A 72,089-nucleotide genomic window follows, 5' to 3' on the forward strand; every position below is an offset into this window, starting at 1 on the left:
AACTTTTGTGGTAATCAACATTATGCCACAAATGCTGTCGATGGAGCTTAACTTGTATTAATCCCGGAATATTACTTTAAAGGAATGCAATCTTTTTAGAATCACCTGTCAGTAAAGACACAATATAAAACACCACTATCAGGCCTAAATTAAATTGTTTAATTAAATTTGCCAGAATACACGACTACATTAAACAACTTCTTTATTTGTCTTGTTTGAAATTGTTCGTGTGGGGATGGACTTGAAAGTACGACAGAGCTCATCTGTAGGTTTACTACTCTCTGTTTTACAATGCATGTCACAATTTACTCAGAGACGAAACACTGTTCTGAGTGTCGTGAACGGTGTAAAGCTCTGTATATTATTTAGTTAAAGTGCTATTCTCGGTATAAAGTCAGTCTCGAGCTCACTTATGATCATGACTTACAGCTTTTATACATATATAATGGTACGAGTGCATGTTGTGACAAGTCGCGCTCCCTTATTATCCTCTCAGCGAGTTGATTGACAGGCCGCAGGAAGGCGGGGTGCGCGAGGCGGTGGCTCACACTCCGTTTTGTCCTATTATGGTCACGAGCGTGACAGCACGCGCTTCCCAGCATGCGCCGCGGTGTGAGGCTCCGCCACAGCCAAGATGACCGACTTTGAGGAGCCGCTTTCAGACGATGAGAAGGTAAAAACAAGGCATTAAATTAACTCACACAAACAGTTCAAGTCTACACGCTCGCCTTTCTGTGCATTTAAGCCTTCCGCGTGCAGAGGAATTCGTAACGGCTTCCCGGAAGCAGCGCTTGGCAGTGAAACCGGTTAGCTGCGTGCTAATCTGAGGAAGTGAAATCGCAGCTTTACACTCGCACAAAACAGACAGAGCTCACCGAATAACTGCGATATGCCGAACAACACGCAGTATATTAACGTCTTTCGCGCAGACAGCTATTGCTGGAATTATCGGGTTCGTTGGGTTGCAGTGTTTGTTTTAAATGGAAGTGTTTTGAGCGTCAGCTGTTAGCATGTGTGCTGTCAGAGTGTGTTCAGAAATAGATCTCCGCAGATCCACCCACTTTGAACCGAACCGACGGGCTTTATCGGGACGTGCTCCGGTAGAGTTACACATATGTGGGCCAGCAGATGCCAGCTCCGCATGACACGAAAGCTATCTGAGCCGAAGGACTCGGCCGGATGATGTTACGATTGCAGGAGCGGGTGTGTTTTGGGGTGGAAACACACCCGTCTGAAATCTCTCCGGGTTAAAGAGTTGCTTCATAATAATCGGAGAACACAGGTTTGTCCTAAATAAACCTGCGGATCACACCGGTGTCTTATAGTTTGAAACATGTCTGTCATGTCTGGAGATTTACAGTGGAGACGAGATTTATATGGATCAGTCTGGTAGATAAAGAGTTTCAAATGAAGCAGATGTGGGTAGATCTTTGTTTCTTTCCCTGTCAGCATCTGTTAATCCTCCAAAAACTGCATATAACCACTGCATGTTTTCTTCACATTTTAATGAGTTATTATTGATATTTTCTGCATACTGTCAGAGCAGTGAGTTATAACAGGCCAGTCTTCCCCAACACAAGATACATATTAGATGTATAGATGGTCCCAGTTCTGTTACCAATTTCTTCTCTTTTTGTCATTATGCGCTATTTTTTTGTTTTGGGAAAAATGAATTTATGTTGAGATTTCATTGGTTAGCGATCATTACAACCAGTAACTATTCTCTCGAGGGTTTTAAAATATATTAGCTGTACCTTTGTGTTCATTCAATGAGAGAGTTAAGTGATTTGTGTTTGTTTTCAGTTAGAGTTAAGTGTAAAAGGAGTCCTTTACTGTTTCATTATCTTTCAAAATTCACATCAGAGCATTCTCTTGGCCTGTCATACCTTACACTAAGATGAAGAGAATAATTCAGGGTTTTTGGAGTAATTTAGTAGTGTGAGTTAGGTGTTCACAATGTCTATGTAGTAATTTGCTTTTTTGGTGAGTGTTGCTGAGATCTCAGCGTTGTGTTATTGAAGTGTTTTAGGGGTGTGTATGAGGTAACTTGAGCTCTGGAGTCACCAGCTGAAATTCTCTAGCTGTGATTCAGTATAAGAAGTGCAGTACTGGAGAGACAGCCCAAATCATTTACCGTTTCCCACTTGTAATTTATTAAAGTTTTTGCTGCACTGTGAACTGGTTAATTATTCCTTATAGGGGAGACCGGGGCTAGTTGTCAAACTTCAGTAAATATTTTTTAGGGCAGATTTGTTTTTGAGTCAGTTTCTGCATGGTCACATATAGGGCTGGATGTTGACACAGATTTTTCTATTTCGATTCATATGGGTATATTTTATTTATAATGTCCCTTTTGCTTGCATGTGAAATACATTCTCTCCCAGCTAATGCTGTTAATTGTACAAGGGACCTTCTAACTAGGTACATTACAAAATAGTTTTTTAGTTTTTCATCATTTTGGTAACATTTTAGCTTTTAAAAATGAACAAATTAGATAATTTAATCAATAAATTTAGATTATATTGCATATATTTTTGTTATATGTTTATTGTTTAATTGCATAATTTGTACTGTTTACAAGTATTTACATTGATTTGTTGAACACTTGCTAAAAACCGTTACTGTCTGTAAACAGCGTCTTTAAATTATTGCATGTTAACGAGAGAGACTCGAATGGCTTTATCTCATCTGTGCTATGCCTGATTAGAATTAAATGTTTATTTTTTATTTTTTCGATCAACAACTGACTGTAGAGAACAGAAAGGGTACTAAAACAGACACTACTCATTGACAAATCGGTTGCGTGGATCTTGTCTTTGGAAACACACGGAACAACTTTTAATCTCAACACGCAGTGAAAGGATCTCGCTGCTGAATACTCCACTACTATACTACACAATTAATTCACTGGTGAGCGAAATCTAAACATTTACCGGCCAGTTGCCAAATATATACATTTTTAGTCGCACGGGAAGAATTTTGGTTGTGTAACGGGGGTTCAGGAAAGGAGGCGGTCAACAACAGTCAACAAGACTTTAATTATAACATAACATCAAACTGAGTTGGAACATAATTACAGACGTCAACTCCGTGTGTGTGTGTGTGTGTGTCTCTCTCTCTCTGGCGGCTCCTCTTTATCTCTCTCCCGCTGATTGGGCTACTCAGCACCAGGCATGCACCTTCACGGCCCAGCCACACCCTCCTCCTCGTCTCATACCCCCACCGCCCAATTCAGGCCGAGGAAAGCTCCGGACTGACTTACTCCCTCCCTGGAGGGGAGGATTTGCCCCTTCGGCTATGGCCTCGCCAGCTGGTTTTCCCCGCCTCCTGGGAAATCTGGGTAGGACAAGGGGAGGGGATAGGAAAAGGGCGGGAAAGACAGAAAGAGAGAGAGAGAGAGAGGTAAAAATAAAAAAAACTCCAGTTCCTGACCACGCTGCCATTCGGTCCTCAGCCAGCTGGGCAGCGGTCCTCCGCGACGCCAGGCGATGGCACTGGACCTCGCCTCCTGACAGACGTCAGTGGCTGCTCCACCTCCCAGTGGACGCATCGAGCTCCCCTGCCCCCTGGTGGATGGTAGCGTCTCCTCCACCCTCTAGCGACCGGCAGCGGCTTCTCCACTTCCTGGCGGACAGCAGTGAGCTCTCCCACCCCTTGGCGGATGGCAGCGGGCTCCTCCGCCTTAGGGCGAACCACTCCAGTAGCACAGTATCATACCTCCTCAGCGTCGCTATCCTCCATCAGCACCGCATCTTTCTCCATTCCTGGGTTTCGGTACCAGTGTTATGGGGTTCGGGAAAGGAGGCGGCGGGAACCAGATCAACGCTCAACAAGACTTTAATTATAACATCAAACTGAACTGTTCATTCAAATGAAGATCGCGCTGCATCGTATAATCTATATTGTTACCCACCCCTAGCCACATTCCACAAAGTTTTGGCAAAAAAAAAAAAAACTTTTTTGCCCAGGAAAAAAGATACAGTTCACTGAACACACATTTTTCTTTTGTGACAACTTGCCTCAGTAGCAGGGCAAAACACACATTTTAGCAACTGGACTTTTGACTCCAAATCTGGTCGTTACTGAGATATAACCCATGTGACAGCTATACAATGTGTCAACTAGCCCTGGTCTCGCCTATATAGTATTTGATGTTTTTTTTTAATCTCAGCCTCAGAATATTCTTCAAACTGCTCTATCGGGATGTTCAGTAGTGCTCAGGAGCAAAACCTCACTTAGTCTTAAAAATTAGTGCCAAAGAACTGGGATTATTTCAGTGCTGAATGACACTGAAGAATATAATGTGTAATCTTGGTTTGTCAGAGTTTTCATTAAAAGGAGAGAACTGGAAAGCGGATGATGTCAGTGGATGTTGAGTGTGAGATCTTATCATTATCTGTGTTATTTCTACAGATCCGCATCGCAGCTAACTTTGTGACCCATGCTCCCCCTGGAGAATTCAATGAAGTTTTCAATGGTGAGTGTCATTTTTAGCTGTTCAGTTTGGACCTCTTTCAGTCAGTATTGGTCAAAGGGGCCGATCAGACTTAGCACAATGAATGGAACAGAATGCAATGTATCAAAACACTTTTTTAAAGAAGTTGAAGTTCTTTTAACCTGACATTGCATCTTAAAAACACAGCGTTCATGTTCACGATGCAAAAAAAAAAAAGTGAGACTCAGCTCAACAGTCAAAGACCACCTGTCTAGTGCACATTTACATAGAAAGCAATTTTAACAATGCGCAGTCGGATGCAAAATGTGTTTGTGTAAAGAGTCCCTAAAGTGATATTGGTTTAATACTGCATTTATTAAATTGGCCTGATACACCAGGACCTTTACACTAAGATTAAGCAAATATTGGAGAGCTAAAAAGAGTAGAGGATGGATCCAGTGCTTACTGGCTGTTTTATTATTATTGTTGTGTGTTTTTTTTTTTTTCTTTGTAGATGTGCGTCTTCTCCTTAACAATGACAACCTCCTTCGAGAGGGGGCAGCACAGTAAGTTGTGTGTATGTTTGTTTAAGCTGTTATTTTGCAGACCTGCAAAATAACCAGACATTATACATGGTAATTGAGTTATTTCACATGCTTTGTCCAGACACCTGTATTTAGATTAAAAATTATGTTTACAAGTTGGATTCATGCTTCTCTCTCTCTCTCTCTCTCTCTCTCTCTCTCTCTCTCTCTGTGTGTGTGTTTCACAGTGCCTTTGCTCAGTATAACATGGATCAGTTCACTCCCGTCAAACTGGACGGTAGTGATGAGGCGGTAGGTTAATGATTTGATGACTCACAAATGCAGTTATTTCAGTCTGTGATTTTAGATATAATAAAAAATGTGTATGCAGGTTTAGTTCCTGTGCTGACTTTACACTCTGATAAGATGGTAGATTGTACTTTGTTCCAAGTGTAGAGACTCCTGCCAGGAATTTAAGTGTTTCCTGTGGCACAGTTGCCAGATGACAAGTCAATTAGCAAAGTGACTCAAATTGATGGTAGTTAAAGAATAGATCACCTCACCTAGTCTCAAAACACATTTACTTCTGTTACGACCCATGACTCAAAAGGATGCAGAAAAATAGAGGGAGTTTGGCCAAAAATAAACTCAAGGATTTATTAACAAGATAAAATACACACACAAAAAAACAAACAAACAACTAAAACAATTGTCATATGTAATTGTCAGTAAAGTCAGTGATGTAATGCAATATGAATACATGGAAATGTAATGTGCTGTAGCGATATTGTGAGTATACAAAACTAAACTTGCAGATGAAAAAGTCCAAACAAAATATGCTGCTCCTTCTCTGTCTCTGGTGTGGACCAGTCCATGGCTCCTTTTATAGAAGTACTGGTGCCCAGCACAGGTGTGTGCAATCAGACAATTTGGGCGGAGCAGTCAGCCTGCGCTAGAAACCACATCCCAAACAAGACACAGGGCCATCACAATTTCACCACACTTCTTTATAGACAGCTTAGCTGTTTTTTATTCTTGCACTGTTACATTCGATTCTATGATTTATCTGAAGTTAGGTGTAGGGTTGACGGTTTTCATACCATGTACATTTGCTTATCTATGGTATTGAGAAAAAAAATGCAACCGGACGGAGAATCTCACCTGCGCGTGCGCATCTCCTTTCCTCCTCGTCTGCCTGTCAGACTCATCAACTTGCCCCACACACACAAACACATGCAGCAGAGAAAATGTCAGAGAGAAGCGAGGCAAGGGGGTCTGGCATGAGTGTGTGTGTGAGTTAAAGCAGTGTTTCTCAGCTGGGGAGTTGCAGGTCTATTCGGACTGGGTCGCGGACAGCAGGGAAAGAACAATGCCATGGTTCTCCCATTGAAGATATTTCAGCGGCCGCCTGAGTTTTTAATAATAATAATAATTTAATAATAATCAAGCAATCAGCTAAAGGCTTCTCATCTGCACTTTCACACGAGTGTAACGGAACCAGTTCGTAATCATGATCTACGCTTCTCTGTGGCACGCGTGTGCAACAACCGCTCTTCCCTCGATATTGCGGAGCGCTGCCCTCAAAACTGATGTAACCAATTCCAATTCCAGTGAGACTTTTCTAGTTTAAAGCGTTACGGAGGAAGTCAAGTCAAACCTATCAAACAGTAGGCAGCCCTGACATGCCAAACAGCACTGAGGAGGAAAAGTATAAAATATGTACAAAATTGTTTCACGATTTTACATGAGTAAAAGTAACTGTTATATTTTGACAAAATGTTATAGTTTCATATGAAATAATCTAAAGGTAGAATCTGTTAGACCTCATTTTATATCAACAGTGGCAGTTGTAGTTAAAGTTTCAAGATGTGTTTCAGCTAGTATTTATTTTTTCATAAATACTATAATTTGTTATTATTATTACTATTATTTAAGACTAGCTACACTGACCTAACCATGGTAATGAGGAGCCTTTCCTCCAGTGTAATATGTATGTTCTGTTTGAATTATGTTTGAAATTTGGAAACAAACGGGATAATAATGGGCTCAGTTTTTAAAAGGGGGGAGAGAAAACTTCCTGTCACTTGTTGACATCAACAACAAAAATAATGTCACTTGATGCATGTCCTTGTACTTGAAAACCATGAACAAATCTATGCAACTTAAAAGGAAATGCGACCCAGGATACATTAAATACAGGTTACGTTTTTACTGTGGTGGGTCGCCACTTGATTTCCAATGTAAAATCTGTCCTGAAGCAAAACCAGTTGAGAACCACTGAATTAAAGGTACAGACAGGAGCAGTCTGGCTGCGCTGTCGTGCACCTACAGTATATGTTAATTATTAATAATCATAGGACATTACTTTAAAAGCTCACACAGCTGATGTTATTTTTCATTTAGTAGTTAATTTAACATGCTATGCTAACATGTAAACTAACATGTTTAGTTATATAACGTCATAGTTACATGCTATTTTTTTATCATGTTTATAATTCTATTTGTTATTATAATTCTGTTAGCTTTCTTTTTTATTCTATTTGTTTTATTTTCAAAAGGGAGACTTTTTGTTACACATACTTCAATAAAAAAAAAAAAAAATGGTTTCAAGTTTCAATTCAAGTTTTTCCTTTAAGGGTCATTGAAACTGATAATAATTGTGTAATACCGTATACCTTGAAACCGTGATATTTTCTGAGAGTGTTATCGTACCGTGAAAATCTCATACCGTTGCAACCCTAGTCAGGTGTCCTGTTCTCATAGCAAAGTGTTTTTTTTTTTAACTAAGTATTTATGACAGTGAGTAATCGAATGTTTGGGTTTGCCACATCACCTCTGAGGAATTCCAGTGTTACTGACTTGATATTTGCTCTCTGAATGTTAGCTTCTCATAGAAAGTAGCCTACTCCTTGCTAGTATATCAAACCATTTGCATGCATAATCATAAACCCCTGCTAGAGTCGAGATAGCTGAACATTTTTAGTCTAGACAAATTTTGTTTCCAGCTTAGATCAGGAAATTAACTTGCGTTACAGACGAGACAAAAATGGACAAGGAAGTATGCGTGATTGATTGATTAAATTAAGATTGAAATCGCGATATGGTGTTGTGCAATTACTAAACCACTAAAAGCTGCATTTTAAAAGATAGTCTGGATCTACCGCTTCAGTGAGAGTGACACAGTGGCACTCTGTAGTGGGTGTGAGGAACACACTGAGCAGCGCAGCAATATTAGATGATAAATGCTTATTATATTACTTTTCAGATTGCAAAGTTTGTCAAAATGATCTCTTTCTAAATACTGGCTATAAATGCAGTAAGCTTGAAACACTTGTGATTTGATATGTGACCGTGACACATTATTATGGGCATTTGAAGTATTTCCTAAATAAATGGAGACCATTTATTCATCATTCTTAACATCCAAAAATCAACGAAGCCAGTTATATTCTGATTAAGGTGTGTATATATACTGGACAGGGCGAGCTACATTCGCATTATCTAGGTCTCTTATTCTGACTAAGCAAAATTCGGACTAGGACAATTTCAGTTGAACTTAAGCATTAACATGACAAATTATTGCTTTAGTCTGTCTGAAATGTAAGACATGTAATGTTTTTCTTCATTATAAGTTGTAAGGTCTATTGTTCTTATTAGTTTGTAGAGAGAGCACGCTGACACAATTTATTCAAGCTAGGTGTAAACTCAGCTCTCTAGTGATCTGAGCTGACTACTTTGTGTGTGACTAGTTCTGTATAAGGGCAGGTGTGATCAGTGCACTAGAGATCTGAGTGCAGTACTGTGTGTGTTTGTTATCAAGTAAGGACATGTGCAGTCTCTGCACTTTAGAGATCTGAACTCAATATAAAGTTCTTTCTAAAAAACAAGGGGCTTCATGCTCTCCTGCAGGTTCTGATCACTGAGCATGGAGATCTGGGTCAGGGGCGGTTCTTCGACCCACGGAAGCGGGTGTCATTCCGTTTTGATCACCTGCGAAAGGAAGCGAGTGATTCTCAGCCCTATGAGGGAGAGACTACGCTCCGGCCCTGGAGAGACGCCTGTGATGAAGCCCTCAGTGCTTACGTGAAGGAGCACTATCCCACTGGAGTCTGCACGGTACACTAACACACTTCTCACAGGAAGTTTGCATGATACACACTTTTGTCACTATCCAACAGGAATCTCAACAGTACACCCAAACATCTTAGGGGTGTGCTCTCCCTCTGATTCTGTCTCAATTTAGCAATGATGTCTTTGGGAGCACTTTGGCTTGTGTAAACATACAAGGGTTTTTTTTACAACAGGGAGCGGCTGCTTATACTATGAGTTTGCCTGTTTTTATAACCCATTTAACATGAATTAAACACACAATACTTTTTTGTCCAGTCATTTACATTTACATATTTACATTCAGCTATACGCTATTTCTGGAGCATGTACGTGCACATGAGTCCTGCAGGCTACCAGATATTTGTGCTTCACAGACTGGACAGTGCAGAGCGGGATCACTCGCATTACTCAATAATTTTTGACCCATTAAAAACCCTAATGGAAAAAAAACATCTTCACAGAACAGGAAGACTCGCAAACTAGTAATGAAAATGAAGAGGAGCTTGTTATTTACAAAAGCCGGCACAGAGCAGAAAAATGGAATCTGCAAACAGTGTTGCACAAAGATAATCACTCATAATACAAGCAGTCTGTTTTATTACCTCAATTATTAGCAAGTAGTGTTTTAAATTTTATTTGATCTGTATTTTCTGAAAGATCCTTTGTTGGAAATTTATTTTACTTGTGTATTATCTGCTTTGTCTCATTGATTTGAGAAAATCTTGAGTTTCTTGAGGACATTTTATAATATCAATAATATTGGTTAACAGCACATCAGATTGAAATGTGGCATAATGTGAAATTTAGCTTTTTTTGTAAGGTAGATTTTGTTTTTTTCCAAGTTGTTTTTTTTTTTTTTTTTACTATATTTGTCCAGTTCTAAATCATATAAGAAGTAGATTTCATATATAAATAATTTAATTCATTGACTGGAGTTTCCAAATATAGGAATTACAATATAGTTATTTAATATATTAACCAATTTTTATTGACCCCCTCCCCTCTATAAAGAGAGTACTATATCGTGATATATATTGTTATCATAATATATAATTATTCATATTGTGATATAAGATTTTGGTCATATAGTGAATATAATGTGATTTCTTCTTCTAGTCTAGTTTCACTGCCGTGCTGTCTTTAAATTGTTTGTGAAATCATGCTCTATTGGAGATATGTTTACCAACTTTTCTGCTACAGGTGTATGGGAAGACTGTTGATGGTCAACAAACAATTATTGCTTGTATTGAAGGTCATCAGTTCCAGCCCAAGAACTTTTGGTAAGGAATGATCAGTGATATAAATGTGTAATTGATTTCCGACATAGCTGTGATGGTTTCATGTCTCTAATGCCACTCAGTGTATCTTCTCACATAATATTTTAAACTCAAAGGAATATTGTCCTGTAATGTCCATTTATTTATTAACTTGGCAAATAAACCATGTAGTAAGTGTCAATTAGTAATGTAATTAATGTCAAGTAAGCAGTTAATCTTCACAAAATAAACTCTTTTAGGGTGATGCAGTACTGATCATATTGTTACATTTTGCGATTAATGACCAGCTCAATATAAATTATACCTTACTAAATTAAAGGTGCACTGAACTGCCAAAACAAACACAACCCTCCCTTCAGTGCTCCTTTGGAAGCTCCACCCCCCAACTTCATGCACGCACATTTATTCCTTTTACCTCTTGGAGGTCTCTCCACCACTGAAAAGCCTCGCCGATGTTGACACGGCTCCTAGCCCTCGACTTATCGTAATCTTCTTTTTTAGTTTATACTCGTCTGACCTTTTTCTCTTGGTCTGTTTCTCAGCCATTTGTCCTCCTTGGAGTTTAGAAAGTTCGCATCAGCCAGATTTGCCGTCGCTCTTCTAATGAATTTCCCCGTCTCTGCCCCCACCCCCCATCCTGTGCATGCGCAAGAACCACCCCCTGTTGCTGAGTGGCCGGAGTTGTGTTGTGTGGTCTGATCCACTTTGTTTTCGTCCCATTTACAGAGCCAGGGCTGTGTACAAATACTAGATTTTTTTTCAGTCCACCTACAGAACGGACAGCTAGCAGATTGTGAGGAGAGATTTGCAGAATTTGACAAAAAGTGTATTGGATTTGAATTACTGAGTGCACCTTTAAGTGTAAATCTGACTTCTGTTCCATACTTCTGGTACTCGGAAATCTTTGTGATTGATTGTAACTGGTTAAATTGCCTCCAGAATTGTATAACCTGATCATCTCATCACCTGAAGTTCTTTCTTGTCAGGAATGGTCGGTGCAGGTCAGAGTGGAAGTTCACCATAAGTCAGTCATCAGCTCAGGTGATGGGAGTATTGAAGATCCAGGTGAGAGATGACAGATTAACAGACTGGGAATGAGAGTGAAAGTATATGGGTGGAGAGTGTGTGATGATGAATCGTGTTGGGGTTTTACAGGTGCATTATTATGAAGATGGTAATGTGCAGCTGGTGAGCCATAAGGAGGTGGAGGAATCCATTGTAGTGACTGTGAGTAATCCCAGTCTTGTAAAATGTTGTTGATGCACAAGATTTTAAAGAAGATTTAAAGTAACCTGCTGCCTTTTATCTCTAGAATGAAACCCAGACTGCCAAGGAATTTGTAAAAATCATTGAAAATGCTGAAAATGATTATCAGGTTAGCACTTGATCTGTTCATGGTGTAAGTTTGGTTAAGGTGAATATTAATGACAGAATCGAGTTTAAGTTCTTTTTTAATGTTTTCTTCTAGACGGCCATCAGCGAGAATTACCAGACGATGTCAGATACCACCTTCAAAGCTCTTCGCAGACAGCTGCCCGTCACTCGCACCAAGATCGACTGGAACAAGATCCTCAGCTACAAGATTGGCAAAGAGATGCAGAACGCTTAGAACCAACCTGGTTCCTCTTGTGAATGTGCAAAGCCAGCTTTCGGAACACCATATGCCATTCGCTCAGCCGAAGAAGTCTCCCAAAAAATTTAAAAATGTAAAAAAACTTTTCTCTGTTTAAAAGAGGATGGGAATCCATTCAACTTTCTGTCATTAATGGACTTTGGTGAGTCTCAGCTGTTGGAAGAGGTTCAAATGAGAACTTGGAGTTTTGGATCTAAATGATCTACAAATTGCGCTTTTCTCTCATTAATACCCACTCACCAGTCACTCAAAAAGAGTTTGTATTGTTTTGATTCTTTTGTCTTTTTATGTGAACTGTGACAGCTGCAATGCTTGTGCAAACGTTTTTTTGTGTGATTTAAAACAGTGGATAAGTAATGCCTCATTCACTGTATCTCCAAACCCCAATCAGACAACCCCACTTTCCTCTTCCTTCAATCTCTGACAGCCTGGAGAGATTTTCTGTCACACTGCTTTCACATCAACCTTAGTCTTGTTTGTCTTACTGTTCCATCAAAAAATCCTCTGTAAAATACACCCTTAATGAATCCATAATGTAAGACTGGCAAATTCTCTGTCTCTTATAACTTGGCTTTATTTTTCTTATTTTCAGATTTTTGAACATGCAAAAGTAAACATCTACTCAGAGTAAATTAATAACTGGTGCTGAAATGAATTACTGTGGAAATGATTTTTTTGTTTTTTTGTGAACAGATTAATTTATGCTTCATAAGATCAGTGACTTTTAACACTAGTTTCCTGGTATCAAGCAATGTAGAGAGCAGTAGTCCAGACAGCTTGTATGAATCTTCCTCTCTAATGTTTGTTGTGGTATTCTCAGGGTGAGGAATACATGCACAATAATGCAATAATAATCAAAAGTACTTTGTTTAGAGAAAATAATGAAAAGCTTAGCAACACAAATTAAAAAAAAAAAAAAAAAAACTTTATTTGCTCAGGGAAAAATACAGCTGGTCATAAATTTAACACCACTAATTAATTGCAATAAAGTCGTCTAAAAAATACAACTAATTTAACTAATTGTTTTTCAAACAACTAGCTAAACCCTAAAAAGGATTAGTTCCATTTTTGTTTTTTTACATCAAAAAAACAGGATACAGTAGTAGAAATTTAAACTGCTACTTAAAGTTGCAGTACAGTAGGAGAAACAGTGAGGTATTTAAAAACAGAAAAAATGAAATGACAGATTAAAATCCAACATACTCTGATTTATCATAAGCAGGTTAAGACTGTATAATGTATTAATGTGAGAAATATCTTAATTGCAGCAGGATTTTTACACTAACATAAAATCATTTATATTCTAATGCAACTAGTATAAAGTCAAAAGAACTGAAAAAGGACAACAGTAAGAGAAGAAATTCCCAGGGTAATCATTAAATGATGACATTACTCATTTGTGCTTATACCATTGTTGTGAATCATGTAAACTGATGCTGAAAGTTCCACCTAATATCTAATTAATGCTCAATTTAAAATATAAGGCTGTCTGGTATAAACAAAATACATAAAAAGCAGTCCTGGAGAAACACATACATGGTTAAATAAAGCCCAGAAAAGCAGTCAGTGTTTAGGACCTCAAACATATTTTTGTCTGATCTGATTCTAAATATTGATTACAATAATTGAATCCATGTCTGATATTCTGTGTAGCATATTTATGAAAAGCATTTCTGTTTTTTAATCTTCATTTACAGAGAAGGTATTCTGGTTTAGCTGATGTTTAATGCTGTCCGACCACCAGGTGGCAGCTTCCTGAGCAGTACTTCTTAACATTGACACTAGGAGGCAATGCTATCATGGTACAATGCTGTTGAAGACAGAGGTTTTTCATATCAGTCCCTTAAAAAGTCTCTTATATAGTTGATTTTAAAATATGGACAGCAACTAAACATCATATCATGAGTGCTTGACAGAAACTGAAATTACTTGTTTCATAACACATTTGGCTGCACTTTTCTAGTGAAATGTCCAGCTGGGGGGTTTTCTCTCCCTATCTCCTTTCTCTCTCATTCTGTGGGTCAGTGGAGGAGTGTTATGAGGAGGACGGCTGAAAGGGCTACACAATTGAACTGAATTAGAACACAACTGAAAAACAGCGTGAACAGACACAATACGCAATAAGTGTGAACAGCCCCTAAGACAACTGTCAACTTCACCCAGGCCACTGAAAATTTCAAAGGAGCCGGATTTGGCCCGTGGTCCGTCAGTTGAATACTACTGCGTTAGAGTATAAATGTCTCGATATCATAACATAGCAGGGTTTAAGTAATAAAAAGAAAAATAAATGTATTTATAGTCATTGACATCATGATTTGAGTGTAACTGAATAAAACACAGTAGTTGCAGCGCCTCTAGTGTTCATTTCACCTGGAAACTGTAGGGAATTGTACACAGAGACACATAAGAAGTTTTGCAAAAATGTATATAAAGTCACGTTTTCACTATGAGACGAGGTTGTCTAAACTTCACACATTCACCAAACAGAGATAAAGACAGATTGGTTCTCATTAGTGGCCTAAAATGGACTGATTAATTGGTTGATGGATTGGTTGATCAGTATTTGCTTTCAATTTCATAACACAATTTTTACTTAGTATACTTAATTTTTCTCTGTGCAGGTCATCTAATGTCAGGAATGGACTAACAAGGCATAACATTTCAGGATAAATAATCTTTGTTTTTTTAAAAAAAACAGAATAATAAAATATTTAAAACAATTAAAAGAATATTTAAATATTATATTCAATCTTATATGAGTAGCATTTGACAAAGTTGATCAGTTTTGAGCCCTAGTTGCCTCTCCCATTTTTTTCATGGTTGGGCTGGTTTTCTGGGCTCAGACTGAGGTTTGTCCAGGATACCAAATGTTTTAAAAGGGGCCTCACCTCTGGTAGTGCATTTATCTTAGGCAGCATCTAAGGCTAGGGTATACTTTATTTTTCCATGTGCTGTTCTGTCTCGCACAAGGTCAAGCACTCAGCCTTTCAAAGTATACTCTTTTGGTCACGAACCCATATGCGGCGCATGCACTTTGACTGCTTTGTGACACTCTTTAGTACTGTCAACGACAGGCACATGTGCAGATAATGCATGCACGGACAGTACATGCATACTGCATTGTTGCCAGATTTCGCTAGCAAAACAAACAGCCTGGTCTGGAAAAGCAAGCCCAAAAACGCAACTGTATTCTGGAAATAATCCCCAAAAAATGCAACCCGTGACTGCCCATAGTTAAAAGTGTCTTCATGAAAAAACAAGCCAAAAGTCGCTAATAATATTGGACATGGTAACACTGGCATACTGTGCTGATGGCAAAATTTGCGGCACACAGAATACCAAAGTATATTTTGGTCTTAAGAGACAAGTCCAGTATGGGTAAAGTGAGGGAAAAAAAACACTGTGTACACTAGACCAGTCCACATCTTAATCCTGGTCCTGGAGTACCCCAGAACTGCACATTTTGGATGTCTTCCTTAAATGTCACACCCAGTTTCAGATCTTGTAGCCTCAACTTTTGAACTGATGAGTTGAATCGGGTTTGTTAAATAAGGGAGACATCTAAAATGTTCAGTGTTAGGGTACTCCAGGATCAGTTTTTAAAACCACTGCACTAGACATTTAGGTTGAGAAAATGCATGAATTTGAGGTTATCAAAGTGTAAAGATGCCATTGGAGGGAATGCAATGTATATTGACTGTGGGCTCCAGGCTGGTTAACTAAATGAAGACATGACAAGGTCAAGCTCTTTAGTATCCTCCTGGCCGCTGTTAAGGCTGCAGCTCCCAGAGAGCTCAGGGAAGTGGCTGGCCCTGCAGGAAAGCACAGGGGATCCAGGAGACTGATTGACCCCCTGATTTTCGGGAGGAACAGGGGGTGGATGAATCTTCTCTGCCCTAGGAATGATTGGCGAGCGTATACCTGGTGAGAGAACCCCAGGGCTTTTTCCTGTCGGTGAGGAGGCGGCGGCCAGACTGCGATAATCAGTGCCAAAGGGTGAGCTGTTGGCAGGAGGGAGTTTACCTGCCACTTGCTGGCTTGTGAACCGGGACAGCACCTGAGTGACAGTGTTGCGGGCGATCTGCTTTGCAGTAGAATTGTCTGGAGGAGTAGGAGAGGCAGCAGTGGGGGAGAGGTCCCGTGGTGAGTGGACAACGTTTACTACGTGTTGGTGCTGATCTGCCTCGGCTTGTTGCTGAAACCTGTGGCGTGCAGCTTGGAAACGTTGGTTGATGCTCACCTGGTAGGAGGAGGGGTAGGTGGGACTAGAGCAACCCAGAGAAGCCAGACGCTTGGTCAGAACAGGGGAAGAGCAGGGAGATGAGCTAAGGGAGGACGAGGCAGGACTGCTGGGAGAGAGACACTGAAAGGCACCTCCTCCTCCAGGGAGCCCGACCCCATTGTCCACCAATCCCCCTTCCTTGCACTGCTCCTCTACTGGGGACTCTGCTTCCCTGGGGGTGTGGTGACCATTTAGTTTTGGTTGTGGCAATGATTTTGATCCAACAGTTTTGCCATCTATTTCTGTGTGACTAAGAGGAGGTGTTTTTTGTGGCGTTTTTAACTTTTCTTCATCAATGTTTTCTCTCCCTTTCTTTTCCCTTTGTTTCATTTCCTCCAGCTCTTTCTTTAGACTATTAAGCTGCTCCTGAAGTTCTTGATATCTTTTTTCTTCCTTGTGTAGTTTCCCTCTCATCTGCTCCCGCTCTGTATCAAATTCAGCCAGCTGTTTCTCGGCTCTCACCTCTATCTGCTTAGCATGAATGCGTTCCCTCTCCAGCTCCCCTTTCAAGGTGTCACAGGTATTGCGCTGCTGTTCCAACTGGCGGCTGAGCTCTGCTACACATTGGCTCTCCTCATCTGCCCGTGCTTTAGCCCTCTGATATTCTGTAGCCAGTGTCGTGGATAACTGCTGTTGCTGTGCTAAATCTTCCTCAGCCTGATTCGACAGGACTGACTGCTCACGCTCCAAACGTTCGAACTGAGCCCTTTCCAAATCCAGCTATGAAGAGGGAAAGATGAAGAGTCAGTGATAGAGGAAAGAACAGTCTGCTTTAAATAGAGCTCAAATGTAAAATTGTACTGAAGGTTTGGTCAAATTCAGCAACTTGTTCTTCCTCAGAAGAACTTCCTCATGTGTTCTTCCTCATGTGGCAACCTGGGTAAAGAAAAATAAATGTTCCCACCTCAACCCTGAAATAGTGTTGCATCCAGCCAATCATATTAGAACTGGTAAATTTTAGCTATTGTCATTTTTATGTGTAATATGCATGAGATTGTCCAGTTGGGATCGGCTGTAATATAACAACGTTTATACAGAGCTGTTACATAATTTAAAGGGTTCCCACCCTTTCTGACCAATTAAATTCAATGAGTTGTCCATGGCTTTCTTACTCATTTGTGACTACTGGATACAGATTTTTAGAAATAATTTTGGTTTTAATTGATTACCTGATGAACCAGACTGATTTGTCAACTGTTCTGACCAATTCATTAACTCAAAAGAATGATTTGCTCACAAATTAGACATCACTATGGCTTGTGAGATTATTCTACACAAGAGCAAGTTCTACCTTATTCACAATAGAAATTTCCCTATGAAAAGGTGCTTTAAGCGATTTTAGCCATTCTGGAATTTCCACAGGCTGAGCCGTTGGATTAGCCACACCCCTCTTTCCAAAACCCACACTCCAAAGATACTAAATGAACTTTGAGACCAACACCGATCAGAAGTGGTTGTAAAAAAACAAACAAAAAAAAAACAGCAGCAAAATAGTGCCCTCAAATGACAACTGTTATGAACAACATAGCATAAAAATGGCATTAAGCCTCAATAATCGCTGCAACTACGATACTATGATAATGTGTGAAAATTCTTGTTGAGGAACTGTGCTGTTCCATACTGATTCAGGCTCGTTGACAAGGTTACGGTTTATTTTTCAACTGTGGTGCTGCAAAATTAGGATTAGAATGGATTAAGTAAGTGACCAATCGTGAGTTGCCATGTATTAAAGTCTTTCCACCAGCGCAGTTGAGTATTGTTAGGTCACTGTGCTGAGCAATCTGTGCCGGGAACAGCTTGTAATTGCACCGTGCCGAACCTTACTCAAGTGGAAATGCTACTGGAACCGTTACTCACCAGGCTCAGAACAGTTCGGTCCGATGGTGGAAAAGTGACTATTGTTTATATTGTGCTTTCATGTTACTGTGTTTGTAGTAGTGGTATAATGTAACCATGTGTTTATTATTTAGAGGTCTCGTGTAACCGCACGTGTGAAATAAAGCAGGGCAGTTCTCTGCAGTGGGAGACAGTGCTTTAGACCCCTATGAGCAGCAGGATGTGTGAGACACAGGCCAATGTATCTAGAGAAAAATGGGTGTGTGTGGAAGGGAAGCCCAGGGCAAGGCAGGAAGGGCCTTTTACATAATACTGCAGTCTGTACTTTGACCTTATCATCACCTTTTCCTAACCCCATAAAAAACACAAACAAACAATGGAATGGCTCCACACTCACACACACACACGGACAGACTGACTCTGTTGCACTACAGTCATTAAAACAATGGAGCCTCTGCAGTACTCCAGAGACCCACCCCAACTCTGTGCTAGCAATCCACCTTTTTCCTGAAAACGGAAGTGCCCTGAGATTCCTACCTGAAGCCTTTTGTTGTTTTTGGTCAGATTTTACATTACATTTTAAATTTACATTGCTTTACATTTTATTAGCTGATAGAAGTGAAAGTTTTTTTTTTTTTTTTTTTTTTGTAGACATTTGTTTAATTCAAAATAAAAGTGCTTAATTCAACAATATTAGAAAAAAAATTAAGTTGAGCTGAAATACAGTGTGTGATTGATATTCACATGATAAATACTTACTATTGCGTTGAGGTGACATAAGTAATAAATAGAGAAAAATCAGGAACAAAAATCAACATGTATGTTTAAAAATGGATTTAAAGTTGTTCAACATTAAATATAATAGCTTCCATACTGTTCCTTAATATTGTACATAGTTATTTCACTCCAGGTTAAAGCGTTCACATGTGCTACATTTACATTTACATTTATTCATTTGGCAGACGCTTTTATCCAAAGCGACTGCTATTGGTGCTATTGATATAAATATAAGCGCCTGATTCAAATCCCTTGTGTTAAATAATTTATTGTCTTCTACACAAATTTATTCTTGAAAATTAATCTTTTTGTGGCAACCAACAGCACATGGTAAAACTGAGCTCATACAGTTGCAATTAAAATTATTCAACCCCCCCTAACCAGCAATACATTCTGGTGATGTGAATTAAAACACATCAACTAAAACCTCAGTAAACAGTCAAAGTAAGTTTTTAATACACATTTGAGTGATTTTGAGAACAAAGAGTTCAGTTTACCCAAATTTTAAAATAAAAAATAAATAATTCTCCCCACAAATGTCATGTCAAAAATATTCAACCCCCAAAGTCAATCATTTGTGGAGCATCCTTTATCCTTAATAACAGCAAATAAATGTTTCAGGTAAGTGTTCTCAGGCTTCGGACACCTCTCTATTACAATTTTTACACATTTCTCCTGAGCAAAAGCTTCCAGCTCATTGACATTCTTTGGTTTCTGTGCTGCCACTGCTTCCTTGAAATCCCAACAAAAGTTTGCAATGGGATTTTAATGATGGACTGAAAGGGCCATTTAAGGACATTCCACGACCCATCCCTGAACTAGATTTTGGACAACTTGGATGTATCCTTGGTGTTTTTGTCTTGCTGGAAAGTCCAGTGATCACAAGCTTCAATTTACACACTGAAGGCATCACATTTTTTATGCCAAAATGGCCTGATGCCTGAAAGAATCCATGGTGTCAGTCACATAGTCAGGATTGCCATTTACTGCAGCCGCAAAACACCCCCATTACAGGACTGACACACCTCCATGCTTGACTGTGGGGATGGTGTTGTTCTTGTCATCATCTTGTCATCTTACTCCAGACGTACTGCTGACCCATGGGTCTAAAACTCATTTTCAGTTTAGTGTCATACGTCTATAAAACCTTCTTCCAGGACTCCACAGGTCTTTCCAAATTACTTCTTGAATATTCAAGTCAACATTTCCCTTGGTGAAGTTTTGCTTTCTTCCACACCCCAAGAAGTTTGCTTTTGTACCATATTTAAAAAAATTTATGAATGGTGCTGCCAACTTTGTCTATTGGAAATTGAAGTGCCTTGGAAATGTACTTTTAGCCATGGTCTTTTCTTATGTAATGAAATAATCTCCTCTATTAGTTTTTGAGACAGCTTATTTTTAATTGCATTTTTTTGCATAGAAATACATTTTTGCTTACAACACTAAACTTACATTAAAACTTAAATCAATTTTGTTTTAAAACAATTATTTGTGTAGCCTTACATATTGAAGAAACAGCTACATGCAATAGGGGTTGAATAATTATGACATGGCTGTAAAAACAATCCTGCTATTTACAAATATTAGGATATATTTTCAAACTATGACTTTGAATGTCACTCAACTGATATAGATGTAAAGTTTAAAAATTCTGGGTCATCAGAAAAGCTTACCTTTGTAAATCCTTACTGTTTTTTTTTTTTTGGGGGGGGGGGGAAGTGTTAAATAATTTAGATTGCAACTGTATTTAATTCTTATTATTTAATAATCTTACATTTCAAACAGCTCTTGTTCACAGTTTTTATGGTTTTTAATGAGACCAGAAAGGGAAAACAAGCAAACAGAAGTAGGGAGCCATTATGGCGGTGCCTACTAGTTGTTCAAGAAACTTGTGAATAGAGCTGTACAAAATAGTACGTTGTTTTCAAACCAAACTTCTGGGAAATTGTTCTGAACTAACAAGAAATCTAAGGCAGAAGCAGGACTCTGCAAGGTCTGCCTTAATTATTCCATTGCTTTTGTCTTTCATTAGTTCAGGTCTTTTTATTTTGTGGTTTAAGACTTGTTCATGATTGTGTGTGTACAATGTGTATATGGCATCTGTTTTGTGGGCATTGCTTGGATACCTGTTGCAGTAGTCTATCTCGTTCCTTCTCCAGCATGGCTGTGATGTCATCACCCACAGCAGCATCTTGAACACGCCGTCTTTTCTCTGCCTCTAAATCAGCTATGACCTACATGCATACACAAGTACATTCAAACATCAACCACAAAAAGAAGGGAAGATGACAAGCCATAACTGACTGTACCATCATTATTAATAATTACAGCATGCGTATTATTTTCATTTCAATTAACGATTTTTATTGGAATCAATTTAATTTGGGAAATGCACGTCTTCTTTTCAAAAGAATTTATACTTTATAGAGAAAATAAAGAGTCTTTTGTCAAATGTTTCAAAGGTTCAGACTCTGTACATTCAGAGATCTGCACATTTAAAATAATCAGACACACCCAAAGTACATTACATGGAGAGTAGTTCTGTTTAATTTCAGATTAATCTTTCAAAAAACTTTTATAATTAAATCCTTTTTTACTTTCAAGAACTGACTGAACAGTCCCATTAGCGGCCAGCCCTTTCATACACACATCTTCCATACATGCCCACAGACTCTGTTCCAAAACTAGTAAGCTGCCTCGCTGTCTAGTGACTACTGTCTACATAGGTAGCTTTCATAAAAGGTGTTATCCTAACCATCTCAGAACCTTATAAGTGACAGATTTGAAACCCTTTACAAAGAGACCTGACTTTGGCAAATTTCAGAGATTGGCCAGAGACTATTTAGCAGAGATGGATCACTTCTATTAAAATGAATGGGAGAAATTGGAACACCCTACGGTTAACAGATGTAGAAAGGAAGTCCCACCTTACAGGTAAAAGAGCCAATCACCTTTTAGATACAGATGTCGTCTGTCAATCAACTCGAGAACACGTATGCGCTTTAGCTATACAAGCCTAGAAAAATGTTATTTTTTTAGCGTTTTCTGAGGTAAAGAAGCACAATTTATGATTCCAGTATTGTCAGATTTTATTGCTAATCTGAAATATGTTCTTTGAATGTAATCTTGACCAATCGCTTTTGAGATTTTGGTCTTTCCCCATTCAAGTAGACAGGAGCTGCACTGTCATGACTCTGGAAATAGCCTCCCAAGACCATTCCAAAGATGGCCAACACTTGCTAGAAAGCATTTGGTTTGGCATTAGCATGCTGCTAAGCTAACGCTACAATGATCTTAATCACAAAAAATAAACAGCACACAATCATTGGGTGAAATAGCCCATTTTGAAGTAGGTACAATACCAATGTCTTTTTATTTAATGTCTTAATTTAATGTCTTTATAATCAAAATCTCTATAAACTCCATCTGCCATCTTGGACAATATTTTTCAATCATTTACAATGCATTATGGGATTGTTTTCTCTGCAAAGAATACATGCTATGCTGCCTTAGGGGTCATTCAGACCAACACGTTCTTGTGCTAAAAAAGCTAGCTGCTGCATAATGAGTAGAACAGAACGCAGGTGTCTCCACACATGTTTTAAAAGGCTGAAGTTCTTTTTAACATGACAGCATAAAAAATAAATAAATAAATAACAAAAATCGCATCTCTCCTTCATGAGATGCTGAAGAAACAGCGAGGCATGGCGCAACGGTCAAAGACATCCATGTTTACATAGAAAAACAATTAAAAAACTGCTTAAATGACTGCAAAAACTGTGTTTGGTGTGATTGGCCGGCCCCTTAGAAATTAGTCAAAACGAGGTATGCCAAAAAATGCTGCTAAGGTAAGCAGTTCACTAGGATTTGGAACAGAGCTCCACACTCTTTGTTTCTTACCCGTCTTTGTCTCCTCTCTACAGCAGCGAGCTGTTTCATAATATTCTCCTTCATGTTGGTGCAGTGGGCCATCACCAGCCTCAACACGCCCAACGGGTTCAGACATACAGGGCCCTGCCCTCCATCATCCTGAGCCTGTGACAGCTCGCTGTCCCTCAGCAGCGCTACGAACGGGTCACGGAGGTCATATTGTCCATATCGCTCCTGTACAAATGCATCTCTCTGTTGTGCCTGGAAAAAAGATCGAAGGTTAAGATTAATTATCTGCTATTCAGTGTCCTGATCTGAGGGCCATATTGTAATGTTACAAAATTGTTTTGGGAAAAACACTATTTAAGGAACGATTCAGAAAATCATTGTGCCCCACGCATTCTAAGATCTTGCCACTGGAGTATTTTTTTCCCTGAGAGAAAATCTGCAGGCAAGTTGCAATAGTGTTAAGTTGTGTGTATTTGGGTAGTTAAAGGGATAGTTCACCCAAAAATGAAAATTCAGTCATTGTTTACTCACCCCCGTGTTGTTATAACCCCACATTAATTTCTTTCTTTTTCTAAACACAAAGGTAGAAATTGTGAAAACATTTTGTGCTCAGTGATGTCATACAATAGCAGTTTATGGTGACCACCTCTTCAAGCTTCATAAAGGAGGCAAAAGTATAATTCAGAAATCTAATAAATTATTATATGTGACTCATGTCTTGTTCTGAAGGCAATCTATAAGGTTTGGTGAGAAACAAACTGAAGTCTAATGTATTATTTAGTGAATATGCTCACTGACCGTTGCTCTTCTGTGCGCGTTCATGAGAGTGCATGAGAGCAGCAGTTCCCGCAACCCCTGCTTACGAGATGGGCATTCAAGTGAGAAACTTCTTTGTTTTGCTTCACTCGGACCACCAGCAATATTAACAACAGAAAACACAACACAGCTGCACACAAACCAGAGAACAGAACTTAAAAAACATGTCTGAAGAGTTTGAAGTCAAAGAGGAGATACATTTCTATGCTCAGCCTTATTTGTTTGAACCGGAATACTCTTGAAATTAAACAGAGAGATGGAAGAGCCTACAGGCAGCCACAGTCCCACTGTGTCCTAACCAGATGGCAAACGACACACGATAAAAGGTATGTATTTTAATTTAACCAGCCGTGACAGGACATTCTATCGATTGCTTTGTTTCTATTTGCGGTGTCGTGCTGTGCAGCCCTGTCCGCTGAGAACCAGTCCAAATTCTTTCTCGTAACAGTATATTGAAGCCAGCATCTCACTATTCGGTTAAAAATAACTTAATTTTGGCCAAGGGTATCACACCTACCAACTCTTTCACTGAGGTCTCGCTCTCTTCAGTCTGAGTTTTGTCACACACAGACACCGGTTCAGAATGGAGAAGACGTGACTGACATTCCCACTCCCTTTGCCTTTCTCTCTGGTTCTTCCAGTTTACTTTCGGTCAGCGAAACATCCAAAACACTGCGGCCATCTGTACAATCTGTATGACTGTAGCATCTGAGTGTATATGTGTGGAAATCTCTGTTTGATTTCCGAGTACTCCGGTTCAAGCAAATAAGGCTGGGGAAATTAGGCGAGCGGGGGTTGCATGAACTACTGCTCTCATGCACTCACAGGACAGCATAGGTTAGTGAGTATTTTCACAAAATAATACATTAGATTTGTTTTGTTTTCTTGCTAAACCTTATTGTATGCATTCAGAACAAGGCACGAGTCACATACAATACCTTATTAGACTTCTGAATTATACTTTTGCGTCCTTTATAAAGCTGGTGGTCACCATAAACTGTCATTGTATGACATCACTGAGCACACTTTTTTTTCACAATTTCTCCCTTTGTGTTAAGAAAAAGAAAAAAAGCCATATGGGGATATAACAACACATGGGTGAGTAAACAATGACTGAATTTACATTTTTGGGTGAACTATCCCTTTAACAAATAACCATCCCATTAACACACATTTTTGGTCTCAAATGGAATTGCAAAAATAACTAGTTTTTAAAAACTTTTTCTGAACACTCCCCACGTCTGCCATTGGTTGAACAAACTGACAGTCCTGTCCCAAACTGACACCATTGGTTGTGCAAATGTTTTGCTTTTTTGATAGTGCCACAGAGCCACAGTTTCACACTTTTCAGAGAAATCAACCTACCATTGGCTTACAGTGGTCTCTGCATATTGCTGGGATATGAAAAATGATTCTTACATTATTAACATTCAAACATTTACATACATCACTCTTAACTTCTTTTATTCTTAATCAAGATTTTAGGTTATTGTTTACATGCATGTTTAAGTGAAACAATTTTAGGTGCTGTAACTGGTCACACTTTCAATATTTGAACTGGTCACTATTTCAGTATATGTGATGTCTACATTGGTCCAATCAAGAGCACAATCAAGCAAATTCAAACGATGACTGATAAATATCTGGAGCTTTATTTGCATTTAGGCCTTTTGTTTTTTTATATATAAAGAGATCAGGTTTTCCAAACAGCCTACATACAGGCACACCGATAATGCAAATATAGCTGGTCACCATCAGATCAATTTTCACAAAATATAATCATACTCCTGACCCCCACCCAGACCCTTCTTCTACAGGAAGGTGTTAAACCTCCCATAGGCCGAAGGGATGAAGGGGGGGGGGGGCTAGCAGCACAAAATGCCCAGCTGTAGGGGATGGTGTTTGCTCATCATTGTGCGTGTGTTCATTTGTGTGAGGGCTGGAACAGGGGGCAGTGTACCTCATTTAGAAAGAATGGGTTGGCCTTCCTAAATAGATCAGCAGATGGGATGCACACACATAGTAAAGGATCAGAAGAGGCATGTGGTTTATGCTAAGGGTGACACATATGCATCCTGCAGCTATTGTAATATGAATGTAATAAGCATATTTTGAATGCTAAGGGGCCATTCACACAGGTGCGTTCCTGAATAAAAACATAAAAAAATAAAAAAATACAAATGCACTGTAAGGAACAAAATGCAGGTGTCTTGAGATGTGTTTTTAAAAAATATACAGTGTCTCAAAAACTTGGAGTTTGTGCTGTGAGACACTGAAAAAAATGCAATGGTCATAGACATCTGTCTAGTTTATGTTTACCTAGAAAACAATTAAAAATAGTGCAGATGGACACAAGAACACATTCTGTGTAAACAGCCCAAAAGACATGTATATTATTTTCCTGATGCTTGCTCTTGCCATTTATTTCAAATAATTTACAGTAATTATGTACATTAATTTTATCATCTCATTAATTTTCATATATGTCCTTGACAAAAGCATGCAAGAGCACAATCAATTGTAAAATGCACTGTAGGTCATGAAACTCTTGATTTTCCCTTATTTATATTGCCTCACATTTATTTCTTTTAATGTTTGTTAAAAAAAAAAATAGTGTTTGCTCCTTGCTACAAAAATGTGTTTCTTTGAAAGCTTAACTTTTCACAACTGCCTGTGTCTCGTGGCACTCATTATTACTTGTGTTTGGACATGCACAGATATAAATGAACAGTAGAAATTCTGATTAATACAGGAATATGTAGCAAGGCTGTCTAATTCAGATTTCTAGAAACCAGAATACTAGCTTAACATATGTAGCAATCGGTACATAACTGGAATTTTCATGTTCATGTCATAGCCTTTTTGTTCTTCTTAAACATACCTTCACAAACCAAATATGTAAACTTCTATCTGTGATGAGATCACAATGTGAGTGTTGTGGGTAAAAGAGCAACATTTAACTAACCCGACTTCAAGAGACTTCCGTTGTTCATTGGTTATTATCTGCTGATCACTCAGTCTGGGGTTCAAAGTCTTTTAATACCACACATACACACAGAAAATCACGGAGGGTGTGGTGCGGTCTGTATGTGAAGTGATCAGCACAATATCCATGAAAATGGCACTCTCTCTCTCTCTCTCTCTCTCTCTCTCTCTCTGTTGAGCAGAATTACATTTTGTAATGTCTATGAAGCTGTGTGTGTGTATTACTGTCGTCTCAGACCACCAGGCCAGATAGTTTATTTGTTTAACTTCAGCCTTAAGCAGCACTGCATATTACTCCACATCATTACAGAAAATTACAGTAAATTTCCAGCCCTAGAGGCCTCAATCTGTGGTCTTGCTCTGGCCTCTGTGTGAACTTACCCAGAGATCAGACAGAGAGAGAGAGAGGTGAGAGAGTGGCTGAAAGAAAAAGGTGAGACAGTGGGATGCATGATAAGTGCCCTTAAATTGAAAGGGTCCTTGTGTGAATGTCTGTGTGCTATATTTTATTTATTGGGTAGTTGACATCTCCATGATCATCATCAAGACAAAATCATTCATCATTTCAGGTTAAAATTTATATGAATGTAGGTAGGGATGCGCATTCAATCGGCGGACATATCGGTATCGGCCGATAAATGTGAATTTTTTAGTTATCGGTTATCTGTCCGATAAGAAAATTAGGCCGATATATTAAAGCTGATCAATGATGGCTTTTTCAGGCATTCACTACTCACCATGAGGGTTTTGATTGGTGCCTTCTGCATGACATGACACGTCAGCACACAACAGACTTTGCTTTAGAAGATCCTATGGATCTGAGTAAACACTCCATTTTACTTATCCATGCCACACATGCATTTTGTTTCTTTATTCTTTTTGTTTATTAAAGCATATTGTCATGTTTACAGTGAGTTTGAGACTTATTTGCATTCCGCTGAATTAAGGACAATGCACTGTATTTATAAAAGTAGCTCACTTATCAAATTAATTATAAATGGCAGAGTCAAAAGACTTTTTAAATAAAATAAAGTTGGCCATCGGTATAATTTCTTTATTTAACTGGTTCAAAGTTAGCTTTATATGGTAAATGATTATGGGTAAAGAAAGATAGAGATGTTTCCTTGCAGGTTCCTTGTTTTCTGCATTTGAAGTTGTTTTAAAATAAAAGCAATAATCCACTTTACATGTTTAATTTCATATGAAGTGCTCTGGATGTGGCTTCATAAGCTGAGCCTTTTGTTTTTGTAATCAGGCACACAAAATGTAGATTTATATCCAGATTTAGATTTATTAGCAAATATATCAGCTATTGGATTCCAAATAAAATTAATTATCGTATCGGCCAAAATTTCCATTTCGGTGCATCCATAAATGTAGGGAAAGTGACCTTTTTGGCTCCACTAATTATTTTTAAATAGTCACGCGGTGTGACCATTTTTAATTGTTAGAATAATAAATATTGTATGTAGTCGCTTAATTAACATGAGGTCATAAAATCTGCATGCATAATAAAGAGTCAGCAAAATGGCATTTAAAATAGTTCACACCGCAGAACATATCAACTTCACAAAAGTGTTTCATGAATTTTTCTTTATTTTACATGTTTTATTTCATGCAACTATGTTATTTTTATTATTATTTTTATTTAATTTTATCCCCTTTTCTCCCCAATTTTGGAATGCCCAATTCCCACTACTTACTAGGTCCTTGTGGTGGTGCAGTTACTCACTTCAATCCGGGTGGCGGAGGACAAGTCTCAGTTGCCTCCGCTTCTGAGACCGTCAATCCACGCATCTTATCACGTGGCTTGCTGTGCACGACACCGCGGAGACTCACAGCATGTGGAGGCTCATGCTACTCTCCACAATCCATGCACAACTTACCACATGCCCCATTGAGAGCGAGAACCACTTAATTGCGACCACGAGGAGGTTACCCCATGTGACTCTACCCTCCCTAGCAACCGGGCCAATTTTAGTTGCTTAGGAGACCTGGCTGGAGTCACTCAGCACACCCTGGATTCAAACTCGCGACTCCAGGGGTGGTAGTCAGTGTCAATACTCGCTGAGCTACCCAGGCCCCCTCACCTGTGCTATTTAAGCACTTGCATGCTTTGGCAATGTTATAATCCTTTGGAGTCTTTGTTGGCATTGACTTAAGTTTACATGGACACCAGAAAACGGCTTATTGTGACATGACGAAAGACTGAAAGAAAGATGAAAGAAAGACATAAGAATAAAAGAAAGACAAAATAAAGAAATAATGAAAGAAAGAAAGAGTACAAAGTAGTTAAGAAAGAAAGAAAGAAAGAAGGAAAGAAATATGGCTGCTGAAGTTTAAGTAGTGTCTAATTAGTTACTCAAAGACACTTTAAAAACTGATAAATGAAAAATATGTTGTGCTGTTGACAGCTTGCAACTCATATCCTTCAACTCATCTTTTTTCAGATCGTCCTAGACATTTTTGCATTTTAATCATTTATGTATTGAAATTAATGTATTGTATGTTTAATTACAGTTTAATTTATTGCTTAACAAAATGGATTCACATGTCTCCAGAAAATGAGAAAGACACAAAAAGTAAAAGAAATCCAGGCAAGTGTCAACGTGACCAGCATTTCAGTGTAAGGACAAAAGACACCACACAAACTCTTGCTGTCAGACACAATGTCATGACACAGATGCCTGACTCACTTATGTGTTCTGTGGACTCGTGTGTTTTCTGTCTCTGTGGTTCAGAGTATGTGAGGTGAAGGGCACACTCATATAGTCTTTCTTTTGTAGTAAATCCTAAAGCTGTAATGATTTGAAAGCATTCAGTAACACAAAGAAACCAGCACACACATCACTATCTCTCTCTCTCTCTCTTCAGATCCAACACACCAGACCAGAGGCACACCCACACTCACACAATAATAGCCTATCGGGAAAGTAAAGTTCTGCAGTGCATTCAAAATAAATGACAACTGTATAATGTGACTTCACAGTGCACAAGGTCAGGAACTTACTCTGATGTAGCAGCATTGTGCTTTAGAATAACAATGATTAGCTGAGTCTGCATTACAGTAATCTCTTGTATATTTGCATATAAGCTGAAATAGTACTGCAATGCAGTAGCCAGTAGTTCCCGAGACACATAAGCCTACAACTCATTCACCTTCAACTTGTGAAAAGATAAGGTTCAGCAAGTTTATAAAGAATGGCAAGTACATTAAGATTAATATTTACTTCCAGGTCAGAGAATCATTTTTTTCTCTCTCCAAAACACTCACTGAAATCTGCTTTGTAGTAATGTATTATTATTTGCTAGAGGAGAAATAAACAGGGTCTACGCTAAACAAAGGGAACACTGATCTCAATGGTGACTTCAAATGAAACAACCAACCTGATCTCATAGAACCACTTTACTATACCTACATTTTTGCAAAATTATTTTTACTTGCCTCGAGCTTATTGTTCACTTTCCTGGCGAAATGACCAAAATAGGCACTAAAACAACATTGACTTTTATTCCCTTTGGCACAAATCACCAGTAAAATGGCTGATTATCAGTTCATAAACACTTACTTTTCTCCCTGTTCCTCACACAATGCTATCTAATGACATCAAAACAATTTTACTATTGTGGATGACTTGTAAGGTGATACATTTTACATTTGCATTAAATAACTAACCACATTTACAAGCTTGTTTGAGTGCGTTTACATTACTCAGAAGTTCATCTGATCGTTAGAGCGTTACACTTGTAATGCAAAAGACTGTGGTACGAGTCCTCAAGGGCATGGGAGTCAACACATGAGCAGAAAGTGTCATACAAACACCACAAAAAAGACATGGTTGCTTCAGAAATCATGGTTTTCAGCTCACACTTTCTTTTTATGACACTATCAGTTAGATTTAGGGTAGGGAGGAAGGTTTTGTTGATTTAAAACTCTATACAGCATTAAAGGTGCTGTGAGTGATTTTAGCTGTTCTGGAATTTCCACAAACTGAGTTGTTGAATCAGCCATGCCCCCTCTTTCAAAAATCCAGCACTCCAAAGATACCTAACAAGTTTTATTGAGACCAACATCGAGCAGAAGCGGTTGTCAAAAACAACAGCAGCAAAATAGCGCCCTCAACTGACAACTTTTATGAACAACATGGCATAAAAATGGCATTAAGCCTCAATAATTCGCTTCAACTACAATACTATGAGAACATGCAAAATGATTTACAGGCAGAAAGCATCAGAGACTGCGGCCTGCAGACACATTTTTGTTTCGCTATTTACAAAGTTTAGTGCTGTCTCAGAGATCAGTGAGATGTCTCACAACACTTATTTAATTAATATCTTTCAGGGAGTAGGGACATTTTTTGCATACATTTCCATGAAAAAAATCACTTACAGCACCTTTAAGTTTTTAAAACTCATCTGTTTGGGAGAAAATATAACTTGCTTTTAGCACCACTAAGTGGACATTTAATTTCAGAACTGCCGTGATACATGTAAAGAGCCACATAATATTCTTTTACAAAAATGTCACCACTGTCATGTAATAATATATATATTTTATTAATCTTCAGTTTTAGAGTTTGTGTTTAGTGATGCTGTGAGGATAATAATGAATATACTGGACATAAAAGGGACAAACAATACAGTTGTTTGTGCTGTTTTTAATTAAGCTCATGCTGATCTGAGGTGGTTACTGTAGGAGACAGAGAGGAATCAGGAGACTTCCTGGAAGGAAGTTAACTCTGAGGGAATCCTGCATCCCTCTAATCAACACACAGACATCCCAGGCTTCTAAAAAGAGAGAGGTACCCCATTTGGTCTTCTCTATGGTGTGTGTAAGTGTCTGAGCCCAGAAAACAGTCATGTTTATAAGGTGAACATGGACTAGACATCCTCTCTTTTTGTTCAAAACAAACTGGCTTGTTCAGTCTGTTTAGAAAATGAGATTAACAGGGAATTTCCTATTCATGACATCTTTGAACAGACCTGATCTGTCTTTAAAGGCTGAAACGATGAAACAATGAGTGAGTCATATTAACGGCTGCTTTCCCATTATAACTGCCAGCCCTCAGGACATTGGCTCCTCTATTATATCAGAATGAAGCTTGAGAAAATAACTCAAAAGCAGGAGCAGAAAGAGGGCTGCTATTTCTGAATTCAGGCTTCCAGAACTTCAACCATGGCATCACAGCTTTCTGCCACACTGTTTTGCCTGCATGCACTGTTTCACCACTGCCAGCACATTCTGGAGATTGTCCAGCAGTAAGAGCACTGAAGTGGCACACACACACATACAACTTCACTGAAAAGACTCAAGATCCCCAAGGGCCCCTCATAGTTCCCACTGTGAATAATATGGGCTTGGGACGACATGTGGGTGATGTCAGAATTTAAATTTTTGGGAGAACTATCCCTTTGATAAAAAGTTCATTTCTGACACTGGTACACACAGACACATTACAAAGATAAAAAAAATGAATTTCCAAGTTTATAGTATGAATTCAGCTTCTCTCTATGTGTTGTTTTCTAAGTGGTCAGCAATAATGCTATTGGAATTGCACAAGTAGACCTACATTCTATGTAACACACACTAATCTCATATTCCAATGGAAACAGTCAGCAGTTGAACAATAGGTCACATTGAGACACCAGATCAGCTTTTGTTGCCGAGCCCCTCATCTTATGTTTCTGTCTTTCCCTCACTCACACACACACCGCTGAGATCACCTGAAACTCCCGTTCTCTGTTATTAACACTGTGTTAACTCTTTAACTTCAGCATCAGACAGAACAACTTCAGCTCTAATGTAAAAAAAAAAAACACACTCAGTATGTTCAGAGGGAGAACTGTGGGTCTTTAGTGTGTGTCAGTATGAGCACACACAAGATTCAGCTACATTTATTCTAGTTTTGAGGAGTACAGGTTTAATTGAGCAAGCCGATTTAATTTGTGCGCTTATCAATGCATAAAATGAAATGGAAGATGAAGAATTAACCGAGTAATCAGAATCAGAATGATTAATGAGTAATGAGCTCTAACTCCAAATGATAAATACACGATTTAGACAGCTTTATATTGAAAGAGAGTCTTATTCAGAAAGTGTCAAATTAAAACTGTCTGATTGACTTTCTTTTGTGGAACAAAAAAGATGTTAGGTAGAATGTTTGCCTCAGTTACCATTTACTGTCATTGTATGGAAAAACAATGCAATGAAAGTAAATGGTGACTTAAGGTCAAAGTATACTTTGGGTGTCCGTGTTGTGGATCGCTCCGCGCACAGCATGTGTGATGCAAATTACATCAGCACCGCCTAGATTTTCTTAACCCGCACACGCGGTCCTCGGCAGTGCGTGTCGCTGACGCATGCGCTTGCTACTGACTGTCCAAAAAGAGTATCACAAAGAAGCTGTAGTGGGAATATTTGCTCACGGTCAGAAGAGTATTCACACAAAGGCAACGTGGTCGACCAGGCACGAGCCGATCCGGAACGTGCAAAAACAAAATATACCTGGCCCTTAAGGCTGTCAGTTCCTATGACTCCCTATCATTCTGCCTAATATCTCCTTCTGTGTTAAAAAGAAGAAAGAAAATTCGGGTCTGGAACAACATGAGGGTGAACAATGATGACAGAATTTTAATTTTTGGGTAAACTATCCCTTTAACCAGTGCTCTTTATGTGAGGGCCATAGATTGTGTTTTGTGAATTAAATAAAAACTATTGTTTCTGTGCACAGTAGAGTTTTTCGGCAGTTCACGTGGCTTCACAAGTGACAGTCACTACACTCAAAAGCTCTAATTTGAGATGTAGATAAGATGTATTTTGGATGGTCTGGTCTAATCCATCATTGTGTGTATGTATGTGCATGATTTACAGGAATAGCACTGCCTGCCATTGTTCTCTGCTCTCCCTCTTTCCTCTGACTTCCTCTGGTTCCTGTCTGCCAGTCCACAACAAAACCAAATCATCTACTGCCTATTATATAACACTGACAAGAAAATCTAAACACACACAGTAGTACTGAGAAATGTATGGGTAAAATATAACATTGATAAATTGAACTCAACATTGTCCCCAAAAGTGAGCAAAAACTGACAAAACCTCCCTTTGGGACATTTGCAGACCTCTTCAATAACAATAGTGATTATCTGCAAAGGTAAATACTTATATATATATATATATATATACACACACACACACACACACACACTCACTGAGCACTTTATTAGGAACACATGTACACCTACTTATTAATGTGATTATCTAATCAGCCAATCGTTTGGCAGCAGTGCAATGCACAAAATCATGCAGATACGGTTCAGGAGCTTCAGTTAATGTGAACAGGAAACATCAGAATGGGGAAAAAATATGATCTCAGTGATTTTGACCATGACATGATTTTTGGTCCCAGACGTGCTGGTTTGAGTATTTCTATGACTGCTGACCTCCCGGGATTTTCACGCACAACAGTCTCTAGAGTTTACTCAGAATGGTGCCAAAAACAAAAAAAAACATCCAGTGAGCGGCAGTTCTGGTTGATGAGAGAGGTCAACACAGAATAGCCAGACTTGTTCGAGCTGACAAAAAAGCCTACGTGGTTACTAATTCAGATAACCACTTTGTACAATTGTAGTGAGCAGAATAGCATCTCAGAAAGCACAACACGTCGAACCTTGAGGCGGATGGGCTACAACAGTAGAAGATCACGTTGGGCACTTTATTAGGACCATAGTGTTCCTAATAAAGTGCTCAGTGAGTGTGTATATTTACAGTATATTCTAAAAAAATACATAGCTCTTACCCTGAGTGTGTGTATGACTACATCCTGTGCTTCCAGTTCTCCTTCCAGAATGCTAAGCAGCATCAGAAGTTCAGCTTTACTGAGAGTCTCCACATTCATCCTGCTGCCCTGCAACACACACATGTGAACGGAAACAAATGTGAGTTAAATGTTTTGATAACCAGAATTTAAGCAGACTTTACCATAAATCAGTAGGGAAAACATGGAAGAGCTAGACAATGAGTCAATATAGTGTTTTATTTTTTTAAATATATAAATATAACTACAAAGCAAATGTTAAAGAGCACCTATTATGGTTTTTAAACGTGCCTAATTTTGTTTTAAAAGTCTCATACAATAGATTTACATGCATCCAAGGTCAAAAAACACTTTAATTTGCTCATAATTTAAATTGCAGCATTACCTTTTTTTTTTTTCCAGTGTCAAAAACGACTTGTTCAATTATCAGTTCTAAAGGATCCATTCTAAACTCCTCCTTTCAGAGAGCCTACTCTGCTCTGATTGGTCAGATGTCCCAGTCTGTTGTGATTGGTCTACCGCTTAGTGTAGTGTTTGAGGGCGGTTCAAAGCTGTTCGCAAGCAGCCAATGAAGACCAGAGGTGGGTTTTTTGTTACCAAATTAAATAGGTTAGTACAGGAAGTAAGTTTGGAATTACTAACGACTCATTTCAGGTGTTCAGAATTGGTTCTTTCTTTTGGGAGACAATAACTCCATTTGTCATGCACTTTGATTTTTGAAACTTTGCAGACTTTTTTACATTCACAAACAGCTATATAACACACTACATGAAAGGTAATATTTGAAAAACCATAATAGGTACTCTAAGTTTGATTACAATAACCCTCTGAGCCAAAACAAAACAAAAGTGAGCTCAATCTGACAAAACCTCCCCTTGGGGACATTCGGGGATGTCCTCGTTTGGAAAAAACGATACATAAAATAAAAATCTATATACAAATGCTAAACATGTTCTTTTAGGGGTAGGGATAGGCTTTGGGTAAGTCTATATGAATAATAATTAGCTTTATATACAAACAATATAAGTCTATGGTATGTCCCCATTTGGAGAAGTAAACGTGTATAGATGTATCACATTCCTTTAGCCTTCTAATTCGTGCATGACACCATTTACAGGAACCACAAGCCTGGCTACACAACTCAACAAACACTCAGTGTACTGAGACCAGTTAAACAAGATTACAGCACGTGCACACACACACACACACACACACACACACACACACAGATCAATTTCTCTGGCCTAGAAATAGAATACTGTAATGGCACACATTTCATCAGTGAATGACTCATGATCTGAAATGGCATTTGTGTGAAAACTATATTCATGAACGCATACACACACAGAGCAGTATTCGGTTTCTCAACATAGTGGACTGGATTGGCTTTAGACTACATAAACACAGGAAGCTATTAGCATATCAGCACAGAGGTCTCCAGTGAATGAGTTAAACTGCTGTACAGTAATTAATTAAATCTATTCACACACACACACACACACACACACACATTGGTTTAGCTATCCTTATGAGGACCCTCCATAGACATAATGATTTTTATACTGTACAAACTATGGATTCTATCCCCTAACCCTACCCCTAAACCTAACCCTCACAGAAACCTTTTTGCATTTTTACATTTTCAAAAAAACATAATTTAATAAGCCATTTCCCTTGTGAGGACCACTGGCTGGTCCTCACAACGTAGGTGATCTCAGGTTTTACTATCCTTGTGGGGACATTTGGTCCCCTCAAGGATATTAAAACCTGTACACACACACACACACACACACACACACACACAGTGCGTTTAAACAATCTTATGAAGCATTTCTTTGTTTACTGCAAATGATAAAATAAGAAGCTCTGGAGTTAGCTGCAGTGTAATGGAGGGTTTCACTTTAACCATTAAGGTTTGGCTTGTCATATATGTGGGTTCTAATATTTGGCAGAAAAAATTCCATCTTCACAACTAAAACAATCAATAAACACCCATACAAATATTGCGCAGGCGCCGATTCATAAAATATTTTGGTTTAATCATGATCATTCTGAATAATTACTGTTCTAATCCACAGCTAAAAGCCATCTTCATTGTCAATAAATCACACAAAACTAAAGATGTGTATCAAATATTCATTAATGATCAATTATCATTAATACTGATTATTTTTACTTGATAATAATGAATTATATTTCAGGTGTTCTGATAGTTATATATAGTTTATATTTATAGTTTATATATAGTTATAATTAGGGGTGTAAATCGCAAGATTCATCACAGTGCGACATATCGATTCTCTCAGCCAGCCTATTTTACACAATCAATTACATTTATTATCTCACAAATGCAACCAAAATATAATTTGAATATTTTATTGTGCTTTCTGAAAAGTGCAAATCCAGAATCCACATTGGGTCATCCACAACAAAATAAGGTGCTTCAGTTGTTGAAAAAAATAATACAGACAAATAAATCATTTAAAAAAAATAAAGTCACAAGTGATCATCAATCGTTTGATGACAGTTCGTTGCCTTGTGGAATGAGGTAAACACTGTGGCCATTTGTCATCTCTACAATAGTCAAGCAAGTCTTTAAATCCAAATTTCAATACCCATGACTTATTTCCGACAGGAGACTCCATGCATGTCCATGTTTTTTCTTTCTACAACCTCTGCAGTTGTATTAAAAAACTCTGTTACAGTTTACTGTGATAAATGTTAGTAAGGGTGTTGATGTTAAAATTCTTGTAATTGATACTGGTGCAGGGCAGGTGTTTTTTTCAGTTCTGTTTAGAATGTCGGGCTGTCTAGCCATTTGACATGGTTGAATTGCTCCTGAATTCTCATGTCAAATTTAAATGTGTCGTATGCACCACAATATGGAGGGAAGCCCAATTTAATTGTACATGTGAACCACTCTGCACTATACTGTCACCGGAGCTCGCATTTTGAGGGAAGTCCTGTTGACGCGTGAGCACGGAGAGAGCAGAGTGCAACTTCAGGCTTCAATCACTCCGGACACATCCGTGTCCCACATGAGATGCATATTTAATGCTTATCAAGCAAGATGAATGGTTGCTGAATGACCTGATGGCATATCCCCAGTTGGGAATCACTGCTCTAGAGCTCTCGAACCAATTCCACATTGAGAAAACTAGAACTTAAAGAAACAGTTCACCCAAAAAAGAAAAGTGGCATGTATGTTTACGTGAGACCTTGCTTTGTTTTAAGTGCTTAAAAAACACAAGTGAACATGCAAGCCACTGTGAATTAGCATCTCTCACAGCTCTCATGGACATGAAATGAATGAAGTGTATTCTCTTTGGAAAATAACTTACATTCCGGGTTGTTTCTCACCAAAATCAATCATTTGCCTTTAAAAAACTTGGAATATGATGCAAAAAGCTCTACTTTTATGATACTTTTGGGTCTTTAAAGTACTACCCACTGCTACTGTATTGAAAAGATGGGCTGCGATATTCATTAAAACATCAACTTTTGTATTCTGCCTAAGAAAGTGAGTCATATGGGTTTCCTTTAACTCATTTCCTTTTCAAATGTCTTGTCTTCTTTACCATTAACATTTCAGGCTTCTCGGGTGGTTTTCCCCTAAGACAATCTTCTCCTAAGATCTGAACACTTCCTGATATTATTCATTTTGGCAGCATGTCAATGTGTTGCCAGAATGACAGCAACAAGTATTTTATTTGTATCTTTCTACTGAATGGTCACACAGCTTGACTAGACTTAACATAATCTCAGGCCAGTGATGTCATTCAGACATTATTAACACACACTCCAGATGGAGGCTGTTCATAGAGCCCACTGAACAGCCCAGTAGGTGGCAATATGAACGAGGTATACGAATCATCAAAAAAAAAAAAAAAGAAAACCTCTCGTAAAGGAAAATTGGAGGACTGGTCAAACTGTACATTTATAGTAAAAACATTACTTAAATATCGATATGTTTCTCACACACACATCATATTGCTTCTGAGAACATGGATTCAACCACTGGAGTCGTATAGATTACTTTTATGCTGCCTTTAAGTACTTTTTGGAGCTTCAAAATTCTGGCCACCATTCACCTGCAGATGAGAGATTCTTCTAAAAATCTTTGTTTGTGTTCAGCAGAAGAAAGAAATCATACACATCTGGGATGGCATGAGAGTGAGTAAATGATGAGAGAATTTTCATTTTTGCGTGAACTATCCCTTTAGAGTTTCACTTTAAAACTCGCACAGTTATACCATAGATTATTTAGCAGAGATGGGTCACTTCTATTAAAATGAATGGGAGAAATTGGAACGCCCAACGGCAGCAAACGGTTAACGTATGTAGAAAAGAAGTACTGCCTTATAGTAAAAGAGCCAATACATTTTTAGATAAAGACATCGCCTGTCAATCAACTCGACAACGCACATGCACATTAGCTATACAAGCTGAGAAAATTGTTTTTTTTAGGGGAATCTGAGGCAAAGAAGCACAATTTATGATACCAGTGTTTTCAGATTTTACTGCTGATTTGAAATATGTCCTTTGATTGTAATCTTGACCAACCATTTAGGAGATTTCAGTCTTCTCCCATTCAAGTAGATAGGAGCTGCACTGGCCTGCCTGGTAATAGTCTCCTGAGAGTGTTGAGAAAGATGGCCGACAGTGGACTGACTTGCTAGAAAGGCTTTGGTTATACTGAAATGTAAGAATTCAGCTATGGATAGTGTTGGGCCTCATGTATTCAGATAGAAGACAAAGGCAGGCCTAACACAAGTCGTAAAACCTAACTCAGCCCCCACACATTCCATGTCGTAAATTATACTGATAAAAATCACGCCAAAATCAAACAAAGGGAGTCCAAAACAGACTACAAATCCATGAAGCCTTGCTCACTAAAGGATCAATCTCTCAACTCCTATTGGATGAGGCACACAACAGAACGTCCCTCAAACATGACATCATCAGGAGTTGAAATACCTCTGAAATTTTTCGTGAGTTGCTTCCAGCGACTTTGTTCACCGAATATAGACGTGGTTTTTTTGCTGCTCTCCGGTGCAACCTCGTGGCACAAGGAAGTAATGTCCGACTTGAAGCTGTAGCCATACAATCTCCATCTCGCTGGACAAGTTGAGATTACTCTGTGTTCAACCAAACACTCTAACGAATCCGAAGGAGACCGCCGAGCAATTCGCATCTTCATCCGTTGCCTACAGAAGTGAAGAGATTTCTCTTCCATCTTCAATCAAGTCCACATTTCTGAGTTCTCCGCCAGCCCGCCGAGAATCATCAGCCGTACCGCCCGCTGACAATCAACAGCCGTACCGCCCGCCGACAGAGCGAGGAAATGGACTCCCGTCATCACACGAGCCTCAAGGAACCGGGTCAAAGTTAAAGGACGGAGGAAAACACATTCTACCTGTGTCCTCATGCGATTCAAGTAAGAGGTTACGTCTGGGCAGAGATAGAATATTATAGTGTGTTATTCTTGTGTTTCAAGGTTTTTGCTTGTACAGTTTACGGACCGCCACGTCCGCTCATTATTAATACTCAGGGTATTAATTATCACAAATTTGTTTTGCTGTATTGTGTCCAACCAAATTGGATTGTGCAATTTCGCCATCACGGGTGAAACAGAAACTGAGTTCATCCATTAAAGAGTCAAATAACACAGGACTTTTACGAGCCCCGCTCGTAAAACCGCATCTCTGAGTGATGAGTACAGCTGCTTTCTCTCCCGCTATCGCGAAATCAGCTTTAGGGCTGTCCCTTAACAATCTCTCTCTCTCTCTCTCTCTCTCTCTCTCTCTCTCTCTCTCTCTCACTAACCACACTGACACACACACACACAGTCACACACACACCTTATGTGTTATAGGATTATTTTTATTTCCATATCTAATCATATCACTGTTTAGTTTGTAGTTGTAAGTCGGAAGTTTATTGACTGCATTGTATTAATTATTAATTGATATTACTGCATAAATAAACTTTGTTTATATTACAAAGAGAAGTGTTTTGGTTTGTTTTGCATACGACTGTGTCATGCTGATGGGATGTCAGTGCTCGGATTCAAACCTTCATTCATTGTTTTTTTCCCCGAAAATCGATATTCTTCGGATGCCGATTTTCCTAAGAAAACAATCTAATATTGAGACTGTTTTACTATTTGGTTATTAGTCCCTAATTCCAGGGTGGTGCCCCGTCAATGTTAATCCTTATTAATATTCTATTGATTTTTGGTAATTGATCATTATCTTTGATGGTTGTTGAATTTGAATGATCAATAAGCTAGTGTTAATTTGAATTAATGTTTCATCGTTGTTAACAATTAACTCATTATCTTTGATAATTGTTGATTTAAAGGATTTAAAAAAGCTAACATTGATTCTCATCAATGTTCTATTGATTTTAATAATTAATAATTATCTTTGATAATTATTAATTATTGCTAATAACCAAACTTGCTCCTAAACATAGCACACTACATTTACTAGAGCCCCATATGAGGTTTTAATGAGTTGGATTCAATTGATTAATTTAAATATTAATTAATAACTAATAATTATTAATTATTTCTGATAGTAACACTGATCTAAACAACCAGTAAAGCCCAACATAATAATTGGTGCCCCGTGTGAGGCATCCTACGTGCCAGTTCTGTCACAGTGTATGCATAAGAATCCAAAGTAATCATTTGAATCATTACTTCAAAGTTTAGTTCTGTTTGACAATTTACTTCTCACAACTTGCCAAACATGAGACAGTGTGGTGTGAAAGTGCTCTTAAGAGTGAATTAGGGGTTGGTAAATTTACTGTAGTCTGCTTAAAATCTGCTGTTGTTGTTATTTAACTCCTCACGCTTTCATCTAAATGTTACAGAGAGGTGCCAAGTCACTTCATTGACGTCCACCAAACAGAGAACACAGTGAAATCTGCACATTACATAACAGTAGACCGTAAGCCACAGGTCGAAGCCTCTCACCTGTGCTTTCGTGTTAGCATTATATCAACTGTAAAACAACAAGCTGTCAGAGCCACTATCACAAGAATTTTTACGGCCCCAGTAAAATGAGTCACCAATCGCCCTGCGTGACTGGAGCTGAAGCTCCACAGAGGTTAGTCGACCCAGCACTGCAAGATGTAGTTGCTGCTGTCCTTCGTCTCTCCATAGAGGAGAGGGATAACCTTAACGGTTACAATGTTAGTCGTAGTGATGAAGCATTGCAGGAACTAGTTGATTATGTCAACAACCCGGTCGGGAAGCCAATGCGCACAATCCTGGACCTTGTGGGCCAAATGTTCCTTCTTCATCACCGCAAAACCCAACTGCAAACCGCAGAGCACCAGGCCCAGCTCGCCCAGCTACCAAGCGGTGCAGAAGGAAAATCTCAGCCTGCACCAAGAAATTAGGTGCACCCAAGCTGAGAAAGTCCAGGCACAGGAAGATAATGCCCGGATGCAGGAGGAAAACGAAGCCCTGCGCAGGCAGCTTCAAGCTGCCCAGCTAAAAGTAGAGTCAGATCAGGTAAGTGCAGCTGAAACACACAGCACAACATCTGACATAGAAGAGGGCTCCCTTATTAGCGATACGCATAGAAATGTGCCCCTGAGAAACGCAGGGACACACGCTAGGAGCCGAGCTGCCCATAGCGGTACAGTCTCTGACTTCGTACTCCAAGACACCTTTCAAACTCCTCCAGTGGCCCGCTGGTTGGATGCATGTGCCCCTCCTTATAGTTGCCCCTCCCAGTCAGTTTTCAGCACCGTGCGTTTCAAACTGATTGATTCCACACCACGAAGGGGGGACAATTATTTTCAAGCCCAGAGTGGTGTAAGAGGCTCTAAGATACCATTAGCCAGGGAGCTATACGCACGCGTCGACTGGACTCCTCCCCCACTATGAAGGGAAGTCGTCCTCATCGCTATAGCGATCCGAGTGACTATGATGTTTTGGATGACTCGAACGACCCGTGGTCATACCGACACCAACGCTTGCGTATCCGACAACTCGAGTCCCTCGCAGGGGACATAGAACGCTTTGACCCAAGTAATCAAGATTCAAACATCGACAATTATCTTAGGGAAATTGAGCACTGCCTGATTGATTTGCCTTGCGCTTCGTCACGTGAAAAACTCAAGCTCATATGGAAGACCACGGTAAGGAGTGTCCATGCGTTCATGGAAACACTACCGACTGGTACACGAAACCGCTACTCAGCTCTGTGTAAAGCCCTACGTGAGGAGTATTCGCTGTATATCGACGAAGCCTCCGCTACCATAGCTGCTTTTGCCATCACCCAGAAGAGGCACGAGCTTCCGCATGAGTATTATAGACGCCTGAGAACCACGTACTTCCAAGGAAGTAACGCACCAGGTCTGGAGGAGGAATGAGCTTTCAAGTCTCTTTTCCTTCACAACCTCCATGAGTGCGTGCGATATGACGTCATGATGCACTGCAGAATGGGCAACCCCACCATGCAGGAAATCAGAAAGTACACGCAACTGGCATGGGAGACACGCGTGTGTCCTGCCTGAGGGCATGAAGGTGACGCCAGAGCCCTGGGGATCCAAGCCTCATATGCAGAACTAGCGCCTGAAGGCAACGAAATGCCTCGCGTTAAGGTGAATGCTAGAACAGGACCCCAGAGGCGCCGATCACCCCGCCAGCAGGGTAGGCAACAGAACCAGGGGGGTGGTAACCAGACACACCCCCAGGGTCACGGCAGGCCTAAATAACAAAACGTTCGCCGGCCGAAAGGAAACGTGCGTTTCGAACGAAAACCCAAACAAGAAGGTGAGTGGGTAGAAAAGGGTTCAAATCCCCTCAGAGAACAAGATCTGAGAGAGGAATTGGAGGACATAAGGAGATGCTTGACTGAGTTAGTAACTAAGCTTGACGTGCTCCGTTGTTCACCAGGTCCGTTGACCTCCTCAAAGGAACACAGCACTGAAACCCTGTTAGTATGACTAGACGATGTACCCCCTCCCGTTAACGCCAAAGTTTACTTTGTAGGTCGGGAAAAGGGGAACAGTGTCCAAGTTGCTCCCCAAAACCAGTCACTCCTAACATGCCACACCCTCCTTTTCTGACCTTCTTGGGCGATCTGTACCGTAAGGGCAACGCCTGACACATGGGTCATTCAACTCCCACACACTACTCAACACCGGTTCCGAAATAGTCTAATGGGTTCCAACACCTTCGCAGAGGTGGCTAGAGCAAAGCTCTCCCTTGGCAAAACGTTACAGACAGAGACCTACAACGTAAGCATCACAAGCTGCACGCAAGATAGGTCGTTTATCACAAAATGGGCCTGGATTGACACCTTTCAAGGGATGACGCCAGTACACCCTGTTTACATATGTCCCATTAATACAGAACCTCTGTTAGTTGGCCAGGACCTACTGAACTGATTGGCCCCGCTCATTGACTGCCGCCGTGGACACATGTGGGCTCAGGTTGACATACCGAGACCACTTGGTCCAGAAAACAGTTCGCCAGCTTCAGATGCACACGTCGCCATCGTCCAAAAATCCAGCAGAGACGACGACTCCAATAAGAACAATTACAGGGCCTGGGTAAAACCCTTCAGGGTACTAGTCACTGTAAATTTGCAATCCGTTCTTATCAATAACACTTTACACACTTTAGGGACTTTGTCAGAGAAAACAACTTATGTGTGTATCGTTAGAGATCTAATGCAGGACCTCCTCAGGGAAATTAGTTCCTCAGTCAACAGTCTGAGTGGTGGAAGGATACCAGCTTACCTGGTATCCCTAGACCTTGTCGAACAAATCCTTAGATCTGCTACTATCTCCGTTGTGCAACCTTCACAGATACACATGGCATATAGTTTTGGCATTGAAATTCCAATCCATGTAAATCCTCAGAACCTCAAAATAGGATTTATCCTCAATCTACCGTCATAGGCAGAATATGTATAGACTAAAATCTGTATTTAATGTTGGTTTTCAGAGAGGTAATGCACACATTCACCTCAAAACACCACCAACACTCACCTACCATGATGAGGACCCCTCGCTCTACCTTATCTCTAACCTAAACATGTGTACCAAGACAAAGTACATTCATTGGGTTTGTCAAAACGCAACCCCTTTGTTAGAGAGGTGACTAACTACCTCCCTGAACAAGTGTCATGCTAGCATGTCCATCAAAGATGAAGGAACAGAGACAAAGGTAGAGCGAGCAGGCAGTCGCTGGCTCGTTAACACACCAGGCCCCGAAGTCATACGACTGCCATGATACAGCCACTAAGCTAAGGCCATTAAACTAAGGTTACCAAACCAAACGGTGTTCTTAATGGTTCCCCAAGGAGCCACCGTACACATTGACGATATTATCCTCCATCATCTCAACGTCGACAAAAATGACGCAGAAATTGAGATCATGGACGCATTTAGAGGTTACAGCCTCACCGTTGATGACACCCTTCAACAGCAGCTTCAGGTTGAAGGGATGGAATTAGTGAAGTTCAGTCTCAAACCGACTGGCTTGACCACTATATTTCATAGTCACATAAGCAGATCGTCATCTTACCGAGAACACCCTATTAGTTTGGTTGCCCTCTGGCTCCTCTTTAGTGGTTGGATCATCATCGCAATTATTGCACACGCCATGTACAGGTACGTTCAACACATACAGGCCAGACTGGACTCACTTCTCATACAGCTGCGTTTTACACACCAGTCTGAGCCCATCCCACAGGTTAACCCCATAATTTCCAAGGATAAGCCTTTTAACCTTTAACTCTCCTTTCCTCAAACATTTTGTTATAGCATGACTCTTCACTGTAAACATGTTTAATTTATGTTTGTCTCATAAATTAAACAGCTGGATTTTTTCCTCACAACAGCGGAAACAACTTAAAATACTCAGTCATTTTTGGGCATACAGATAAGTGTAAGACATCATTAGAGACTATAAAGGGTCTACTTTTATTTGTGTACACTCACAATAACAACAAAACCTTGTGCTTTTGTAAAATAAAGAAAATAAACAGGGTGCGCTTTCAGCTGTCTCTGTCTCCGCGAGCATCTTTCTGAAACACGTCACAAAAATGAAACTCCGCGAATACTTATCACACAAACATGAAACATATGTCTAAACAAAGCTTAAAATGTCTAAATCTTAAATAAAACAATTCAAATCTAAAACAAATATTCTCCTGCAATGTAATCTGTATGAAACAAAGCGATGTACAGTTTCTCCTGGCTCAGCTAATTATCGCTAATGTGATCACACCCACGGGCAGAGGGCGCTATTCATATGGTAATATGCTGAGGCGATCACTGCAAATGGTAAACGCCCCCCAACAATGCCTTAAAAAACATCAAGTTCATTCACTTTTCTGCGTGTTTGGAAGATGGCATGCTACACAGGTGTGAAAGCTCCTGGATAGTGACGAAGAGTTCACATTTTCCTCAGAAGAAGAGCGGGAATCCGACGAGGAACGTTTGCATTTTGAAGAACGACTTGATCCAGCCGAGGATACAATTTCAGATGAGTGAGTCATTTAGTATTACTTACATATTAGTTGACATGCTATTTTATATAAACATGGACATATTTTACTAGTTGGACTATTTCCAGACTTGCCAGACAGGATTCAGAGTATTGAAATTTGAAATATGTCCTAATAAGCAAGCTTTAGTTATATTTAAATGTTGTTTCAGCTAAAGCAGGTATTTAAATTGTATGCTGTATGATATCAATATGATATGTAATATGATATAAAAATAACATGAATGTTTGGATTATATATTAACTAGTGTTTATGCTGCCTCATTATCATCAATGAAGCTTGTGCTTGCAAATATCTGTTTGGGTGTAAATGTGTAAAATGTGCTGTAAATATGCCCATATTAGAAAACCAGCATATTAGAATGATTTCTGAAGGATGATGTGACTCTGAAGACTGCAGTAATGATGCTGAAAATTCAGCTTTGATCACAGGAATAAATTGCATTTTACAATATATTCAAATAGAAAAGTTATTTTAAATTGTAAAAATATTTCACAATATCACTGTTTTTGCTGTATTTTGGATCAAATAAATGCAGCCTTGGTGAGCAGAAGAGACTTCTTTTAAAAACATTTAAAAAATCTTACAGATCTAAAACTTTTCAAGGGTAGTGTAGGTCTAATGTTTTTAAGTAAAGCCTTTATGTAAAGAAAATGTATAGTCAGATTACTTCTTTTAACAAACACTTTTGAATAAGCTACAAACAATACATTCAATCATTAAGTCTCCTTACATTCATTCTCTCTCAGTGGAGGGGTCTTTGTCTCCTCAGGTGTGAATCACATCAATATTCATGATCATCCACATCTCCTCATATTTGGCCTTTCTAACACTAAAAGTGTCTTACAAAAGTTAAATGACTATATTGTTTTGTACGAATGAGTGATCAGGATGGTTTTCACATCATTTTTGTAGCAAAAACTCTAGGCTACAAGATCCTGTTCTCTAAAGTCTTGTGAACAAATGTTTAGTATGTGTTATATGGTCTTATTTCAGTGACTTAAAATTTTTTAAGCAACTGAAAAAAGCACAAATGTCAAGGCATGTCAAAACTTCTCCAGGGCCCAAAACACCCTCAGACCCCAGAGGGTTAAAGGAATGCAGTATTACCACTGGATTCTCTGAACTGCCCTCAGTCTGACAGAAAATTTATTGGGTATCTCACACACTGATACTGCTATTCCTAATATTTGCAGTAAAACCATGGATACAAAAACTCATATATGTACTGTTCTTTTGTCTTTTTGTTCTTTTCTTTCTTTCACCTCTATCTGTTTGTTTAAGAACGGTATAATTTATGACATCATAGACTGATGCTGCATGAGCGCACTCTGGCATTCGTGGTGTAACCACTAGTTAAAACTGTTCTCCAAACACACTGTGAGAACAGACAACAACCACTAAAAACATTTATTGAGAAGCCTGTAACTGAAGTATGCTATTCACAACACATGCAAATGCATGGACAATCACAAACAAGCTAATACAGAAACACTCACATTTATGCATACACAAAAACTACAACCACAAGAGTAAAAAATAGCCATCTCTGGAGGGATACTGAACGTGACTAATTTTTGGCTTGGTTCTTCTCATCTATATCTGTTCAGTTTTTGTATTAAAGGTCAGTTAGGCCTAACTGTTTATATATCTCCACTCATTCTACTGTAAATAGGAATCAGACTGCAAGAGCTCATTATTTCCATAAGAATCTTCTAGGGTTGCTCTGATACCAACATTTTTACCAGCCCTTGTACCTCGGTATCGATACTAACTCGATACTTAGGCAACATATTAAAAAAAACTCAGATTTTTGATGAAATTACACATGCATAAATGCATAAAGTCTTCTAGATAAAAATTATGCCTTTTCTGTTGCAATTTTTCTGGATTCCATGTTAAATGTTTTAAGTAAATGTTATGATCAAATTGTGTTCAATCACATACATACTGTACAGCTTTGATCAAATAAAAATATAATAATTTATAAATAATTATTTTTGGTAAAAAACTAAAAAGATGCACAACAGAGATTTACAGCATTAATGAAAACATTAAATGAAAACAATCTGATTACCTGAGGCTGCCATGGCTGAATAACAACATGCTGATATTCAGTACTGGTTTTCAGCTTTTGTGATGTTGCTTACAGATAAGAATACTAATAATATAACCATTTAATATTATATTATTGTTATTATGAGTATTATTGTGACTACTTTGAATATTACACTTTTATACAGTAGTAACATTGAAGTCGTAATGTCTTCAATTTCACGCATTCAGTTAAATAAAGCTCTCATTTCAGCAGGACTTTTATTTTGAAAGACCTTTGAAGTTCTTCTTGTTTTTAAGGGTTTCTTATATCAAGCTTCCCACGACTACCGAGCTGAAATCTCTGGTGAAAAAGGTCATTTGAGAGTTCACAGCCATTTATACACTAAACAATGCTCTGCGACTCTGCAGATGGATACTATTGGACACACTGCATGAAAATCAAGCAGTAGTAGTATATGTGTGTGTGTGTGTGTGTGCGCGCGCGCACCTACCTGCGCGCCTGCATGCCTGTTTGTGCGAAGGAGATGACAAGAGCATAGAGGTGCCTCTCATTCGTTCTGTGGTGCACATGTGACTGTATATTATTTAATTAAATGATATCCTTCTGCTGTTTAATGATCACACTTGGCCATATCGAGACTTTTTTTTTTATTATTTTCAAATAGTCTTTTATTTTATCTCAAATCTCTCACATTACATTATATTTTGCTAATGGCAGCATACTTTAATATGGTACTAAAATTAACAACAAGATGATATCGTGACGTTTTAAATTTTTTGGTATCGCGATATTTCGTTAGAACCGGTATACCACGCAACCCTAAAATCTTCACCCTGCTGTATTCTGTAATATCACAAGTCCATCGTGTCTGTCTGTCTGTCTATCTATCTAGAGGAGAGAAGAGAAGAGGAATGCTTGACAGATGGCTATCATTTAGGTTTCTCGTCACTCCAAATTACAGTGTGCCAGAAGCTGTGAGGCGTGTCAAGTTGTTGTCGGGCATATTGTAATCAGGCTTTTTTGTGGCATTGGCTTCTTTCTGGCAACTCGACCATGCAGCTCATTTTTGTTCAAGTATCATCGTATTGTGCTCCTTGAAACAACCACACCGTCTTTTTCCAGAGCAGCCTGTATTTCTCCTGAGGTTACCTGTGGGTTATTCTTTGTATCCCGAACAATTCTTCTGGCAGTTGTGGCTGAAATCTTTCTTGGTCTACATGACCTTGACTTGGTATCAAGAGATCCCCGAATTTTCCACTTCTTAATAAGTGACTGAACAGTACTGACTGGCATTTTTAAGGCTTTGGATATCTTTTTATATCCTTTTCCATCTTTATAAAGTTCCATTACCTTGATATGCAGGTCTTTTGACATTTCTTTTCTGCTCCCCAAGGCTCAGTATCTAGCCTGCTCAGTGCATCCACGTGAGAGCTAACAAACTCATTGACTATTTACACACAGACACTAATTGCAATTTAAAAAGCTGCAGGTGTGGGAAATTAACCTTTAATTGCCATTTAAACCTGTGTGTGTCACCTTGTGTGTCTGTAACAAGGCCAAACATTCAAGGGTATGTAAACTTTAGATCAGGGCCATTTGGGTGATTTCTGTTATCATTATGATTTAAAAAGGAGCAAAACAAATATGTGATAATAAATGGCTTCAAATGATCACTATCCTTAAATCATATTTTCAAAATCAATGCCAAAATTTCACAATTTCTGCCAGGGTATGCAAACATTTGAGCACAACTGTATGTTCTTTGATCGTAATCTTGACAAACCATTTTGTAGGTTCCAGTCTTTCCCCATTCAAGTAGATAGGAGCTGCACTGACATGACTGGAAATAGCTTCCCGGGAGCGTGACAAAGATGGCTGCCAGTAGGATTGCAGCGGTATACCGGTTTCACGGTATACCATGGTATGAAAATTGACGGTTATCATACCACATATATTTGCTTATCTACGGTATTGAGAAAAAAAAATGCAATCAGACGGAGAATCTCACCTGTGCATGCGCATCTCCTTTCCTCCTCAACTGCCTGTCAGACTCGTCAACTTGCCCCACACACACAAACACATGCAGCGGAGAAAATGTCAGAGAGAAGCGAGGCGAGGGGGTCTGACATAAGTAAGCGTGTGTGTAAATTAAAGCAGTGTTTCTCAACTGGTGAGTCGCAGGTCTATTCAGACTGGGTCACGGACAGCAGGGAAAGAACAATGCCATGGTTCTCCCATTGAAGATATTTCAGCAGCCGTCCAAGTGATAACCTATTTAGGACTGCCGAGGCAGATTTAATGATAATCTCGCAATTACTTAAAGGCTTCTCATCGGCACTTTCACACGAGTGTAACGGAACCAGCTCGCGATCATGATCTACGTTTCTCTGTGGCGCGTGCGTGCAACAACCGGGCTTCCCTTGATTTTGCGGAGCGCAGCCCTCAAAACTGATGTGACCAATTTCAATTCTAGTGAGACTTTTCTAATTTAAAGCATTACGGAGGAAGTCAAGTCAAACCCATCAAACAGTAGGCAGCCCTGACATGCCAAACAGCACTGAGGAGGAAAAGAGCAACACTGTGCTATGCGCTATTTTTCATTATACATCACCTTTACAAAATTGTTTCACGATTTTACATGATTGTATTTTGACAAAATGTTATAGTTGCATATGAAATAATCTAAAGGTAGAATCTATTAGACCTCATTTTATATCAACAGTGGCAGTTGTAGTTAAAGTTTCAATTTGTGTTTCAGCTAGTACTTATTTTTTTCATAAATATTATAATTTGTTATTATTACTATTATTTAAGACTAGCTACACAGACCTAACCATGGTAATGAGGAGCCTTTCCTCCTGTGTAATATGTATGTTCTGTTTGAATTATGTTTGAAATTTGGAAACAAACAGGATAATTATGGGCTCATATAAGTAAATATGCTCTTCAGTTTTTAAAACGTCAACAACAAAAATAATGTCACTTGATGCATGTCCTTGTACTTGAAAACCATGAACAAAACTATGCAACATAAAAGGAAATGTGACCCAGGATACATTAAATACAGGTTACGTTTTTACTATGGTGGGTCGCCACTTGATTTCCAATGTAAAATCTGTCCTGAAGCAAAACCAGTTGAGAACCACTGAATTAAAGGTACAGACAGGAGCAGTCTGGCTGCGCTGCCGCGCACCTACAGTATATCTTAATTATTAATAATCATAGGACATTACTTTAAAGCTCACACAGCTGTTGTCATGTTTATAATTCGGTTTATTATTATAATTCTGTTAGCTTTCTTTTTATACTATTTATTTTATTTATTTTCAAAAGGGAGACTTTGTTTTACACATACTTCCATAAAAAAAATAAAAAAAAAAAAAATGGTTTCAAGTTTCAATTATAATAAAGTGTTTGTTCAACAAAAAAAAACCCTTCTGTTTTCACTCCTTTAGGGTCATTATAATTGATAATAATAATTGTGTAATACCGTATACCGTGAAACCATGATATTTTCTGAGACGGTTATCGTACCGTGAAAATCTCATACCGTTGCAACCCTAGCTGCCAGTGGACTGACTTGCTAGAAGGACTTTGGTAGCATTTTCCATTTTGGGCAGGTAACTTTGATCTCTATCCAATCACAGTGGAGGTGCATTTGTCAGCAAGGTGTAAATGCAATCTAGCTAAAGTATATCCAGACACTATCCGGATATGAAAAGCGTGTTAATGCAAGGTGTAAATGTGGCCAGAGAGACAGAGTTTATGGGTCTGTTGTCAATTTGCTGCAAACTTCATTATCCTACAGCCAACAAACTTCCAGTGTCACTACATACATTCTAGGGTTGCAACGGTATGAGATTTTCACGGTACGATAACCGTCTCAGAAAATATCACGGTTTCACGGTATACGGTATTACACAATTATTATCAGTTTCAATGACCCTTAAAGGAGTGAAAACAGAAGGTATTTTTTTTTTTATTTGGCTGAACAAACGATTTATTATAACTGAAAATTTAAACCATTTTTTTATTTATTTTTTTATTGAAGTATGTGTAAAAAAAAGTCTCCCTTTTGAAAATAAATAAAATAAATGAATAAATAAGAAAGCTAACAGAATTATAATAATAAACCGAATTATAAACATGATAAAAAATTAGCATGTAACTATAACATGTTATATAACTAAAGCATGTTAGTTTACATGTTAGCATAGCATGTTAAATTAACTACTAAATGAAAAATAACATCAGCTGTGTGAGCTTTTAAAGTAATGTCCTATGATTATTAATAATTAACATATACTGTAGGTGCACGACAGCGCAGCCAGACTGCTCCTGTCTGTACCTTTAATTCAGTGGTTCTCAACTGGTTTTGCTTCAGGACAGATTTTACATTGGAAATCAAGTGGCGACCCACCACAGTAAAAACGTAACCTGTATTTAATGTATCCTGGGTCACATTTCCTTTTAAGTTGCATAGATTTGTTCATGGTTTTCAAGTACAAGGACATGCATCAAGTGACATTATTTTTGTTGTTGATGTCAACAAGTGACAGGAAGTTTTCTCTCCCCCCTTTTAAAAACTGAGCCCATTATTATCCCGTTTGTTTCCAAATTTCAAACATAATTCAAACAGAACATACATATTACACTGGAGGAAAGGCTCCTCATTACCATGGTTAGGTCAGTGTAGCTAGTCGTAAATAACAGTAATAATAATAACAAATTATAGTATTTATGAAAAAATAAATACTAGCTGAAACACATCTTGAAGCTTTAACTACAACTGCCACTGTTGATATAAAATGAGGTCTAACAGATTCTACCTTTAGATTATTTCATATGAAACTATAACGTTTTGTCAAAATATAACAGTTACTTTTACTCATGTAAAATCGTGAAACAATTTTGTACATATTTTATACTTTTCCTCCTCAGTGCTGTTTGGCATGTCAGGGCTGCCTACTGTTTGATAGGTTTGACTTGACTTCCTCCGTAACGCTTTAAACTAGAAAAGTCTCACTGGAATTGGAATTGGTTACATCAGTTTTGAGGGCAGCGCTCCGCAATATCGAGGGAAGAGCGGTTGTTGCACACGCGTGCCACAGAGAAGCGTAGATCATGATTACGAACTGGTTCCGTTACACTCGTGTGAAAGTGCAGATGAGAAGCCTTTAGCTGATTGCGAGATTATCATTAAATCTGCCTCGGCAGTCCTAAATAGGCTATCACTTGGATGGCCGCAAAAATATCTTCAATGGGAGAACCGTGGCATTGTTCTTTCCTTGCTGTCCATGACCCAGTCCAAATAGACCTGCAAATCCCCAGTTGAGAAACACTGCTTTAACTCACACACACACTCCCTTATGTCAGACCCCCTCGCCTCACTTCTCTCTGACATTTTCTCCGCTGCGTGTGTGTGTGTGTGGCGCAAGCTGACGAGTCTGACAGGCAGATGAGGAGGAAAGGAGATGTGCAGGTGAGATTCTCCGTCCAGTTGCATTTTTTTTCTCACTACTGTAGATAAGCTAATGTGCATGTGATAACCGTCAATTTTCATACTGTGGTATCCCGTGAAACTGGTATACCGCTGCAACTTTCATTCACCCAAAAATGAAAATAATGTCATCATTTACACAGCCTCATGATATTCCAAATCTGTTCAATGGAACATAAAAGGAGATGCTAGCCTCAGTCACTATTCACTTACATTGCATCTTTTTGCCTTCCAATGAAAGTGAATGGTGACTGAGACAAACATTCTGCCAATAGATCCCTTTGTTCCATGGAAGCATAAGAGTTACACAGGTGTGGAATGGCATGAGGGTGAGTAAACGATGACATAACTCTTAATTGTTTGTATTCTAGAAGGATAAAACTAAAAGGCAAGGCTTGTCACACCTTCATAAGTTGGAACAGACCTTTCTCTTCCCTCATCTCACCGAAAACTCATTTAACCTCAGTCAAACTAAACCCACAGCTGCTGAGTGCAAGCCAAACCATAAAAAAACTTTAGACCGCAGCCTAATGCCAGCTTACTTAATGAATAATTTGCTGTAATGAGAGAGTGAAACATGTGTCAGATGGGCATGTGGTTTGTAACGCTGCTCTGATGCTGTAACCAGATATTAAACACAGGCCTACAAGTGCAATAAAATTATTTTCCAGCAGCAAAAACACAATACACAGCGAGAGAGGGAGCATGTGAGCGGGAAAAAGAGAGAAACACTACATGGGTTACAGAGACCAGGAATGCCAGGTATTCACATCCAACACACACTTATCAAATATTAACAGAATGAGACTCCAGAAGAGATTGTAATGCATACTAATAAATCCCAACAGTATTAACAGCTGATTTAGCACCTGTTTTTTTTTTCTTTTCCTGTCACAGTCATCATGTAATTACGAAATGCAAATCCGAAATTCTGATCCTGGGACAGTATTCAGATAACAACAAAAATAACACAAAGCTGAATGATTTCAGAAGGGGAACTAATGTATAATACTTGTCTAAAAACAGCATCCAATGATTTGGCATCAAACCAGCCTGTCTGGCACCAACAATCAACCATGCAATTATCTAATCAGACAATCATGTTGCAGCAGTGCATAAAATCACGCAGATACGGGTCAGGAGCTTCAGTTAATGTTCACAATAACCAATAGAATGGGGAAAAATGTGATCTCAGTCATTTGGACTGTGGCATGATTGTTGGTGCCAGACGGGCTGGTCTGAGTATTTCTGTAACTGCTGATATCCTGGGATTTTCACATACAACAGTCTCTAGATTTACTCAGAATGGTGCCAAAAACAAAAAACATCCAGTGAGCGGCAGTTCTGCAGATGGAAACGCCATGTTGATTAGAGAGGTCAACAGAGAATGGCCAGACTGGTTCGAACTAACAAAGTCTACGGTAACTCAGATAACCGCTCTGTACAACTGTGTTGAGAAGAGTATCATCTCAGAATACTATTTTGAGATGCGGGATGGCACTATTTTAGCGACACGAGGGGGACCTACACAATATTAGGCAGGTGGTTTTAATGTTGTGGCTGATCTGTGTATACTTACTCTAGGCTACAGCTATTGAAGACCAATACCCGTACGAAACCCGTCAAGAAAATTTCCTGGTCCAATTTACTCTAAAATCAAAAGAAACAAGTAAGAAATTATATTTCCCAATTCTCATTACTGCAATGTGAAAATGTATATATTTCTTAATTTGAAAGTATTCATACATCACAGTAGTACACCAGTGGTACTGCCTTTCATTTTTGCTGATTTGTAATCAAAAATAAATGCAAAACAGAATACAGTAAAGAAATGACTGTGTTACAGTAATGAGAAAAATAATTGAAAACAATGGAAATATTAAAAGTTAAACATCCAGGCGTATCATGGTTTATAAGAATTGGGGGGTTAAGTGTGCTTAAAGGAATAGTTGATCCAAAAATAAAGAAACTCTTAAATTTACTCACCCTCATGACATCCCAGATGTGTATGACTTTCTTTCTTCTGCTGAACCCAAACAAAGATTTTTTGAAGAATATCTCAGCACTGTAGGTCCTCACAAAGCAAGTGAATGGGTACCAAGATTTTGAAGCTCCAAAATGCACATAAAGGCAGCATAAAAGTAATCGATATGATTAAATATGACTATATTATTAAATGTATATCTTCAGAAGCGATATAAGTGTGGGTGAGGAACAGATAAATATTTAAGTCAGTTTTTACCATAAATTGTCCTCCCTGCCCAGTAGGTAGCAATATGCATGAAGGATGTGAATCACCAAATACAAAAGAAGAAGAATGTGAAAGTGACAGTGGAGATTGATAGAAAAAAAGGACTTAAATATTGATCTGTTTTTCACCCACACATATCATATCGCTTCTGAAGATATGGATTTAACCACTGGAGTCTTATAGATTACTTTTATACAGCCTTTCTGTACTTTTGGAGCTTAAAAATATGGTACCCATCATAGGCATCGATCTCTTGGGTGCTCGACCCTGGGAATGGCCGAGCACCCACAGAAAAGCATGACATATTCCCCATTCATTTTCTCCATTGGCATTTAAAAAAAGATTCAATAAATATTTCTGAGCCTTGCCCCAAACCAGAAAGCTCTAATATTAATTATCTATATTAAAATGTTTGATTTGAAGCAAATAATGTTTTGAAAATCTAAAAAAGCGATTGGTAATTGGGAACTTCTCTGTTGGTGGATCTCACTTCAGGATCGTGGTTCTGATGTCGTAATACTCGCAATGCCTCATTAGAACAAATGGGGTGGGGGTTGTTAGGGCACCCACGGCAGAAACATAATTCGCCACCTATGGTACCTTTCACTGTGAGGACCTACAGAGCTGAAATATTCTCCTAAAAATATTTGTTTGTGAAAGAAAGTCATACACATCTGTGATGGCATGAGAGTGAATAAATGATGAGACAATTTTCATTTTTTGGTGGACTATCCCTTTAAGTGCCCTGAAAATAATGTAAATATCTTAATGGTCCTAAATATAGGCTTCATTTTCTTTATGCAAAATATGATTTCATACTTTTTTGTATTCATTTGTGGTTAAATATGACCTGGACATTTTCGTGAGAATCACCCTATGTGGGCCAAGTCTGAAACATTCTCAAACTGCTGGATACTATTGGAAACGGAGGGAAAACTGTGCTTGAGTTGTTGTGCTGGACATCCAAACCCACAGGAGGATCTGTAAAACGAGGCGAGGTATTCTCTGGGGTAATTATGTCCTGAACAGAGAGAATGTCTTCAACCTAGCTCTCCAGTGACTGATTCTGACATACCAGTCAAAACAGACCATTTCACCACATACAGGCTAAACCACATTTTTGCCCTTCACCCACTGACAAACACTCACATCACTGCTCTTTGCAATCACTGCCTGTTTGTATCCAAAAGAACACACATAATGAGTTAGAATTACATTTAGATTCAAATCTAAAGTAGTGATTTCAACTAATGTGTCCAAATGTCTGGCAAATGCATTTGGCAACTACTTTTTCCTGTCTATTTAAAGAGTTCATAGTTAATTTTTTATAGCTGAACTGCATGATTAGGAATAACAGCCAGAAATGTAAACCCAGATCAGCAAAAAGCTTTCTCTGGGTATATCAAATTTCATGCAGGACACAAAGCTTGCCTTTCAGAAATAAAAAAAAACAAAACATCCTGAACATATGGACCATTTAACATACTGCTAAACTCAAATCAAAACAAGCAATCAGTGCACTTCAAACATGTTAAAGACTGAGAAGCACCAGTGCACCCAGATCAGTGTAGCTATATCAGATCTGATCAGGGTGATAAACAGTTAAAGAGTTCCTTTGTAACATTCTGTTTGTTGCATTCTGTACAGTACATACTTTAAATATCATCCAATAACTTTGTTTTTTATGTCCGAATTCTCCAAAAACCTCTCTAGTTTAAGACTATATTAAGTACGCGGGTATGAGCGATAACCGTGTGGGTGCATAAATCAATGTATAATGTACATTTGTCGTAATAATAGAGAGTTCATTTGTTGGAAATCTATATTTGGATCGGATAATTCCCTCTTCCACACCAACACGTTGTCCGGATCAGATTCACCTCCACGACTCTACACCTGAGCGCTCCTTATATCATTAAATATTTTTTTTCTTACCTTCATATGTGTTTTTGTTTACTCATCAGTTCCCACAATCAGAATTGTCCCAGTTTACGGAGTTAAATCTCACTTTCACTGCTGGCCATGCTACTGTCCCGGCCGAAAATATGGACTACAGCCACTGACAGATCGTTCAGCCAATAGACGGAGACCGCAATCTAGAATTCTCCATTTGGATTGGATGTTAGGCTGAAGGGGGGGGGGAGCTAAGTAAGCGTCAGGTCCGTGTCTTTGTCTACGATTGTTTGTTGGTTATTATGTAGTTTAAAAGTGATTTAAGTTCGTTTCACACATTTCACTGTCCATATCTGCGTGGACATTTTCACACTACATATGATTTTATTTAGCATCTGCACGTTTGAATACATCTCTTTCGTGAATGTGAACATTGTAAGACAGTCATGAAACATTAATGGCATGATTTTGAACGTCTAAAAATTATATATATATATATATACATATATATATATATATATATATATATATATATATATATATATATATATATTTTTATTTTATATATATATTATATATATATATATATTAATTATATATATAAAATATTATAATTTATATATAAAATATTAATTTTTATATATATATAATTTTTAGACGTTCAAAATCATGCCATTAATGTTTCATGACTGTCTTACAATGTTCACATTCACGAAAGAGATGTATTCAAACGTGATATATATATATATATATATATATATATATATATATATATATATATATATATATATATATATACATATATAATTATTCGAATTACAGTGCGCGTTAATGAACTCGCCCTATAACCTCATCTCTGGCGCCTCCTCATGGACAAAAAGAGAACAGACAGATCGATGGCGTCTCAGCTTAAACAAATGAATTCGAACAACTTTTGATGATCATATTGGGTAGACATAACATTAACATATCCAAAAGTAACAGGTTCATGATAAATTGGATCTCTAGTGTGTAGGTCTACTTACAGTAGGTACTTGTAGATAAGCCAGAAAGCAAACTGATTTCGCATGGGACATTAGGATTTCTCTGAAATTGTTAGGGAATTGTTACAGAAGTGAGAGTTGTGTTTGAGAGTCTTATGTAAGATGGAGGTCCATAAGAGAGACAGAGAGAATGCTTGTGGGTTTTTGTTTGTTAGTTTGTTTTATTGTTTGAGGGGATAGTTCACCCAAAAATGAAAATTCTCTCATCATTTACTCACGCTTATGCCATCACAGATGTAAATTACTTTCTTCTGCTGAACACAAAGATTTTTAGAATAATATCAATATATAGGCTTTCAAAATAAATGTTGAAGTTCCAAAGAGCAAATAAAGGCAGCGTAAAAGTAATCCATAAGACTCCAGTGTTTAAATCTATATCTTCAGAAGCGATATGACAGGTGTGGGTGAGAAACGGATCAATATTTAAGTGAATTTTTACTTTACATTCTCCTCCCTGCCCAGTAAGGTGGCGATATGCACAAAATGTGAATTGCCAAAAATAAATGAATAATTTGAAAGTAAAAGTGGAGATTGATAGTAAAATTTTTTAAATATCTTAAATATTAATCTGTTTTTCACCCACACATATCATATCACTTCAGAAGATATGGATATAGATTACTTTTATACAGCCTTTATGTGCTTTTGAAGCTTAAACATTTTGGTACCCATTCACTTGCATTGTGAGGACCTACAGAGCTGAAATATTCTTCAAAAAAAATCAGAAAGAAAATCTGGGATGGCTTGAGGATGAGCAAATGATGAGAGAATTTTCATTTTTGGGTGAACTATCCTTAAGGTCAGTTCAAATCTGGCATGTTCAGGATACAGCACAGCACATCAAAATTTCAATTCGGTGGTTACTAACATTTCTCAATATTATTAGGGTGTAAATTATAGTCCAGTCTGCTGCTGAAATGGTACTTATTCAGCACTGTCATGTGACACCTGTTACTTTTGTCAGCGCTGGTCAGGATGAACCAGTCACAGGCTACTAGATAATTATTATTATTTTTTAATTATTATGTTATAGATAGATATTAAGACGGGTATGAATACTTGGAATTATCATTAAAATACTTTGTCTTCAATTAGACATAAACTGTCCTGAGGTATGAATGTGGATCATTGTAGGACTTGGCCATCACGCACTCCATTGAGGAACAAAGCTTTGTGTCTAAAAGGAAGCAGATAGTGGCTGACAACAATATTTGCAATGTCGGTCTGCATCACACAAAAATATTGTATGACTTGTTATTTACCACAAAACTTGGTATATACCACACAAGTCAATTGGATGACTTTTATGGTCCTTGGAGCTTGACCATTCCAGTTATTCACTTTCGCTGGAAAAAGCATCTTGGATGTTCCGCTAAATGTAAAAGTAAAATGTAAACGTGTTTGTTCCACGCAAGAAAAGAATTGTAGGAGTTTGGAAGACATGAGAGTACATCGCTGAGCTATTCCTGTTTATATTTTGTTGTGCAATTTCTTTTTATCAGATGGTGATACTGCTATATTTTTTCCATTTATATCTCTGGTAAGTATTATGTTCAGATTTTGTACTGAAAAGCTATTGTGATTCATTCATTGTTATTTTTGAGATAGGCTTAAGAATCTGACTGTATGAAAACTGCCAACTTTCTTGAGTAGTAGGCATATCTTTAGTAGGCACTAAGAAGTCTTAATCCAGCCTTGGGTTTGTGTGTGTATAGGAGTACACATAATACAGATTCTGAGGATGGCTCTGATGTCCATAAGTGCTGAACAGACAGAAAAACAATTCCCCAGCCAGACCACAGTGGAGCTGAGTTTCTCTGGCTTGTGTGGTTACTATGCTGTTCTTCTCATGCATGTAAATGGTTTGAACTGAGGTTCCACTGAGATGATCTGAAATGAATAAAAAAGATGCATTTATGTATGCAGGTGTGCTATGTTTGTCTGTGTAACTCCCCACCGCACCTCCTTTGTTTTCTGTAAATTATTATGACACTGTTGAGTGTCATAATTGTTTTAGTCCTCTCTTCTGATTATATTTGTTGAAAATTTCAGTCAGTCATCATTTTAATAACCTCATCCTCTCTCAGTCGCCCTAGCTGGCAGCCTTAGTCAGCCCCACACCCAGATACTCACCCAAGGAAGGATTAAAGGAATGCAATGGTGTGAATAAGGTCTATTGGCCTGGATGGTATTACAGGAATAGTTCACCCAAAAATGAAAATTCTCTCATCACTTACTCACTCTCATGCCATCCCAGATGTGTATGACTTTCTTTCCTCTGCTGAACACAAACAAAGATTTTTAGAAGAATATCTCAGCTCTGCAAGTAAATGTTGTCCAAAACTCAAATAAAGGCAGCATAAAAATAATCCATACAACTCCAGTGATTTAATAAATGTCTTCAGAAGTAATTTAATAGGTGTGAGTGAGAAACAGATCAATATTTAAGTCCTTTTTTTTTTTTTACCATAAATCCCCACTTTCACATTCTGAAAGTGAAAGTGGAGATTTATAGTAAAAAAAAGAAAAAAGGATTGAAATATTATTTTTTTTCTCACCCAAAGTGATTGTATCACTGCAGAAGGCATATGTATATTAAACCTCTGGAGGTATTGTTTACTTTTATGCTGCCTTTATGTGATTGTTTTAGCTTTAAAGGTCTGGTCACCATTCACTTGCATTGTGAGGACCTTCAGAGCTGAAATAATATTCTAAAAATCTTTGTTTGTGTACAGCAAGAAAGAATGTCATACACATCTGGGATGGCATGAGGGTGAGTACATTTTTTATTCTGTCCAGGCCAATAGACCTTATTGACAGCAGTGGCATTGTTATATTTTTGACGGGAATGAAAAGAGGCTGTGATGGAAAGACATACAGTTTCTTCAATGGGTTGTACAGTTGTTTAAAGTGTTTGGATCGTCCTGCTGACAAAACATTAAAAAAATATCTTTCCAAGAAATTTCAGTAGAAAAAAAAAACTCCAGAGTTGTGGAAAATTAGATGTGATCTAGGAGCTTTTTGATAGCTTTATAGAGTGCATGTAATTGAAGAGACGGTAAGTCTATCCTTCACTGTCTCATTTTTTCATTCCCATCAAAAATGAAAAATGATGGCACTACTTTGAATAAGGGTTATGGGGCCAGTGCCCCAGGGCCTCTGACTGTCAGGGGCCTCCAGCTGAGAGGCCGACACCTGGAAGCAAGCCACTGCAGATGAAAAATTAATATAGATAGATGAGCAGTGTTTAAATGTGTGCTAGTGACTAATGCCACAATGTGAAAATAAAAAAAATAAAAAAAAATATATAGAATTGAGAAATGTTATCTGTTTCTGGCCCATCCTCAGCACTATCAGTGCCATCTGAATACTGTATACTAGCTTTAATGTTTTATACTTGTCGTGGTACATTTTTGTCTCTTTTGCAATGCATTATGTACAGTACATAATGCATTTATTCTTGTTTTTGCAACGTTTCAACTTTATTTCTTGCAATTGTGATGTTATTTCTCATAATTGCAATGAAATGTCTTGTTAGTTCTTATTACATCTTGCAATTTTAACTACAGGGGACCTCAAGAGAGTCCTGTGAGGCCCCGGGGGCCTCACAGGACGATAATGCTTTCTTGCTTTCTGTCTTTTTTGCCTTTAAAGCAACCCTATATTCTGCTATGAATGTTTGTTTTGTTTTTCAGTTGCCTTTTAGACAAGGCTGGTGTCATAGAGAAAGAGGGAGAAACAGAAAGACACAGAGAGATATTCAATAAAACAAATGAGTCGCCCCTTTGGTCATGATCTCTCTTTGAAAAGAAATAAAAACAGACTGGAGACACTGCTGCTGCCAGTATCGACTAGCCAGGCTATTTGTCTGTCATCCTTAGAGCTTTTACACTAATAGATTCCACTTGAGATCTTTACCCCTTTGCTTTCACTCTCACACTGTGATCCTATCTGTCTCTTTCTGTCTCTCTGGCTGAAGCTGCTTTTCCTCTTTTTCTCCAATATTACTTCAATGTCATGACATCACTACTCCACACCATCTAAGCAACACACAGAGATAGGAAGAATAACTCCAACATACAGTATTCACTCCACAACACAGTACAACCAGGATCTTCCATCACAGTAGAAGTCTTTGAAGCTTGAAAAATCACATAAAGGCCACTTAAAAGTAATCCATAAGACTCCATTGGTTAAATCTATATCTTCTGAAGCAATATGATAGGTGTGGGTGAGAAAGATCTCCACTTTCACATTCTTTCAATTTTTTAAAGTGAAAATGGAGATTTATGGTAAAAAAAAAAAAAAAAAAAAAAAAAATGGACTTAAATATTAATGTTTCTCATCCACACCTATCAGGACGAACAGACGAACAGAGCTGAGATATTTTTCTTAAAATCTTTGTTTTTGTTCTGCAGAAGAAAGAAAATCATATACATCTGGGATGGCATGAGAGTGAATTTTTTGTGAACTATCCCTTTAACTGGTGGGTCAAAACCTAAAAATGGATCTGCAGATCTGTTCCGATAGGGTCGTGGACTGCAGGGAAAAGGTGATGATAAATGCAAATAATAAAATAATTATGCATAGTTTAGAGGAGAAGGGAGGAGAAAACGCTTCCCATATCATTTGTTGTTGATGTCAAAAGCAGTGCGTGCAATCAAACTCTACAATGTTTTGGCACAAATTCATCTGTCACTTTTTAGAAGCTAGCCAAATTAGGTATATGCCAACACGGACAGGCTGTTTAACATCCCTTCAAACACGAAAACCACAAAACTACACTTGGTAAGAAATTTTGACTTCAACTTCATTTTATGCACATTCACTTACTGTACAACAAGGTAAGACATGGTTTGTTCTCGACCACATTGCTTTGGACAATTTATTATTTGTTCAGTTCATGGTAATATATATACATTTCAATGTTTAATTTTCTACAGTTAACAATTTTGGAACTATGTGGGGTCACCACTTGATGTCAAATGTAAAATCTGGGTCCACACTGCAAACCTCACACTAAAACACACTCAACATCGGAACTTGTTACTTGAAATTACGGACTAAATATATTCTAAGTTTGAGTTCTAGCAGTATCAATGATGTGATGATGATGTATCATTTGGGTAAGCCCTGCTTCATCATGTAAAAAGCATGTTAAAGTCCATCCCTTTGTACTATCTTTACTTATTGTAACATTTGCATAAACTCATAACTGAGTTATTGGATATTAAGATATCATTATTAGATTAGCCTAATTATTGTTTGTGCATTGAGTTTGAATAATAGTTCCTAAGCAAAGACAAGGAGGTCAGTGTGCACACGCACACACACACACACACACACGTTGGTGCGGCTATCCATATTAGGACTCTCCATAGACATAATGATTTTTATACTGTACAAACTATAGATTCTATCCCCTAACCCTACCCCTAAACCTAACCCTCACAAAAAACTGAATTTTTACATAAAAAAAAACAAACAAACATAATTTAGTATGTTTTTTAATTGATTTGAATTATGGGGACACTAGAAATGTCCTCCTAAACCACATTTATAGCATAATACCCTTGTAATTCCAGTTTGTAACCTTATAAAATGTCCTCGTAAACCACCCAAACCCACCCACACACACACACACACACACACACACGGAAACTACTCATCTAAGTATAACTATACAATGTCTGGTGTACCAGGCTTATGTGCTGACATTGTGTGGGTGTTTGTGTGTCTTTAAAGCTCCATCAGAAACACTACAACTTATCTGGATTAACTGATGATGAATGTTACCTTCTAGGTGGTGAGTCATGGTGTGTGTGTCTAAAAGAGACTGCTTGACTATGTTAATGTGTGAGACACACTCTCAATATCAGGTCACTTTCTACTATTTGCATACTAGCTGTCCTAAATAGTATGCAAAATTAGAATTGGTGCACTTCAAATTATAAAGTGTTGAAAAAAGTATACCAAGGTGCCATGCTTTTTTGGCTAACAGTTCCAGCAACCCCTTGCACATTGGAGGAGGAGTAAGTAACAGTTCTATTTTCGACCTTTTTAGAAAAATGGCAAGAAATATAAGCCCAAAGCTTCCACAGCAGATTTTAAATGTATGCAACTTAAGTCATAATGAAAATAATGGTAATGGATAGCTAGATGCTAATGCTTGCATACAAAGCCAATAATATGCAACAAAGGCATCTGTGGTATCAAGAAAATTTTATGATGTGGTAGTATGTCCCGTGCTGGTGTACAATAATATTTAATTTACACTTTTGGCAGACACCTTTATCCACATCGGCTTACAGTGAATACAAGCCAAACATTTTATCAGGGTGCATATTCCCTCGTGACCTTGCTGTTGCCAGCGTCATGTTCTAGCAGTTGAGCTACAGGAACACATTACTTTTTTCAACATACTCATGTTCTATCCCATTACTAGTGTAATTTGTTCTTTTAGTGCATAGTAGATGTATTATTATTGGAACGCAGCCTAAATAACCAGGCACAAATCACTTATCTCTCAAATCTCACACAGTGAAGATAATGACCAGCAGAGGGCAGCACAAGACAGCCAGTTTTGACACGCTTAGTGTGCTTGAAGATCGAGAGAACATTTAGGGTCATGTCTAGAAGGGATCCCTCTCTGCAAATAACCAAAAAGAAACATATTTCTCCTTAAATTCATCAATCTATTGTTCTTTTGAGAGATGAAGGCTATTCTATGCACTTCTGTTCTGAAAGAATAAAACAAACTTGATCTAACCGGGACAGAGAGAGACATATACAACCCAGATGCACAACAACAAGAATACAAGTACATCAGAGTCTCTAATTTGAGAAACAGACTCCTCACAGGTCCTAAACTAGCAGCTTTTATTAACAGTATATGACAAACACTTAGAGGATTCTTGGATGAGCAGAAGGTTTGAAAAATACATAATTTATTTTAAAAGAAATAGTCAGTTGTAAAATTATAACTGCCTTTCCTGTAATTTTAAAAATAATTTTCAATCAATTTAATACATCCTCAGTGATCAAAGCCAACTAGAGTCCCCACCAGTGAATCTTGGCCATTTCCACCACTGATATAGGCAATATAACCAACTCTTACCAGGTGCTTTTTAATTTGCTGACGAATTAGAAGTGTTCCATTTCCATAACTTATGAATAAAATATGATTATTTACTGTACACAATATTGTCAAACATATGGTCAAATCATCGTGCAGATCGTAAAGTTCGCGAGTATAATACAACACATATTATTTCACTCACATATCAAATGAATATCAAGTAAAAGCCCTGAGGAAAGAAAAAAAAGCTGTCTATAAGCTGTAAACAGATATAATTTGTCACATTTCGCTTTTAACTTAATGAAACACAAACAGAACATAAAAACAGCAGAAGCTCCCGATTGAGACAATTGTTTTAATAGTTCCGAGTCCAAATACAATGTTATATGATGTATAGATATTAAAATAATCGAGGTAAAATGCGACGCTACCTTAGATATTATTGTTATCATCCTGGGGGGCGGTCTCTGGTTACAAAGTGCACCAATCACAGCTGTTGTGGTCTGCGTCAACGCGATGCGCAGATACATTTTTGAAGAGGCGCACGTCAGGCTACGGCGTATGTTTATCTAATCTAATATTAAAAAGTTTAATAATTAAATACAATTCAAATCTCTTAATTTATGTGTCAATTTGAGATTTGCTTGTAAATTGCGGAAGCATTAAAGAAAAAAGGTGGAGGTGCCTTTAACAGCGCTACAGCAGATTGGATCCAGGGGCGGGGTTATTCATATATATATATATATATATATATATATATATATATATATATATATATATATATATATATATATATCACAAATACTCAGCAAAGTGAGCAAATGATTGATCCCTGAGGCTCAGCTGTGAGGAGGCGGAGCTGCCCTAGCTCTGGCAGCATTAGTGGGCGGAGCAATGCAGTAAGATAAGGAGTAGTTGAAGCTTCAGATGACACGCCTATGGACTGCCCAAAGTCCGTTCATATTGCACAGGTGGTCTTCAAATGGTCTCTAAATGGTCTGTAAAAAATCTAAATAAACTGTTTGGTCACTTTATATGTCAGACTTACACTCACTGAGCACTTTATTAAGAACACTATGGTGCTACTAAAGTTCCCGACATTGTCTTCTGCCCATCCGCCTTAAGATTCGACATGCTGTGCATTCTGAGATGCTATTCTGCTCAATACAATTGTACAGAGTGGTTATCTGAGTTACCGTAGACTTTCTGTCAGCTCGAACAAGTCTGGTCATTCTCTGTTGACCTCTCTCAATAAAGTACTCAGTGGGTATATGTTCTCATCTTGTCTAAGTGGGTCGTTTTTGGCCAGAATAAGCTGCATTGTGGACCAGACTTCATGCCTTTAAGAGAAGGAGGGATTAATGTAAGTAAGGAGTGAGTTTCTACTAGCCAAGTAACATTAATGCACCTCATTATGAATTTATTCACAGAAGGACTCTCCTTCTCTCATAAAGTTATGGCTAAACTGGAACACTGGCCCATCCATCCTCAAATGAGGCCAAATAATCTTTGCATAATTTCTAGATTTTAATCACTTTAGTTAGATTACTTCAGCATTCTAACTGTGTATGTTGATAAATAACTAGTCAGTCACCATCATTTTAACTATCTTGGAAACTAGTCTGCTATATATTGGCCATATTATTTTTATTTTTTCTAAATAACTTCAAAGCTCGTTCCGACGCTGGTGATACTATCAGTGTCCTTTTTTGATCCTTCTGCTCCTGCCCCTCCTGAGGTCTGTGTACACCACAGGCTCCTATGGAGTCCAGCTCAGAATGCAGGAGAAAACACCAGATAATGCATTTCCGTCTCTAAACTAGCACTAATGTAGAATAATTCAGAACTGTATTCTCTTTTTTTCTCTGAAAGATAAACCTGAGCTGTGTTTCCAGAACCATAGTTTGCATGGTGTTTGTGTTGAAGAGCTCCAGCCAGTGAGTCTTTGTTATGTAACACAAAGATCTCCGGCCAGTGAGTTTATACAGTATAATGTAACTCATACAGTACAGTGGAGCTCGTTTGGTCTCAGTACTGTCCTGCTTTTCTGCCTCATACATTCATAAATGTATAAGACTAATACCACTGGGAGTATGGGTATAAGAGTGTGTGTGTGTGTATGCTAAAACATGTAATTCTAATGTCATTTAAATTAGACAAGGTGCTCTACTTGCTCATTGAAGCACCAAATGTTTTACATTGGGCACAAGGTAGCAGTGAAGAGTGTGTGCAATACTTTATGCTCAGTGTTAGCACTATTCCCTGTACTCAGGCAGTGTGTGAGTAATTTAGTCAGTTTTAATTTAATCCATTGTGTCTTGGCGTAGAGATCAGTGCGGTAATGGTGAAATGTGGGTCAGAGTTAAATCTTCTCTAAAGTCCCGAAATGCATACAAACTCAAGAAGGGAGGAGAGACTCGAGTCTATCAATATTTTTGACAGAGTTCTGCCAGGCTGAGAGATAAACAAAACTCAGAAAAGTGAGCAAACGATTGATCCCTAAGGCTCAGCTGTGAGGAGGCGGGGCTGTCCCTGGCTGTAAGATAAGGATTAGTTGCAGCTTCAGATGACACACCCATGGACCACCCAAAGTCCATTCATATCTCTAAATGGTCTCTAAATGGTCTGTAAAAAATCTAAATAAACTGATTGGTCACTTTATATGTCAGACTTACACTCACTGAGCACTTTATTAAGAACACTATGGTCCTACTAAGGTTCCCGACATTGTCTTCTGCCCAGCAGCCTCAAGGTTCGACATGTTGTGCATTCTGAGATGCTATTCTGCTCACTACAATTGTACAGAGTGGTTATCTGAGTTACCGTAGACTTTCTGTCAGCTCGAACCAGTCTGGTCATTCTCTGTTGACCTCTCTCAATAAAGTGCTCAGTGAGTATATGTTCTCATCTTGTCTAAGTGGGCGGTTTTTGGCCAGAATTAGCTGCACTGAGGACCAGACTTCATGCCTTTAGGAGGAGGGACTAATGTAAGTAAGGAGTGTGTTTCTACTAGCCAAATATCATTAATGCACCTCATTATGAATTTATTCATAGAAGGACTCTCCTTCTCTCATAAAGTTATGGCTAAACTGGAACACTTGCCCACTGGTGAGCAATGCCTTGTGGTCACATCGGAGGCTCAAAGTCTATTTCACGATCGTTCACTTTCTCTGCTCCTCTGTGGTGGAATGAAATTCCAACCTCCACACGATCTACTGTTACCTTCTGAAGGGGTGGATGCTTGAATCACCATCTCCTCTTCTTTAATACATATATATCCTTTGAGTGAATTCAATCTAAACTGATCAGCATTTAACCTAATGTGATTAATTGAATGATTTTGTGTAACTAATCAGTATTCTTACGAGTTAATTATGTATACAACATTATAACATACATATCATATTCTTGTGAGCAAATTATTCATTATTATAGTCTCTTAATATATGTTCCCTGTGGTTTTATGCACATACAAGCAGTTTGAGACCATTCCATATCTGTCTTAGGTGACACTGTGTCTGCTGACTAAGAGGCCTAGGTCACGTAGGCCGCTTCTCTACTGCCTTCATGACCCAACAACATACATTTGATTATGAATGTTTCTGCCAATTTAACAAGAATACTCTTAGTTTTAAGCTCCAACAGGATAAGGCCAGTATCCAACAGAATCTTTGTAGTATACAACCTTGAATAGGAGAAGCTCTGTGTGTTTTTCCAAGTATTTCTGTTTCAGGAGTCCAGTGGAGTTAGAATAGCAGTCTAGAGGTGGACAACTGGACATCAGAGACCTATGGATGACCATAAAGGGAGGACTGTCCGTGGCCTATGACCCAACTCGGACCATTGGAGCCTATATACAGAACTAAAGCGTCATGCAAATAGTCAATGAGATAAACGACGTACAAGATGACCATGTTCAGAAGTGTTCCATAGTTATCTATGCTTGTAACCAATCAGAATCCTAGAAGACCATAGCTTGACGTGAACGTGATGCTGTATCTTACTCTAATTATTGACGTTTTTGGACCTGAGTTCAGTTCATAATTTTGCATGGGTTTCTCCTGTCTACGAACTCAGAGGCGTTTGTACTGCTGAAACAACTTTCTTCAGTAAAAACTTCAACTAACTGATTGAAACCTCGACTCCTGGTCTTCATTCCAAGCCCACTGGTCTACAGGCCCAAGCTGTATTCCCCAACACTTCTCAACATTCAAGAACCAGCTGAAAACACATCTGTTCTGCGAGCACTTAACCAACCCATACTAATTGCACTTACTACTACACTTAACCTGTACTTAATGTAAAAAAACTTTCTTCTGTGCTAGCATCTTTACTACTCCAGCTACTGTTGGAACTTGGCAGTCCTATACTGCAGATGTTGTTAAACTTTGTATGACAAATTGCTTGCTAAGTGTCTCATTTGTAAGTCGCTTTGGATAAAAGCGTCTGATAAATGACTAAATGTAAATGACTAAATGTAAATAATCTTTGCATAATTTCTCCTTAAAACACACACGTACAGACTGTTAGCCTACCAAATACAATAGGAGAGTCCATGGTGATTCATTTTTTATCAATTCAATTGTGGCAGTCACGACATTGTAACAATAATCTGTCAAGGATCTCTCTCATGTTCATTTATTTTTTATGTTTAACTAATTATTTCCTTTTTTTCTTCTGAATTTTTCTGTAATATAATGTTGAAAGGAGAGTTATCTTTTTACTACACTACGGGCATAACTGAGAAAATGCACTGTGAAAAAGAACACAATATAATTTCCATAATTTGTGTTCTTGAATTCTTGAATAGTATTATGTTTATACATTTATGGATAGCCAGAGGTGTTTTTCTCTCTGATATGTCAGTTTTGTTGTTTGGGATGGAGCAACATAAACAGAAACTCAATTCCTCTTTAATACTTTGCTGTAAAGATACATCTAAATGTATCTGAATGTGAATTCAACATGGCATTCTTAAACATCTTTAATTCATTCATTTTTATCAGAATGGTTTTGTTACTCCAAGGGCTTACGGAGGAACAAAGTGATGTAGCCTAATAAAGTATGTATCTAGAAATATTCTGAAATATTCATAATTTTTTGAAAGAAAACTGAGCTTTATAAAATTTCGCCCATGTCGGCCATGCCTAAATCTGCCACTCATGTAATTTCTATTTATGCATACACTAAAAAAATGACTAAATTTAAATACTTTTTTCAACAGTACTGAACTGTTTTCTACAAATATGGTATCACACTGTAAATAACCTAACATTAGAGAGGTGGGGTGGGGCATTAGCGTTTCTCATTAATGGACATCTTCATTTCACTTGAACACACGCAGCCACTACATTTGCTAAGTCCATGCAGCATAGGTTTAAAATCGGCCTTAACAATGACCAGCTGCCTTAAGCCAAAATACAGTAACCTTGATTATATCCTCATTTCTAGCTATCCTCTGATTAGCTTCTGCAAGCAAACACATGTGACTCGCTAGCTTGTCTTCTCGCGCAGTTATTATTTATTCTTGACTTGCGGACTAAGTTAATATATTGATTTTTGTTTTTTCTGTGTAAGAGGAAGATTGAATGTGCTTTGGTCATTCGTGGTGAAAAACTAACTAAGATTAGCATCACATTTCTTGCAAGCTTTGATACGTATTATACAGTATCTGCATTTGCTGGGGGGACATGTCCTCCACACTTCTAGAAATTTCAATTTCAACAGTTCAATTTTTGTTTCATTAGACCAGAGGACATTTCTCCAAAAAGTAAGATATTTGTCCCCGTGTGCACTTGAAAACTGTAGTCTGGCTTTTTCATGGTGGTTTTGGAGCAGTGGCTTTTTCTTTGCAGAGCAGCTTTTCAGGTTATGTCGATATAGGACTCGTTTTACTGTGGATATAGGTACTTGTCTACCTTTTTCCTCCAGCATCTTCACAAGGTCCTTTGCTGTTATTCTGGGATTGATTTGCACTTTTCGCACCAAACTACATTCATCTCTAGGAGACAGAATGCGTCTCCTTCCGGAGCGGTATGATGGCTGCGTGTTCCCATGGTGTTTATACTTACATACTATTGTTTGTACAGATGAACGTGGTGCCTTCAGGCATTTGGAAATTGCTCCCAAGGATGAACAACACTTGTGGAAGTCCACAATTTTTTTTTCTGAGGTCTTGGCTGATTTCTTTTGATTTTCCCATGATGTCAAGCAAAGAGGCACTGAGTTTGAAGGTAGGCCTTAAAATACATCCACAGGTACACCTCGAATTCAGTACACCTCCTATCAGAATCTAACTGGCTAATTGTCTAAAGGCTTGACATTATTTTCTGGAATTTTCCAAGCTGCTTAAAGGCA

At 38.4% G+C, this 72,089-nt stretch overlaps 2 protein-coding genes across 3 annotated transcripts; one reads left to right on the forward strand and one right to left on the reverse strand.

Annotated features, from left to right (window-relative positions):
• Nucleotides 1–573: 573 nt before the first annotated feature.
• capza1b (capping actin protein of muscle Z-line subunit alpha 1b) lies at nucleotides 574–12,634 on the forward strand. The gene is made up of 10 exons (XM_051654009.1): nucleotides 574–673; nucleotides 4,414–4,477; nucleotides 4,950–5,001; nucleotides 5,208–5,271; nucleotides 8,869–9,075; nucleotides 10,270–10,349; nucleotides 11,333–11,411; nucleotides 11,502–11,573; nucleotides 11,659–11,721; nucleotides 11,815–12,634. Exons 1-10 carry the CDS (start codon nucleotides 635–637, stop codon nucleotides 11,953–11,955), a joined length of 861 nt encoding a protein of 286 aa, XP_051509969.1. The 5' UTR covers nucleotides 574–634; the 3' UTR covers nucleotides 11,956–12,634.
• Nucleotides 12,635–12,783: 149 nt separating this feature from the next.
• LOC127415300 (CTTNBP2 N-terminal-like protein) lies at nucleotides 12,784–57,772 on the reverse strand. 2 transcript variants are annotated; one of them, XM_051654005.1, is made up of 6 exons: nucleotides 57,654–57,772; nucleotides 55,047–55,117; nucleotides 34,351–34,458; nucleotides 22,775–23,005; nucleotides 21,001–21,108; nucleotides 12,784–16,981 (listed from the first exon to the last, which is right to left on the reverse strand). In XM_051654005.1, exons 3-6 carry the CDS (start codon nucleotides 34,447–34,449, stop codon nucleotides 15,695–15,697), a joined length of 1,725 nt encoding a protein of 574 aa, XP_051509965.1. In that variant the 5' UTR covers nucleotides 34,450–34,458; nucleotides 55,047–55,117; nucleotides 57,654–57,772; the 3' UTR covers nucleotides 12,784–15,694. The 2 variants fall into 2 exon arrangements, with proteins under 2 accessions (XP_051509965.1, XP_051509964.1); XM_051654004.1 differs by lacking the exon at nucleotides 55,047–55,117 and having other exon boundaries at nucleotides 57,654–57,769.
• Between the last annotated feature and the right edge of the window lie 14,317 nt (nucleotides 57,773–72,089).

Source organism: Myxocyprinus asiaticus, chromosome 24 (genome assembly GCF_019703515.2).
Source record: "Myxocyprinus asiaticus isolate MX2 ecotype Aquarium Trade chromosome 24, UBuf_Myxa_2, whole genome shotgun sequence".
Lineage (NCBI taxonomy): Eukaryota > Metazoa > Chordata > Actinopteri > Cypriniformes > Catostomidae > Myxocyprinus > Myxocyprinus asiaticus.

Excerpts from the sequence above, each read along its gene's own strand:
- capza1b (XM_051654009.1), top strand. The coding sequence starts at position 635 with ATGACCGACTTTGAGGAGCCGCTTTCAGACGATGAGAAG. Across the intron at positions 5,272-8,868 it reads TGGACGGTAGTGATGAGGCG|GTTCTGATCACTGAGCATGG; the intron begins GTAGGTTAATGA and ends GCTCTCCTGCAG. Across the intron at positions 9,076-10,269 it reads ATCCCACTGGAGTCTGCACG|GTGTATGGGAAGACTGTTGA; the intron begins GTACACTAACAC and ends TTTCTGCTACAG.
- LOC127415300 (XM_051654004.1), bottom strand. Across the intron at positions 21,109-22,774 it reads TAGAGAGGAGACAAAGACGG|GTCATAGCTGATTTAGAGGC; the intron begins GTAAGAAACAAA and ends GTATGCATGTAG. Across the intron at positions 16,982-21,000 it reads GAGATAGACTACTGCAACAG|CTGGATTTGGAAAGGGCTCA; the intron begins GTATCCAAGCAA and ends CCCTCTTCATAG.